We start from the raw sequence: 72,089 nt of genomic DNA, 5'->3' as shown, positions 1-72,089 counted from the left end.
AAGGATCTGATTAGCTGTGAGTTTGAGGAACTTCTTCCAGACAGACTAATGGAGAAGGAGGACTCGAAGAGTTGACCCCATGTAGATGGGACTAGGGCTAGAAGAAGAAGAAGGGGGAGTGGGAGGAGTAAGCCGTAATAGCTATAGGGTTGTGCTAAAGACTTTCTGGATCTTTAGCACCCCCTTCAGATAGATTAAAAAAAGTTCAGATCAGAGATACTCTTTGCTCATTCTATTTTGAATGATCTATCCTAAATTCTGACCATGTGGGTAGCATTGGTGTGTCTGTAGAGAGCTCGGGAGATATGATTTGAATTTGTGCTTGTGTGTCTTCAAGTGATTTACTGTAGACTAATTTCTTAACTTAATCAAAACAATTAACATTGATATTTGTGGAAAGAGTACATAATACATCACTTCTTGTGTCCTTGTTTTTGTCATGCCAATTATATTCTGCATTTTCAACCAAACTGATTTTGTGGAAGACTCATAATGAGATATTGAATGTGACTTGAGACTTTTACTTTATCACTAACAAAAAAAGGAAAACTCAATTCCCTCCTTTTCAGAGAGGTATTTTAATTATATTCTCCTTTTATTATGGAAATCATCCATTACATCATATAGCCACACAAAACGGCTTGCATTTCTTGGTTTAAAATAAAAATTGTAGTGTTCATCAAAGAGAGATAGAGAGAGACTGATAGCACTGAATATAGCAAGACACATCGCAGCAGGTACTGTGAAAGCTTCCCCACACACTCTGCCGATGGATTTGAATCTTGACCTGCAATACCCTGTGTTATTTTATTGTCACTGAATGCCAATTAAGTTCTTTACGAAAACTGCAGCAACCTGTTCACCACAGTTTGATATCTCTGCTGAACAAACAATACCAGACTTGCATGCAAAAACTCACAAATGAATGTACCAATATCCACCTGTTTAAGCACACAATAAAATTTATTTTTAAATCATGTCACTGGGCCTATCAGAAAAGTCCAACTCTCTATGATTGGAAGCCAATAAGCCTATTTAAACTAACTATGATATTGAGAAGATATCACTGAAAATGTTTTTGTGCTGAACTGAAAAATTCTTCAGTGGTGGAGATGGTGCTTTGTGTGTCTTCAGCTGATCCTTGGAGAGAAACGTATCACTGGATGGAGAATACCCAACTTCTTTCCCCTACCCCAGCAAAACAATTTTTTTATTAAATATAATTGAGACCTGATTAAGTTATGTGTAGTACATTTTTTCTTTGCCACTGGCTTACTGTGTGTCCTTGAGTATGACATTTAACCTCTCTCTACATCAGCTAACCTATCTATAAAATGGAGATATTTTCCCTGTCTTTGTAAAATGCTTTGAGATTTTCAGGTGAAATGAGGAATGTAAGTAAAATGCATGTATTTGTATTAAAAATAAAGTTTATTTCGGGCAGTACCTTTTATTTGTCAGTATCGGAGAAGCAAGTTGAAAAAAAGAATAATGTGGTGTCTAAATCTGCAAAATTTTCCTTGAAGAAATATTTTTCAGTGGACATGAAGTACTTCTCCCTTGTAGAATTTGTTTTGTGAACTCATGGGCTAAACAGTTCCAAACTGGAAATGAAGCAACCACAACTACTTTTCAATGAAATGCTTCCAAGAACAGTTAAAAAAACAAAAAAACTCTTCCTGTACAGCAGACCCAAGCTTTCAGTATCAATAGTGGGGAAAAGATCTATCTGAGAACTAAGTTATGGACTAGTAAGTGGATCGTCCTCACTCCAAATATAATTATTCATTATAGTCTTATTTTCACTGGGGAAATCTACAAGCAAATTCCCACTAGTTCTGCTGGTCTAGTGTTAGCTCTGATAGGAGAGCAAGTGTAGATAAGACTCTTCCAGCCAGACCCATTTTTATCACCATCTTGTGTAGGTTAGCTTTCATCAGGCTTGACTAGTGTGATGGTGAACACAGGTCTGAGTACAAGAGACTTGTCTTTACTACGGCTCCCTCTTGTGCTAACACTAAGTTAGCTGAACCAGTGACAGCACCACTGGGAATCTTTTAGTACATTTTCCTATTGCAGAAATGGACTTTGAATCTCTTTTACGTCACCTGCATATAATACAGTACCCAGTTTCTCATTCTTTGGCCAGTATTTGTTGTCAAGTGATGGAACTGCCTGGTGTGGTTTGGGTTCTCTCCAATTTGTGCACAGTGATTGCCAGTGAAGCTGTATTTTTAAATTAGCCTCTCCCTTTCTGTGTCTGAATTTATTGCTTTTGTTAACAAGGCAAATATGGCAAATGCTATTTAGGATGGAAGAATTTAGTCATGAGCCATGTTTGCACATAGCTTTAACTTGATTGTTCATGATTTCATGAGCAAACACAAGAACATCAGATTGCACACAGTGTCTGCAGTCACATCAGCTGTTGCTGCAGATGGAAAACTGCCTGCGTATGCAGGTAGAATTCCCTCCCCAGTAAGTTTGAACAAATATTTGGGTAACACAAAGTCATTAGCAACTGTGCAATGCCTTAGAAGGTTGATGACTAGCCACTCGGTAGTTGAAGCCAGTTCAGTAAACTATTACAGAAAGACAGTGTATTATTTGAAGACTTATTTTGCTTGTGACATATCAGTTTTTGTTTTAAGGTTTTCAAATATTCAAACAGATATTTAGAATTTATACCTGTTTATTGACTAGTGGCAAAGAGGAAGAGAAGGCAGAGGTGAGATAACATGAACACTTTGCACATTTATAAATTCATAGATTCCAAGGCCAGAAGGGACCAGTGTGATCATCTACTCTGACCTCCTGTATGACACAGGCCACAGAACTTTCCCAAAATGGTTCCAAGAGCATCTTTTAGAAAAACATCCGATCTTGATTTTAAAAATGTCAGTGATGGAGAATCCATCACAAATTTTGGTAAATTGTTCCAATGATTAATTGCTCTCACTGTTAAAAATGTACATCTTATTTCCAGTCTAAACTTGTCTAGCTTCAACTTCCAGCCATTGGTTTGTCTTAGACCTTTCTATGCTAGATTGAAGAGCCCATTATTAAATATTTGTTCCCCATGTAGCTACTTATAGATTGTAATCAAGTCACCCCTTAACATTCTTTTTTATAAGTTAAATACACTGAGATCCTTGATGCTATTACTATAAGGCATGTTTTCTAATTATTCTCATGGCTCTTCTCTGAACCGTCTCCAATTTATCAATATGTTTCTTAAATTATGGGTACCAGAACTGGATACAGTATTCCAGCAGTGGTTACACCAGTGCCAAATATAGAGGTAAAATAACGTCTCTATTCCATCTTAATATTCCCCTGTTTATGCATCCCAGGATTGTGTTCGTTCTTTTGGCCACTGCATCACACTAAGAGCTTGTGTTCAGGTGATTATGCACCAGGACTCCCAAATCATTTTTTAGAGTGACTCCTTCCCCAGACAGAGGCCCCCATCTTGTAAGTTTGGCCTACATTCTTTGTTCCTAGATGTATATATTTACATTTAGCCATATTAAAGCACATATTGTTTGCTTGCACCCAGTTTACCAAGTGACCAAGATTGCTCTGAATCAGAGATCTGTCCTTTTCAGTATTTACCACTCTTCCAATTTTTGTGTCATCTGCAAACTTTATCAGTTGAAGATTTTATGTTTTCTTCCAGTTCAGGGATAAAAAAAATTAAATAGCAAAGGACCAAGAACTGATCCCTGCGGGATCCCACTGGCAACACCCACTTAGTGATGATTCTCCATTTACAGTTAGATTCTGAGACCTATCAGTTAAGCAGTTTTTAATCCATTTAATATGTGCCATATTAATGTTATGTCATTCTAGTTTTTAATCAAAATGTTGTGTTGTGCCAAGTCAACAGCCTTACAAAAGTCTATTATATCACCTTCCTTTTATCCCTTATGAGAGTCTCTATATATCACCTTCCCTTTGAGGATCTCCGCATACATTGCAATCATTCATAAATATATCCTTGTGACACCCTTCCGAGATAGGTAAGTAATTATCTGACCATCTTACACCTACAGAACTTTGGTACAGACAACTAAAGTGACCTACCCCAGGGTGAACATTAAACCAGGATTAGAAACCATGTTCCTAACGCCTACTTTGTTCTGTACCTTAATCACAAGTCCACCTTCCCACTCTGTTAAGCCTACAAAGAATAAGACGCACATCTTGGAAGGTGAAGATGACATTGTTGGTGCCATGTCTACCTTTGGCTCATGCTCATTTTCTTCACTATAGATGGCTTACGGATATTCAGTCCCCACTCTGAGGTTCATACTAGAACCTAGATACTAGGCTTCTTGGTATCCTATAAATACCTAAATTAATATGAAGACAAAGGGCCAGATCAGCCTGTGGTGTAAATAAGCCTGATTTTTCTCTTTTGGGGGTGTAGAGATTAGGGTGAGAATTATTCCTCACTCAATACAATTGCTCCTGAAAACCCCATCTCTACCATTTCTCATAGCATGACAAATGTTACACTGAGGGCAAAAGCCTGTTTTCACTGAAGCCAAAGGGAGGTTTGCACTGAGATTCAATGGGAATAGAATCAGGCCCTTACTGTGATTTAACCCCAAAAGAACAGGTTTGGGTTGATTCTTATTAAACATATTTTTGATCGTTCTTTTGACAACTTGTAACTCCCCTACCCTGTCAAGCTGACTGTGAGCTCTACCAGTAATATGGCTCACTCTTAGATTGAGATTTCGGGACACACAAGGCTTTAATCTCATCTTTGACCTTCAGTACCACCTCCATAGCAAGGCATACAGCCTCATCTCAGGAAGGGAAACTCAGTTGTGTTTTACTGACTAAAACTGCCTTTTGTTCATGGCAAAATTAGAAAAAATCCCTCAAGGGAAAAGTGTGTGTTTATTGCCTTACATAAAAACTGGCAAAAATGCACATTTTGCCAGTTTAGGTTTCAGATACAGCCCTCCCTCTCCTCAATATTCTTCTGAACAGAATATCAATGTCACAAAACAGAAGAGTCATCTTTTCTTTCCTTTCTTTCTCTCCTCTGTTCTGCCATTACTTACTCCTCAGCGAGTTTAAATTTCATTTACTTTGGCAGGAGGACTCTCTCTTTGCCTTTAACAGTCGAATCCACCTTTGTAACACAACCTGAAAAGAAGTGAATTTAAACTGCAGTGTGTTCTAGAAGAGAAAACCTACTTTATTTATCTCTCAGTCCTACTTTACCATACGCTGACCTAATTACAGCCCACACCACAAGGGGTATAAGGAACAGCAGAAGGAGTGCTTCTGCCACCTAGTGACTATCATTCCCCAGCAATATCCAGTAGGATTCCTTTGTGAGCTTTACATTTTTAGATGTCTAGCACATAAGTAGGGTGACCAGATGTCCTGATTTTATAGGGACAGTCCCGATATTTGGGGCTTTTTTTTATATGGGCTTCTATTACTCCCCATCCCCATCCCGATTTTTCACACTTGCTGTCTGGTCACCCTACACATGAGTGTAAACTACCTCCCCTAGCATGTCTCCGTGGATACTGGGGACTTATGCAGCTTGCACTTTTCTGTTCATTCACAGACTCAAAATCAATTTCTTTGGTAAAAGCATTACTTTTCATGTGAAAATGAATTCTATTTTCTTAGCCTGTCTTAGGCCTAGTAAACTATATTAATACAGGCATGTGGCATTTAAAAATGTTAGAGTGGTGTAAGATATTGCAGTACAAATATAACACACTAATATTATTAATAAAAGACTAACTGAGTGCAGGGGTTCTTAAAGGAGCCAAAGGGATTTGGATACCTGACTCCTGTAAGATTCTGGATTCCCAGATTTATAATATGAGAACAATTTGTGCTATCAGCACTTCTACCTGATTCCATTTTTAACTGTCCTACAATGGAAATCATTATAATCTAGCTCCTATGAAGTCATGTGTAAACATGTACCTATTAGTTCACTTCTCAGTGAGACCATTTTAAATAAGGGGCTTGAAGATAATTCCCCCCCCCCCCCATGTTCAAAAACATAAATATTATTGACCTGAGCCTACTTTGCCTGCTTGAAAATTAAATTCCCCCCCCCCCCCGGATAAATTTCTATACTCAAATCAAAAACATTTCAGTATTCTTTTCACGATTCCACTGAAGGTCATTTTTCTTAATTGGAAAGATAAAACGTATAAATTACATGTAGATCATTGGCATCACTTGCATCACATAATAGCACAATAGAAAAAAGTATATGCTGTTAAGGGCAAATAAAAAGATTTATTTAATGCACAGTACATGAACATTTCAATTAATCCTAGATTATTTCTTCATCCATATGTTTGTTTAAGCCTCACTGTTTTTATGCTTTCTATAGGTGTTCAGGATAGGGAGACTGCTATAGACTTAAACAAATGTAGATATCTACTTTCATACAAACATATGAAAGTTAAATGCCTGCTCTGATCAGGCCCTGGTGAGGTGCCCCACAGCCCCGGGGCATGCCCTAACCACCAAGATATTGGCTAGTCTCGGGTATTGTGTTCTCTGTGGGTGGTGTGGTTGTTTGTTTGTTTGTTTTGTTTTGTCAAAAACTCTGAAAGGTTTCAGGTTTTTGAAATCTCACAGTATTGTAGCATGTCAAGCATAGCCAAGCCCTGAATGTTGATTCAACTTATTCGTCCAAGACAGGATGGAGCTCCTTTCCTCTCCTCTGACTCCACACCAGCTTGGTTCCCACTATTTTCCCATGATCCCCTGCCCAACCCTGTCCCTCACTCCCATCCACCTTTATATGGCTGTTGATTCACATGTACACTCAGCTTTCCACAGGGGGTTGGAGGGAGCTGGGCTGTGGAAGAGGTGATCAGGGATGGAGGAAAGAGAGGGTTTTTATAGAGGGTCTGGAATAGTGGAGATCCCAGTTCCTTTGATCCAAAGTACTAGAGTTTGAGGACTCTCCTAGGCTGCGGCCAGGTAGCCCTTGGTTTGCTGTGCTTATCTGCAGAGACATTTGGCTTCCTCAGCACTGACGACTTAAGCTTAAGAGAGCCAAAATAGCAGTGATGGAGGAGAAAGGTGTTTCTTCATTGATGCAGAGACCCAGAGCTCACCCCCATGCAGTATCCCAGAACAGCCACAGGTCCCTGATCTTCCACATCTCATACTCAAACCTCTTCATGTATTGGACTACACATCCCTGCTAACTAACCCTGCCTCCTTGAAATTCTGTTCATCCCTCTAATTTCTTCTTGTCCTTCCCTCCTCCACAGCTACAAGACCTTTGTCTGTCCCTCAGAACCTAGCTGCCTACCCTTTGTTACTCAGCCTGGTACCCTATGTATTTTTGTTTGTTTTTAATTAATGGAGCTGGTGTAGCAAGTTGGCAGCATGGAAGATAAAAGAGGGTGACAGAATTTTAAAGTTACTGGTACATCAGCTAGTCATGGTGAAAGTCATCTAGGTTATCCTGAATTGGGGATACTCTTTGTGCATTAAAAATTAAAGTTTCAAATGTGGCCTATGTCTGCAGTCTTATCTGTTTGCATGTGAGAAAGAGAGAAGTCTGTAATGTCTGGGGACAGTGATTGTTTAGGTGAAGGAAGCCAAGGGAACATTTGGAAAAGCAGAGCAATATTTCATGGAGTATTGTCTAATGTTTCCTATTCCAAATATGGCATATAGCTACTTGAAAACTGTAGAGAAAAGTCAGGTGTCCTTTGAAGAGTTATCCTGCCAAAATTGGAAGCTAAATTTAGGGTGGGATTTTCAAAAGCTCACAGCATCGACCCAAGTCTGGTTCCATTGAAGCGAAGGGAAATAGAGGTTAGGCCAGTGCTGAGAGCTTTTGAAAATCCCACCCTCAGCCTTTAAAGAATGAAACCAAGCCATGAATTATGAGGTTATAATCTGACCCAGTGACTTCTCCATTATATTATAAGTGGGGCTGGGAGGATCACCTATTATTCAGGTTGTCCAACAATTCCCATTCTAAGACCCTGGTTTCAGTTGCTTTAAACTTTACCAAACTTTAATCATCCAGGTTGAAATTTTCCACGCCCTGTGTCTGCCTGAATTTTAGAAATAAACTTGGCCAAAAGAGTTCAGCTGTTTCCAAGATTGAAGTTAGCTGGAAATATTTTGTTTTGCACTGGTTAAAAAATATTGGTGACTTTTTCTTTGAAAAGCTCTAGCACCCCAATGCATAGCAGTAGGGAACTGAAATTTGGCAGGAAGATGGCCTTTTTGTCAGGAATGTTCTCTTATATAATCTGTGAAAACATGGCCATATTTGGGCAGGTTATCAGCCTTTGAAAACATTGCAGTTTGAACATGCTCAGTAAAGAGAGGTAAGAATGTCACAGTTTACTTCACCACAGATTCTGTCCACATTGAGTGTGCTACAGCTCGGGGCTAAATAGAACTTTCCCTGCCATTGTAGTTCTGGGATATGCTAGGTCCATGTCCAGGCACCAGAACTGAGAGACAAGAGCTCACGCTATCAATGATCTGTTCCTGGCAGCATGGAATCGAATGCAGAAGGGACAAGAGCTTGACCAGGGAGCGGAAAGGAGCAGGTGACAAAAAAACATGGTAGGTGAGGGGGGGGGAAAGACCTGGAATGAAGGCTGGCAGAGAGGGTAGAGGGAAAATGGGGCAGGAATTTGGAAAGGAAGTCTGAGACTGGCTGGGCAAAGACAGTGGGACTGGGAGCCAGGGAAAGAAACAGAGTGGTAGTGAGGCAATGGGAGCCACTAGGTGAGGGGGGGACCGAGATTGGATGAGGAGTTGTGGGAGGAACAGGGATTGGCTGGGCTAAGAGCCTGGGAATGAGAACCAGTGGTGAGGGGGAAGACAAATTTGATGAGGAGCTGAGGCGTGGAGGTAAAACTAGAGACCCGGGGATCTGATTTTCTGAAGTGTTGAGAAGTTTTAGCTGCAACTGAGGTCAGTGTTTTGATCATATGACGTGGTACATAATGCTACATGTTCTGAAAAATCAGGTGCTAGGAGTCTCAAATTAGGTACCCAAAATTAATGGATACTTTTGATCTTAAACTCTCAGTGCCTCAGTTTCCTATATATAAAAAGGGAAATAATGCCCACTCATCTCACCAGGCTGTTGTAATTAATGTTTGTGAAGAACTCAAATGTTCTAGTGATGAGCACCATAGGAAAGTCCAGACAGAAATTAATAATTCCGTCTTCAGAGCAGGGTGTGAACGGTGTGCAGTAAGTAAGTAATGGGGCCACACATTGAACAAGGAAGAGAAAACAAAATATTGAATAGCTGCTCAGCAGTGGGCCCTGTCCATTCTGTGTCCTGAATGAGGTAGGGATCCTGTGGAACAAAATAGTATGTGACCATATAATTAATGACTGTATCATTCATACACACAAGAGGGATTGAATAAGGTTCCATAAGCTTATGCAACCTTGATTCTGGTGGTCACAAATATGGGCTAGCTGCATTGCTGTCCCTTTCCTGGTTTCTTTGAGGTGTACCCCTGCAGGTGTCAAGCCTCATTCTTTACCTGTCCTGGGATGGAATCATGTGATTCTCCCATAGTAACGTATGTATCAACTCTTGTTATCCAGCAGGTCCAATTGAGTGTGAACACCTGTGATTCTTCCCTTTGGGAATCTATCACCAGGGATCAGCCAGCCTTCTCAAAACACAAGTATTGTTTAGCAGTAGGGGAAACACTAAGGGGAAAAAAAGTTTTTTTGAAGCAACAGTGTTCATGCAGGTCTACCTTACCTAAAGGCTTACCATTTCCTGACTCTAACCTAGCCAGGCCTCACTTCTTCAGGCACCCTTAGTGTGATATCATGTGTCTCAGGCTTCTTCCCCCAAATTGTTACCCCATCTCTTTTTAAAACTGCAAATGGTCTTTTCGTCTTCTGCATTCCCAAGTTTCTAATCAAAATAATCAAAACAATCCAAGGTAGTAGCTGTAGCATTGTTCCTTGAAACATTTGAGGAGTGCTTATTGTGAGACACTTTTTCCTTCCTGCTTGTTTTTCTCTACCACCGCTTATTAAACTAAACTAATATGCATACAGCAAACATCCCAATATCCAGGTCAGCCTACAATGTTCATAAATTATTACAGAGCAGCTCCAAACGCGTCACACTGGCATTTTCTAATTTTTGAGTGTTTGACTTTGTAACCTGAATAATGTTCTTTCAACATAGTGTGGTTGTTTGTGTGTGTGTTTATAATTACATAGATAATATCATTTTATACCATGTTTATTGCCCTAATATCAAAATGCTTTACAGACGTTAAGAAACATGTGGATCTTAGATTTTAAAAGAAACACATTGAATCTTTGTTTTTACCCTCTCCATTAGGATGTAGTCAGTCACCACTTGACCAGCCTTTGGGGCAGGGACCTTGCACCAAGCACATTGTGGGTGTTACTAGAAATAATAAATAGTAGTAGTAACTGATTCCCCAGGTGGAGGAGAGCTTTTGTCTGTTGCTTTGGAGTATGCAGTTATTATAGAAAAGTTCAGGTGAAGAGGTGTGTGTTCCATTTTGTTGCGAAGGAAGGGTGGTAGTAGTCATTCGGAAGAATTCTGGGAATGAGTGCCACAGTCGAGGGCTGCCTCCTAACTCTTTCTTTAGCACCCACCAGTCTAATTCTTGTTAGACTTTAAGGTCAGAAGGGACCAATATAATCGTCTAGTCCGACCTCCTGCACAACGCAGGCCGCAGAATCTCACCCATCCACTCCCGCAACAAACCCCTAACCTACGTCTGAGCCATTGAAGTCCTCAAATCATGGTTTAAAAACTTCAAGGTGCAGAGAATCCTCCAGCAAGTGACCCATGCTCCATGCTGCAGAGGAAGGCGAAAAAACCCCAGGACCTCTGCCAATCTGCCCTGGAGGAAAATTCCTTCCTGACCCCAAATATGGTGATCAGCTAAACCCTGAGCATGTGGGCAAGACTCACCAGCCAGACACCCAGGAAAGAATTCTCTGTAGTAACTCAGATCCCACCCCATCTAACATCCCATCACAGGCCATTGGGCATATTTACCGCTAATAGTCAAAGATCAATTAATTGCCAAAATTAGGCTATCCCATCATACCATCCCCTCCATAAACTTATCAAGCTTAGTCTTGTTGTTGATGATTGTTTTAGTGAAACATGGCTGTCAAGGCTCATCTTGGTCTTAAAGGCAGAGGCACAGTCCTTTAGGCACTGTTTCCATGGAGGGCTTTGCAGAAAAGGAACAAAGCCTTGAAGCTTGACTAGGTATTCAGCAGAAAACTATGTAGGAAGCATAGCATGGGGTGGGGTTCTGCTGATGGTTTGTGTTACGAAGGTGACCTGCTGCATTCTGAACAATTTTGCCCTTTTAATGGTCAGAAATGTTATCCTGTTACATACAATATATTGTATGGCAATAACCACATGTAGAGCTCAAGAATGCATAGATGACTGCAGCCAGGCCCAAGTCTGGCAGCCATTTTTTTTTTTCTTTTGCAGCTGTATCTATTTGTCTATTCATCATCTGACATGCCTCTAGAAGGACCCCAATGCTGTAGACAAATTGATGATCCGAGGACAAACAATCTTGATGGAAGATTGATAGAAGCACTTTCTTTCTTCAATGTGCATTATACATTCCCTCAGTACCTAATCCACACTGGATGTATCTATTATTTCCCCCAGGTGGAGAAGATGGCTCTTTAGCTGAAGCTGTAGATATTCATGATTTTGGCTCTGACAGTTCCCCAGTTGAAATCCTGGCGTTGGCCATCACACTGGGAAGAAAAGTAGTTCTCTCACACTCTTTTCATACAAATAGCAGAGTGTGATCCCTTCACAGAACAAAATACATTTATTCTTTGTATAAAAGGATTACAGAGAAAACAGATAAAAACAATAAATATTCCTATACACGTGCTAAAAGTTTATGAGAGGTCACCCATCAGTCCTAGGTGGTCCTAGTAGGCCAAAGTGTTTCCAACCTTTCCTCAAGGGTTGCCCCCCTTTTTTGGATAGAAGGTCCTGACCATATGCTAGATAAAAAGAAGGCTCAGTGTTAGTTTAAACTCATCCTTTTCATATGGTGTTGTAATTGTAGGGGTCCTGACCCAAAAAGGAGTTGTAGGGGGGTTGCAAAGTTATTGTAGGGTGGGTTGCGGTACTGCTACCCTTACTTCTGCTTCGCCTTCAGAGCTGGGCAGCTGGAGAGCGGCGGCTGCTGGCCGGGAGCCCAGCTCTGAAGGCAGAGCTGCTGCCTGTAGCAGCACAGAAGTAAGGATGGCATGGTATGGTATTGCCACCCTTACTTCTGCACTGGTGCCTGCAGAGCTGGGTCCTCAGTCAGCAGCTGCCACTCTCCAGCCATCCAGCTCTGAAGGCAGCAGCGCAGAAGTAAGAGTGGCATGGTATGGTATTGCCACCCTTAATCTGCGCTGCTGTTGGTGGGGTGCCGCCTTCAGAGCTGGGTGCCCAGCCACCAGCCGCCGCTCTCTGGACACCCAGCTCAGAAGGCAATGCAGAAGTAAGGGTGGCAATACCACGGCCCCCCTAAAATAACCTTGCAACCCTCCTGTAACTCCCTTTTGGGTCAGAACCCCAAATTTAAGAAACACTGGTCTCCCTCATGAAAACTGAATAGCATAGGGTAAAAGCACACAAAAGACTATATTTCACGGTGAGAGACCATATTTCACAGTCCGTGACGTGTTTTTCATGACCGTAAATTTGATAGGGCCCTACTCATGTGTTCAACTCTGGAGATCGCTGTTTCAATCCCTTGCATGTCAGCCAACAGGGTGGCTATCACACCTATTCATTGCAGACTATTGGTTTCAAATGTGTGACTATCACATGCAGTTATTAAATGTATCATGCCACCTTTCTCTTTATTATATCTACTGGGAGACCTCCTAACATACAAGGCAAAGCAAGATGATGAGACATCATCTCTGTTCCAGTCATTGACCAAAGATAGAGCCTGTTGAAATTACAAACAGCTATATAACATTTATGTTGGATAAAAATTGAAACAACGTTTGTGACTCTTTGTTCCTGTTTCCCAACTAGTTCTCAATATTTTCTGAATAAATTGGCTTATATTGTGATTTGAAAGGTCTTACTAGTAAATGTATATAATTATGTGAGCTAAAGACTAAAGAATACATGCTTTAAAAAATACCAAGTTTTGGCACTTTTGTCTAAATAATGCTGAATGTTACATCTATTTTAATGTTTTATCACTTTGGAATGACAGCCATTGATAACGATTTACTTAAAAAAGCTTCTGCAATTAAACTATGTCTATATTGGCAACATACAGCTGGTACTACTAAAACAAAAAAATCTCACTTAGACATTGCCTTGCTGGCATTCAAATCACACTAGCAATTAAACTTTACAAAAAATGTGCAGCTTTTCTCAAATGTCTCTCACTAGCAGATGCGGCTTGCAAAATATAAACTGATCTGCATGGTATTGTACTATGATGCAAAACATCTCATGTGTGGGGGGAAAAAACAAGATACAAAATGAACAGTTTAATCATATAAAAATGTACTAGCTTTAAAGCCAAAGAAACTGGAATAGGGTGATGTTAGAACAGTTGCTTTTCAAGGGTAATCAACCACCTAATTCTCATTGAAAGTCAGTAGGAGTTAAGCTCTTAACTGCCAGGTCTGCTTTTGAAAATCTCCCCTTAATACGCTGATCATTACTCGATTCGACATGGGTGGTTCCCTGCCACAAACTGTCTTTTGTTAATAGTTATTGCAATTTATAGCCCAAATTCTGTCATGGTGCTAAATTGCCACCAAACTGGGTGCATTTTGATGCATAAGCAATATTAAAATGAACCCATATTACAGCTGGTTGTAGATCCCTGTACAGCACCCTAAAAGAGATTATTCCAACTTCTTGCTGTTTCCCAAACTTTTGAAAACTGTCCCCCCATACAGGAAGTGAAATCCCCGTGGTCTGTTGCAACTCTGACATATGTTTTAAAGGCCTATATAAACCATACTTCTGCACCCCGCCAGTTAATCCTTCACACCTCCTTCCCTTTCACGCTTCGGGAAATGCTAGTGTAGGTCTTTATTATCCATACTCTCCATTCTTGCACGTCTTGAGGAGCTTATACGGCTTAAAGTGTTGACATTTAAAGTGTTATTGACGTCTGTTAGCACCCTTTGAAATCAACAGGCACCTCAGGAATAATTTATTCAAGCTCTCTGCAAAGTCGGGCAATGCCAGTTATACACGCTTCTCATTTTGAAACTTTTCTTCACAGCAATATTGGCTTGAGACTAGCTTTATTTTTTATTTAAAGCTGAGACTCCAGGGAACAATTGAGAGGTCTTTGTGTACAGCCTTTCCACCCCACATCTATGGGGAAAACTGACCTAACTCATTTAAAAGCCATGTGGTTAGATTCTAGACTGCCTGAGGCTTCCAGGTGTCCTTGTAAGAATAACCACTGGAGACAGTGGATATTGACCCATGTTATATGACTAGGGTATTGGCCTCAGTAATGTGACCCACACAGTAATGTATGGACTGCACCCTCATCAAGTTTGCAGATGACACTAAACTGGGAGGAATGGTAGATACGCTGGTGGGTAGGGATAGGATACAGAGGGACCTAGACAAATTATAGGATTGGGCCAAAAGAAATCTGATGAGGTTCAACAAGGACAAGTGCAGAGTCCTGCACTTACAACGGAAGAATCCCATGCGCTACTACAGACTAGGGACCGAATGGCTAGGCAGCAGTTCTATAGAAAAGGACCTAGGGGTTACAGTGGACGAGAAGCTGGATATGAGTCAACAGTGTGCCCTTGTTGCCAAGAAGGCTAACGGCATTTTGGGCTGTATAAGTAGGGGCATTGCCAGCAGGTCGAGGGACATGATCATTCCCCTCTATTCGACATTGGTGAGGCCTCACCTGGAGTACTGTGTCCAGTTTTGGGGCCCACACTACAAGAAGGATGAGGAAAAATTGGAAAGAGTCAAGTGGAGGGCAACAAAAATGATTAGGGGGCTGAAGCACATGACTTATGAAGAGAGGCTGAGGGATTATTTAATTATATAATTATATAATTAATGTTTAGTTTGCAGAAGAGAAGAATGAGGGTGGATTTGATAGCTGCTTTCAACTACCTGAAAGGGGTTCCAAAGAGGATGGATCTAAACTGTTCTCAGTGGTACCAGATGACAGAACAAGGAGTAATGGTCTCAAGTTGCAGTGGGGGAGGTTTAGGTTGGATATTAGGAAAAACTTTTTCACTAGAAGGGTGGTGAAGCACTGGAATGGGTTACCTAGGGAGGTGGTGGAATCTTCTTCCTTAGAAGTTTTTAAGGTCAAGCTTGACAAAGCCCTGGCTGGGATGATTTAGTTGGGGATTGGTCCTGCTTTGAGCAGGGGATTGGACAAGATGACCTCCTGAGGTCCCTTCCAACCCTGATATTCTATGATTCTATTATTCTATGACCCAGGCCATGTGATTGTGTGGCCAGGAAATAAATTTCATTTCTCTTTCCAGCAGTCCTATGAGTCAGAATATTATTACATCCCCAAGTAGAGTGCATTGCAATACTGTTGTTATGTATATGACAAAGATTATCCTATTATTCTGTCACAGCCTTTGTAAAGCCTAGATGAGTAGAACTATTCCAAGAGGTGGGAAGCCTGGTGGATAAAGACTATCTCCATTCAGAGACATAATAATTCTCACTGAGAACAGTTTTCCCATGTACTTTGCAGACAAGATTGGAGTAGTCTTGTGACAGTCTCTGAAGAAACACAGGAAGAGGCAAAAGGGCCCCTTTTCTGGTTGAATTTCACTCACTGATGGATTTTCTGAATGTGCATGCTCACCACCTACAAATAAACTCCTACTTACCAAAAGGCAATGGAGAGAGCTGGGGTTTCTTATGGATGACAACGACTAATAACTCCTTTTATGAGATCAAGTTGCCTAACACTCTGAATGAAGACGTAGGTAGGCTCCTGCTTAAAGACCAGCCTTTCTTGCTAACAATCTTATCAGTTTTTGCTGTGTCTCAAACCTTCACTTTTTGGGGATTGAGAAGGGTAGGGGCTAATCAACTGCAGCAACACTTAAATTTTTCTAATTTCTGGGATTCTGATCATTCTGACAGTTACCTGATAAGAGTATCTGTCCTGGGCAAGGCAGGTATTTTAAACAGGCAATGAAGAAGGTGCTCTCTCAGAAGAGAAGGAGTAGGTCCCCCTGCTGCTCTCACGACTGGGAAGGAACATAGAGGTATTGCAAACCCCATAATTGAAAATCATGGATCTCTCTCCCAGAATCATAAGTTTAAAAATAAATATTGGGTTCCTTTCATTTGCCTTATGGTTTTTAAGTTGAGCTGAACACATAATTGTTTGGTTTTTTTGGGGGGGGGGGGAAAAAAAAAAAAAAAAAAAAAACCAGATAAAATAATTCAGTTTTATTTGAACCAAACCTGATTTTGTTGTTGGTTTTTTGTTTGTTTTTCTCACTAAAAATAAAAACCAAAACACTTTCATTCTGGATCAAAAAATACCTAAACCAAAATAAACAAAAACAAATAATCATTAAAATGAACCAAGTTTTTCAGACTTTCATTTCATTTAGTTATTGGGATTTTTTTTATTCTGAAATGATTTTTTTTGTATTTTGTTTCATTTTGGGGCGCTCTTTCACCATTTTAATTTAAATAAAGCTAAATTTCTAATTGAAATATTATTTTTAAAAAAGTCAAAACATTTCATTTTGAAATGGTCAAAATGAATTATTTTGACTTTTTTGGAAAAAAATGCTATTTTTTTCAGCTGGAATTATTCACCCAATATGACCTAAATTGCAAACAGATTCTGTGTCCCTTCCCCTGATCACAAGAGCTGGCAACATTGACCTATCCATGGGTCCACCAGAGCTAGGAGACTCTAAGGATCAAACAATTGTCTGTCTAAGGTTTGCAGACTGCCTGGCCCCATGCTCCCTTTGGCTTGTATGCAAATAAATACAAATCCCAGCCAAATATGCAGTATTTAACTGTTTTAGAAGGCACTCATCCATTACCATTTAATGTAATAGAGATATATTGAGAATGAATTAATAGATTTAATATAAAGAGTTATGAAATTGAAGCAAAATGCTTTCCTGTGATCATACCAACATTTACAGAGAAACAGAAAGTTTCACAAAAATTAGACTTAATTCTGCAGATTTTCTTTTGCTCCTTGGACAAAAAAAAATCATTTCAGTATGTTTTGATGATAAATATAATTATATGTTGAAAATGTATTCAACCAGTTACTATTGAAATAGGAAGCATTTTGAAAAGAAATACACCTCCTACAGGGTTTGAACTTCCTACCTTCAAATCATAAGGTAGGTATTAATGATATTTACTCATTTGGTTCAAATCACTTCTGTAAGCCTCAATATTTTTTTAGGTGTCTATAGTTGCAGAAGAAAGATGGAACATTTTAAAAACAGAATCTGAAATAAGCACTTAAATAATGGAACGTTTTTGGTACAAACTGACAAAAAACAGGAGATAAGTTAAAGCAGGTAGATTTTGCCTCTTCTTGCTGCTGGGATAAAATATTGAGTATTGCTTGGAAGATGTGCTGTGAGGAAGAAAGTGACTGTTCCCCAAAATGGGACTGTCGTCCATGGAATGGGAAAGGTGGTAATTTGACTTTGCAAAAATTCCTTTAATAATAAGCTCTGAAGTTCTCTTGGTCTGGTCTTGTAAGGTGCATACCTACCATATGGTGTCTTGGTTCTTCCTCTGAAACTTCTGGTCATTGCCAGGATACTGGATTACATGGACGATGGGTCTGATCAAATACGGCAATTTCTGTGTTTTAATCCCCAGTAGTCCACTTGATTGATCCAAACTAGAGATACGCTGAATGACGATTAATATTTTATTTTAATATTTTGAGGGTATCAAACAGCAGCAATCGGTATCCAGAAGATACCATATATGAATATTGAAGCTGATTGCCACTAGGTAGGGATGGAGTAGGTACAAAACTCTGGAATTTGAGTTGACAAGCAGAGAGAGTCATGCCATATTTTTGGCACAGTGTCAAAAGGGAGACGCAGAAAAAGAGAATCAGGCCCTACTTACAATGTTATATATATCTATATTGATTTGAAGCATATATGGCATTTCCAAATCATATTTGTAGAAATCCAAGCTTGGAAAAATTGCTTCCAAACTTGGCATGTGTCACATTTCTAACCCTACTAAACTTTTTAAATTTAATTTCTCCTTTTCTGGTTCTGGGCCTGTCAGGCTCCTTTAGTCTAAATAAAGATTTTGTTTCATAATGGACCTCAGCTATTGCTTCCACATTAAGATTGTTTAGCCAATTATACTTCAACCACATTATGCACACCATGCTATTGTACACTGGACAGCATGATTCTTTTGAATGAAATAATGCAGTGCTGTTATATAATACACTATTGTGCATTATAAGTGCATAGGCTGAATCTCTCAACATTGAGAGAGAAACAGCTAAGAGGCATCTCCATCAAGGTACTGCAATGTTTTGATCAGTGGATTTCTTTCAAGTAGTAAACATACTGGTTAATCTGAGCTGCCTTCACTTCATAGCTGATTAGCCCCTCAGCAGCTGATCTGTCCCTTTCATTGTGAGGAAGTTACTGATTACTTTGCAAATAAAATTGAGCAGATCTGATGTCTGCCTCTGTTGGTGCAGAGGGAATTTTGAAGGAATAAAATGCTAAGTACTTTCTGGTTAAATTTAGTTTAAATAAAGTTCACAGAAGTATTTAAAGGTGTTGGGTTCTCATCATCACACATCCTGTTCTCCAATGACATTTCTTCTGGTGCTTGGTTATGGCCACTGGGAAATAACTGGGTCTGTGTGGCGTGGCTGGGCTAAACCCCTTGAATGCCCTGCTAAAATGCTGGCTAAGCCCTGCTTTTTGGTAAGGAGGCCAAGTGCAGGGGCTTGGGCAGCCAACAGAGGGCCCAGCTGCAGGCCCTAATGAGGGCTGACTCACAGCAATGAGTTGAGTTAAATGCCAGCAGCTGGGCTGAGTAAAGGAGGCTATAAAAGCCCTGAGGAAAGCTCAGTTAGGAGGCTAGCCTGGGAGGAGACAGGAGGATTATATCTATGTCTCCCTACCCAAGGAAAGGCACCTCATGGGCTAGCAGACCCTGGGGAGGGTCTAAATGAGGATAACTGTTGGGGGAACAAAGTGGGGTTGCACTGTAAATAAAGACACAAGGGTGAAGCACTGAAGAAGGTGTGAGGACTATTTATTTAACCAGCCAACACAGGGCACAGGCACGAGAGGGTGGACCCTGTGACAGTCCATTTTTCATGGAGATTGTCAATGGCTTCCTTGAGGAAGACTTCTCTGAACAAAGCTGTTATGCAGCCTTTGCTCAGGTAACACACTTGAAGTTGACAATGTCTAATCTTTTGTTTTTGGTTAAGATTACAGAAAAAATCATGACTAGAACTGGGTGAAAAATAATATACATTTTTCATGAAAGTTTGCCCAAAAAAAAGTGTCCTTTTTCATAGCAAAATTTCCAAATTCACTTTTTTCCCCCAACCAGCTCTTGTTATGACAATTCAGAGTACATAGGTTATCTGTGGTCTGCTTTACACTTGTCAGTACGGGCAAAGGCTTAGGACGGTAACAGAGACTACTCTAGCAACATTGATAGATAATCTCCTCCTGGCAATGAATGAAGTTGCTCTATTGGCTGTCTTTGATACTGTTGCTCACAAAGTAATGCTCACAGGCCTGGTTGAAATGTTTTTATAAACTGTTTTGTTTGTTTTTTACAGAAATTTGGGGGTTTGACTAAATGAAAATTTAGTTATAAAACTGTCTGAGAAACAAAATAATTCACCCAAAACCCCAAATCAGTTTCAGGCTAAAGTATTTCATAGAATATCAGGGTTGGAAGGGACCTGAGGAAGTCATCTAGTCCAACCCCCTGCTCAAAGCAGGACCAATTCCCAACTAAATCATCCCAGCCAGGGCTTTGTCAAGCCTGACCTTAAAAACCTCAGACATAAAAAATGGTATTTGAATTTTTGCCAAAAAAAAACCCCCACCAGCTAACATTTTCTGCAGAACCCTTTCCCTCCTTTTTTTTTTTTATTTATTTATTTATTTATTTATTGGACCTAGTGTGTATGGAAGGGGAAGCTCTTGAGTGGCTCTGTTCCTTCCTTGCTAAACACACCAAATGGTGGTGTTTGGCAAATGCTTGACATCTAGAAGTCAGATATCATGTGGACTTCCAGCTGTTCTCCTCTCTTGTTTAAAATGTTAGGAAGGTTAGTGAGGCTGTATGGGCTGCAGTGCTTTCAGTACACTGACGGTATCTGACCAAGCCTAGCCAGGGCTGCTGAATGCCTGGTCCAGTGTTCGGGTAAGACCGAGGCATGGATGAGCACTAGCCGGCTGGAAAACAATCCGGATAAGGCTGCTATGATGTTGATAGTTTTGCACAATTTTCAATCTCTAGGAACTGCTGATCCCCAGCTGCTGTTAAACAATCATATTATAGCAGTATTGAAGAAAGCTTTTTTTCTATCTTCATCTGGCTTGGTGACTGCAAAACCATTTCTTTTGGATGTGGACCTTGCTACTGTGATCTATGCTCTTATGACCTCAAGATTAGACTACTGCAGTGTGGTCCTCATGGTGCTATCCCTTAAATTAACCCACAAAGGGAAGCTGGTACAGAATGTAGCATCCCTTCTTTAGCAGTATGTCTTGATCAGAGCACATGACACCACTGCTCTGGGCTCTTCATTGGCTGCCTGGTGGTTTACAAGTGGAATCTTAGCTCTTGGTCTTGACCTATAAAGCTCTAAATGGATTGTGACATGCCTACTTTAGAGATCTATCTCCCTCTGTTCTACTGACACAGCTGCAATCAGTGGAAGGGCTTGATCTGGAGCCCTTTTCATATAAACCAGAGGAGCTGCAAGCACAGCATTCTCCAAGATAGTCTTCAAGCTTGGAACCTCTTTTCCATTTCTATCCCCTTGGTCTCAGCCTGAATTTGTTGACTCCAGGGCACAATGAACAATATATCTATTTACCTAGGCGTTTGGAGATAGACAGTTGCTGCTTGGCTTGACTTTTTCTGTTTTGGCTATTTTGGGGTGTGGAATGGTAGATGGCTTTACTTTGAATTTGATTGTATTTTGACTTTGACAAAGTTCTCTAGAGTTGAGGATTGGTGCTTTTTAATAGATGTTTTATAAATCTAAAGGAATAAAATGAACTGCCAATTCAAAATTGTGTCCTCTTGTAGAAAAGTCCTTTTATATGCTTAAGGCTTTCAACATAAGATTACAGAAGATAATCTGATTGACTTAAATTCCATGTAGGGAAGAGGTTTAAATCAAGCCCAGTTACCTAATAGCTACTAGTATGTGGGAGTTGTCTACTGTAGCCTAAGCCCCTCAGGACATTCTCCTGGAGACTGTCATCACTCTTAACTCCAAGCTCATTACACTCTGTGGCACCTTAGCTTTGATGTGACAGTGTCACAAATAAGAACACTCATTTAGCATTTGGTTAAGTCAACATTTCCTTTGAAGTCTGTAAATACACCAGCCCAGCATACTTCTCTTGAAATGATGTATATCAGACACAAAAGGTGGGTGAGGTAATATCTTTTATTGGACCAACTTTTGGTTGGTGAGAGAGACAAGCTTTTGAGCTTGCACAGAGCTCTTCTTCAGGTCCGGGAAGTGTATTCAGAATGTCACAGCTAAATACAAGGTGGAACAGACTGTTTAGGCTAAGTAGCTAACACATATTTCAAGGGACCATTCAAGGTGAAGTGGCGTATTTACACCCCTCCAATTATAGGGGGACATGTGGGGGAAGAGGGAAGAAAGGAAGTTAGGGGATTTGTTAGTGGGTTATAGATTGTTGTATTAAGCCATAAATCCAGTGTCTCTATTCAGTCCATGACGTTTAGTGTCTAGTCAAGTTATGAATTTAATTCCCATGCTCGTCTTATGAAACTGTTGTGCAAGTTTCCTTTTAGGATGAAGACTGATTGGTCAGGTATAGAATGATTGCTTTGTGAAAAGTGTTCACCTACAGGTGATGTGGAGTTTTTGTCTTTTATCATTTTTATCACACCTTTGATCATTGCATTGATTGTTTCAGGAAAAAAGTTGACTGTGAAATCTTTAACAAACATCACAACCACCACAATCTCTCCACTGCTGAGAGGACACCAATACAGTCCCTGAAATCCCAACAGATAGTGATCAAACCAGCAGACAAAAGGACTGCCATCATAGTCCTGGACTGTAATGACTAAGTTAATGAGGCCAATGGAAAATTCTCTGACACCACCTACTATAAAGAACTTAAAGATGACCCCATACCACAATTTACCCAGGAATTTAACAGTTTAATCAAATCCCTCCCCAAACAATTCCAAGAGAGACCCTATAAATGCATCTCCAAGGACCCACCCCAGGTACTTTTTACATGCTTCCCAAGATACACAAACAAGGGAACCCAGGCAGACCCATCATATCTGGCTATGGCACTCTTGCTAAAGGAATACTGGAACTCAGAGAAACCATCATCAAACCATTCACCACACAAAGGGCCAGCTACCTCCAGGACACAACTGACTTCCTCCACAAACTCTGCAACATTAACAACCTCCCTCTGAATGCCATCTTTGCCATCAGGGATGTCATTTTCCTATACATCAGACTTTGACGCCCTCAGGGAACTGATGGGAAGGATCCCCTGGGAGAATAACTTAAGGGGGAAAGGAGTCCAGGAGAGCTGGTTGTATTTTAAAGAATCCTTATTGAGGTTGTAGGAACAAAGCATCCCGATGTGTAGAAAGAATAGTAAATATGGCAGGCGACCAGCTTGGCTTAACAGTGAAATCCTTGCTGATCATAAACACAAAAAAGAAGCTTACAAGAAGTGGAAGACTGAACAAATGACCAGGGAGGAGTATAAAAATATTGCTCAGGCATGCAGGAGTGAAATCAGGAAGGCCAAATCACATTTGGAGTTGCAGCTAGCACGGGATGTTAAGAGTAACAAGAAGGGTTTCTTCAGGTATGTTAGCAACAAGAAGGTGGTCAAGGAAAGTGTGGGCCCCATACTGAATGAGGGAGGCAACCTAGTGATAGAGGATGTGGAAAAAGCTAATGTACTCAATGCTTTTTTTGCCTCTGTCTTCACGAACAAGGTCAGCTTCCACTGGGCAGCACAGTATGGGGAAGAGGTGACCAGCCCTCTGTGGAGAAAGAAGTTGGTCAGGACTATTTAGAAAAGCTGGACGAGCACAAGTCCATGGGGCCAGATGCGCTGCATCCGAGGTTGCTAAAGGAGTTGGCGGATGTGAGTGCAGAGCCATTAGCCATTATCTTTGAAAACTCATGGAGATCGGGGGAGGTACCGGATCACTGGAAAAATGCTAATGTAGTGCCCATCTTTAAAAAAGGGAAGAAGGAGGATCTGAGGAACTACACGCCAATCAGCCTCACCTCAGTACCTGGAAAAATCATGGAGCAGGTCCTCAAGGAATCAATTTTGAAGCATTTAGAGGAGAGGAAAGTGATCAGGAACAGTCAGCATGAATACACCAAGGGCAAGTCATGCCTGACTAACCTAATTGCCTTCTATGATGAGATAACTGTCTCTGTGGATGAGGGGAAAGCAGTGGACATGTTATTCCTTGACTTTAGCAAAGCTTTTGATATGTTTCCCAGAGTATTCTTGCCAGCAAGTTAAAGAAGTATGGGCTGGATGAATGGACTATAAGGTGGATAGAAAGCTGGCTAGATCATCGGGCTCAATGGGTAGTGATCAATGGTTACATTCTAGTTGGCAGCCGGTATCAAGCAGAGTGCCCCAAGGGTCGGTCCTGGAGCCAGTTTTGTTTAATATCTTTATTAATGATCTGGAGGATAGTGTGGATTGCACCCTCAGCAAGTTTGCAGATGACACTAACTGGGAGGAGTGGTAGATACGCTGGAGGGTAGGGATAGGATACAGAGGGACCTAGAAAAATTATAGGATTGGGCCAAAAGAAATCTGATGAGGTTCAACAAGGACAAGTGCAGAGTCCTGCACTTACGACAGAAGAATCCCATGCGCTACTACAGACTAGGGACCGAATGGCTAGGCAGCAGTTCTGTAGAAAATGACCTAGGGGTTACAGTGGACGAGAAGCTGGATATGAGTCAACAGTATGCCCTTGTTGCCAAGAAGGCTAATGGCATTTTGGGCTGTATAAGTAGGGGCATTGCCAGCAGATCGAGGGACGTGATCATTCCCCTCTATTCGGCATTGGTGAGGCCTCATCTGGAGTACTGTGTCCAGTTTTGGGCCCCACACTACAAGAAGGATGAGGAAAAATTGGAAAGAGTCCAGCAGAGGGCAACAAAAATGATTAGGGGGCTGGAGCACATGACTTATGAGGAGAAGTTGAGGGAATTGGGATTATTTAGTCTGGAGAAGAGAAGAATGAGGAGGGATTTGATAGCTGCTTTCAGCTACCTGAAACTTTTTCACTAGGGGGTGGTGAAGCACTGGAATGGGATACCTGGGGGGAGTGGAATCTCCTTTCTTAGAGGTTTTTAAGGTCAGGCATGACGAAGCCCTGGCTGGGATGATTTAATTGGGGATTGGTCCTGCTTTGAGCAGGGGGTTGGACTAGATGACCTCCTGAGGTCCCTTCCAACCCTGATATTCTATGATTCTGTGATCCTTCACAATGGCGGCATAGCTGCCTGCCTCAAATATTTACAAGACAATGGACAACCTTCAGATATCCACCCCAAACACACCTCCGAACTCATCCATTTCATCCTCACCCATAATAATTTTACATTCAACGGCAAACACTTTGTCCAAGTCATAGAACAGACATGAATACTAGTATGCCAACTTCTTCATGGGCCACCTGGAAGAATTATTTCTGGACAAATGCACCAGAAAACCAATGATGTACCTGAGATACATTGATAATATTTTCATCCTCACGACTGATAACTTAAACTCCCTCAGATTTCCACCAAACTTCAATAACCATCACCCATTCATTAAACTCTCTCTGGAATACTCCCATACTTGCAGAGATCCAGTCACCACCCCAAACACACCAAATTAATCTGTTATCTAAAGCCAGATACCACACAATATGCTCCAAGGAGAAAGTCTGGGATATATACCTTAATACATTCAAAACCACCTTCACCAAACAAGGACACTCTACCAGAGAAGTAGATCATGTAATGGAATGGGCCATCCAAATACTAAGAGAACCTGCTTCCATGCAGAAAGTTGTCCCCTAGTTATCACTTACCATCCTACACTGGAACTCACACAGGGTATCATCAAACAATTACAACCCATTCTCAATGGGGACCCCATCCTTAGAGAAATCTTTCTTGAACTACCTCTTCTGGCCTTCAAAAAATCACCCAACCTCTCCCAGCTCATCATCAGAATCAAGCTCCCCACAGACCAGGACACACCAAGTCGAAGCAACACCAGACACTGCTAGAACAACAAATGTAAACCCTGCAGACATATCTCCAGTGCTACAATGATCAACACCCCCCACAACACACCTTTCAAGATCCATGGGTCCTATCACAACATGTGGTGTACCTCATCCAGTGCACTAAATGCCCCAATAACAACTATGTGGGTGAAACAAGACAATCACTATGCTTTTGAATGAATTCACACAGGAAAATAATTAAAGACCAAAACACCGTATCACCTGTGGGTGAACACTTTTCACAAAATGATCACTCAGTCCTGTTCCTCAAAGAAAACCAGCACAACACCTTCAAAAGATGAGTGTAGGAGCTTAAATTCATAACTTTGCTAGACACTAAAAATCACGGACTGAACAGAGACACTGACTGGATTTATGGCATTACAACAATCTATAACCCACTAACAACACCCCCTAGTTGCCTTCCCCCCCCCCCGCCACCCTCCTTTCGTTCCTGTGACTGGAGGGGTGTTAACAAGCCACTTCACCTTGATGGTCTCTTGAAATATATGTGAACTACTTAGGCTCCATTTTGTGTTTAGCTGTGACACTCTGAATATGTTTCCCAGACCTGAAGAAACCCTCTGTGGAAGCTTGAAAGCTTGTCTCTCTCACCAACAAAAGTTGGTGCAATAAAAGATATTACCTCACCTACCTTGTCTCTCTAATATCCCGGGATTGACAAGACTACAACAACATTGCAGACAATGATGTACATTGACATTTGATTAGCAATAATTCCTTTCCCAATCTTGTTAGCTGTTGTGTATTTCTCTGGGCCCGTTCCATTGAATTAGCTCATTCTGTCTAATTTAACACTGCTCTTAACACTTTCCTGAAGGAGTGGGTCAATTACTATGCAGATCAGAACTGGTCACAATTTTCTTGGAGCAGAACTCTTTTACATGGTAAGTGATTAGTTCATTCTAGTGATCTCTTTGAGCTCTTGGGCGATACACAGGTTTTGGTTGCAGCTTAATAGAGAAAAAACACCATACAAATCATAGATTCGAATATAGGAAGTACAGCAAAATTAATATTGGACAGGCTGATCATTTGTCACACATGGCTTGCATTGTGAAAGGTCCCTCTCATCATGATCCATCTCTGTTTATTACCTAGGTTGATTGTTTGCCAAAGAAATGCAGCCACTAACACAGAGAATGTCCCTAGACTGTTTTCACACCACACTAATCATAAATCACATAGATAACTTGCAACAGTAAAATAGCCTTCATATCAGTTTTTTTGTATAGCGAAGACTAGAAAGGTACTTCTCCTTCTTTTGACCAAGTTCCCCTTACTGCTTAGCTTTACTAGCAATTCACAGATTGTACAATGTGCTCTAAATACCCTAGCTAGTGATGTCATTTTGTGGCAACATTTTTCTTTCATCTAAAAGATGTACTTGTGACATACTAGGGTACAATCCAGAGTAATAGGCAGCTGTGTCACCTCTACCCTGCAAACTTGGGTGCCTTACAATGACTTTCTGAAGTAACTCCCACCTGGGCTGCTCAGAAGCAGCCTTTCAGCATGCAAGTCACACCCCGAGTGTCTGTGTGTGAATGCAGCCTCGCAGCTACACTTGGGTTACACTCTGGCTTACATCAGACTTCATTATGCTGCAGGGTGACCCCAACACACCCCTAGTCCTAGATTTTCTTGCCAAAAAGGTATGTCCTGTACTGCCCAGCCATCTCCTGGATAATACAAGTTATATTAAGTCTCTTATTTCTTTAAAAGAATTATATGCACACAACTTGTCACCTCAAATTGCGTTTCTCAGACACTTTAATTTAAACATGTTGGATTAGATAAAACAATAAAATAAGTTTATTAACTACAAAGAGATAGTTTTAAGTGAGTACATGTAATGATGCATGAAAGTCAGAAATGGTTACAAGAAATATAAGAATAAGATGTTTACTAATACCTACTTAACAAACCATGTCAGATTCAAGCAAAATTTCTCACCATATGATTTCAGCCGTCTTACTGACCAAACCCTGTAGGTCCGGGCCCCTTCTCCCAGAGTCCAGCAAAGGCTTCCTGTGTTGCTTCAGGTGCAGTGAATGCGATGGGCAGAGAGAGAAAGAGGGGTCCCTTGGGATGTTTGTCCCTCCTTTTTATAGTTTCAGTCCCCCTCTGGAACAAATATTTCCAGCTGAGCACTAGGAGACAGAAGATCTGCTTTTTTCTCACCTGTTTGAGCTTCCTTTGTTTCCATTCCTGCTTGATGACTCTGTTTACTGCTTAAAAGAAAATTAAGCAGAGCACACATTCCTTTGTTTAGGACAAATCTGTTTGCCAGCCTCAATTTGGGCACGTCTGTGGGGTTTGGAACATGTTAATAACATTATACAGGGAAATCTTATAATTTCACATACAATGTTGCCCCACATTTTTTATCAGGATAATACAGACCAGCAACTTATGAGTTTTCAAATGATACCTTACAAGGCGTACTTTGTAAAAAGATTATTACAATAGTGTGCAGGGTATGAATAAAGGGCTATATTCTGTCTCAGTACTATACCCTAATTCCCACCTAGCTGAACTGGCAAGAGTTCACATAGCACATCTGATACTAGTTAACTTATGCAGCAGCCTATGGAATGTCTCTGCAATAAATGAAGCTCCAAGAAAGCTGCAGAATTTTATGTAAGCATATTACCACCATGTGTATTAGTTTCAAATTCAAGGTATTGATCACATGTTTTTCACATTAGGCATTTATCATTAAATCTTTCCCTCGGGCTCTACGTATAGTCTTCCTTCCCTAAATCATGGCCCTGGCAGGTGCACTAATTCCATTCACCTACTACAGTAGGTGGCCAGGTCAGGCTGTATTGTACTCTGCTGCCATAATGGCAGTAGACAGTACCACCTGTGTCTGGCCAAAGGCACAGGCAGTGCCAATGGCTTCAGTGGGGTGAGCACCTGGCGAGAACATAGTAGAACCTTTAATGGAGAAAATGCCATGAAGAAGCAGAGGAGTTAAATCACAATTTAACCAAACAGCAGCCACAAATTGGAGGGAAGATGATTGGAAACCACCTTTATATTCTCTCCACAAGAACTATCATGACAGAACAAAGGCAATGCGATACACATGTGACACTGGACAGTCAGACCGCTTCCCACCCCGCAGGCCAGAAGGCATGACAAAATTATACTGGGGAGGAGGTTCCAGCCATTAAGAGTACCAGTTGTGGTTATGATGTTACTGTACCAAATCCTTTGGGATGTACAGTGCCTGATGTTTGCACCAAGGAAAAATATGACCTGAACCTTCCTAAACAAATAATCAGAGTAGGAACATGAGGAGTATGTATAAAGGAAGCTCACCATTGCAACCAAAGAATTGGAAAGATATACATTAGATACATGTGGAAACTAAGAGCTGTGATGGAATAGTAGGGGTCATTTCATGACATGGATGTGTATGCAATGTAGTATTCAGGATCCAAAAATGTAAGAGAAAATAAGGTTGCATTTATCTTATCCAAGGAGTCATCAAAGTGTGTGCTTGGATATTATCCAATCAGCAACAGAATCATTACAATTCATCTTCAAGTGAAGCCCATTAATATGTCGATCAAACAGACTTATGTCCTTATAACAGCCCGTGATGACTTGATTGATCAGTTCTATGAACAGTTTGAAAAGACAATAATCAAAACACCCAGAAAAGACATCACCTTTGTAATTGGAGACCTGAACATTAAGGTTGGAGCTGTAAACTCTCAAAAAGAAGTCATGGGAAACAATAGTTTGGATTTACAAAAGACAGTGAAAGGTGTTTAGTAGAATTTTGCTGCTATAATCATCTGGTCAGTACAACATCTTCACCCAGGATCCTAGATATTAATATACATGGAGATCACCTGATAGCATGACAAAGAACCACATTGATTATGTAATGATACTGGGACACAGAAGATAGTGTCCATTGGACACTAAGACTTTCCTAAATTCAGATTGTGGGTCAAACCAGGAGCTGTTAGGTTCAAACATAATTAAAACTTTAAAAGAAAAGATGTTCAGCAGGTCCACTGCATCTGGATTTCTCCAAAATCAACAAAAACTACAGAATGGATTTGAGGCATTATCACAGGTGACAGACAACAGGGCTGGCCCTAGGTCATATGGGACTAGAGGCAAGGACTGTCCTTGCCCCCCCCCTCAATTTGTTACACTTTTGAATACCTTCTTTTTATTCCATTTGTAGCCCATTTCTCAGAATATCTGAAACATTTTACTTCAAACATTCTATTTTCCCATGTGTTGCTAACAACAAAAACAGCACCCTGAGCCAGGCGCCCCCCCAAGACCGGCACCCCAGGTAGTCATCTGGGTCACATGCCCCTAAATCTAGCCCTGACCCAAACAAACTTTGAAATAAAACAAAACTATTATGCTCAAAGCCACCAAAGTATACATTCTGAAAAGTCAGTGTTGTACCACACCATGGTTTAAAAGGTGTTTGAGCTAGTAAAAAAACCAATGCAGAGTGAAAGAAAGAGAGTAATATGGAGACTGAAGGACATAGGAGAGAATATAAGGAATTGAGCAGACAGATTCAAAGGCAGACTAGATGAGATAAGAGCAAATACATGGAGGCAAAATGTGAGGAAACTTGAGAATTATAAAGAGAGGAATAGAACAAAAGGCTTATTCACATTGGTGAGACTTATTTCTAAAAAGGTTTTCCCACAACCAAGCATAATTTATTATCGTGATGCCATAGTTCTTACTGAAGGTATAATATCAAATGCAGGTGAAGAGATACCGTGCAAATCTGTATACCTCATCAAAGCCACTTACAATACAGGATGACAGAAAAGAAAGCACAGAGTTAGAGCCATCAATCCTGTGAGAGGCAGTAGTGCATGCTATTATGAAAATGAATCCTGGGAAAGCACCAGGGGAAGATAAAATACCAGCAGAACTGCTAAAAGTGATTGGTGACCATGATATTGATCTCATGTGGAAAATTTGCAATGATGTATGGATGACTAAATATTGTCCTGCTGACTAGATGAAAGGAATCTTTCTGCCCTTACCAAAGAAAGTTACTTTACTCTGTTATATCCCCATCATACCACCTCCTTGATATTTCAGGTGAATAAAGTGCTGTTCTACATAATTCACGATCACATGAAGCAAATGACGGAAGCAGAACTATCATCACAGTAAGCTGGTTTCAGAGAGGGACGAGATACACGTAATCAAATTATGAACATCCGTCATATCATTGAAAAATGCAGGGAATATAATTACCCATTGATTGATTGTGCTTCACTGACTACTCCAAGGCATCCCTTACTGTCTGTCCTGAGTGTCTCTGCAGGATACTGACAGACATGAGGATTCCAAAACATCTCACTGAACTCATCACAAGTCTCCACTGTTGTTAGACTGCGATGCGAACAGATGTGGGCAACAGTGAGTGGTTTTCCACTGGGAAAGACGTGACACAAGGGTGCATTCTGTCCCCAAGTCTTTTCAACATATACACAGAATTCATGGTGAGACAAGCCTGGGAAACTTTTGATAAAGTGGAAGGAACTGGTCTTTCCATAAACATGGATGTGGACACTTCTTAACTTACCTCAGATATGCTGTTGATATGACACTCTTTGCTGCAACCATTTATGCAATGCAATGAAAGATGGAGTCCATAAAAACAGTTAGTGAGGAATATGGACTATCCCTGAATGTGGCAAAAATGAAATGCATATACACTAACACAATCAATAATAAGTGTGTGGAAATGAACATCACAATTAATGGTCAAGCTGTAGATGCAGCAGATGAATTTAATTATCTGGGGTCATACATATCAAACAAAGGAGGCTGCTTCAGACAGATCAGAAGACAACAAGGGATGGCTCACTCTGCCATGGCCTCCCTTACGAAAGTGTGAATAAAACATGGCAGCTCAAAAGGCACAAAGGTTTGACTGGTTAGTTTGAAAAGGTTAGTTTCTTCCATAACAACTTATGGATGTGAATCCTGGTAAACTAGTGCTGCTGACAAGAGGAAAACTGAAGCCTATGATATGGGGTGCTGGTGAATACTCTAAAGTATCTCCTGGACAGAAAAGAAGACAAATATTTATTTTAGAAATATTATTGTTCAATAGGAAATTGATACTGGTATGAAACAAGACTGCATCTTAGCATCCAGTGGCTTTGGCATCTTCTTCTCTGTTCTTCTTAAGTACACCTTTGGAAATGATCAATCTATGTACTAATTGAATCGAGGATGGACGGCAGCTTGTTTAGCATCAGACAATTCCAGAGCAGAAGACATGGACATTCTTTGCTGCTTTGCAGGTTGGGACACATGGAGCGCATGCCTCAAGATTGTCTGCCGAAGGCTGTGCTTTATGGCTAATTTAAGAACTGCTCACCATGCAGAGGAAGGCCAAAGTTCCAATACAGCAACAAGGTCAAGTAAGGCCTCAAGAAATTCAGCATTCCCACTATTAAGACTAGGTGTCTGAAGTAATTTAGACAGACCAGTTGATTTGGAGTTTGACATTTGGACTAATTTTGTTTGTGTTAAGTTTGCTTCTTTTGATTGCAAGTGGCGACCTGGTGTTTTATTTAAATTTTCACTACTCTGTATCCTCATTTTTTTAGGTGTTTTTTTAATTTCAGGGAACTCTCCTCGTCGTTTCTTGCTCATGCTGTCATCTCCACCTTCCAACTGCCAAGTGAGCTTCGATATGGGAACTGCGTCAGTCAAGTCTTGCTCCAGCTTTCTAAGGTTGTGGCAATATTTTGATGGGTCTTTGCTTTTGTGTCGACCCTTAAGGTGAAGGATGGGTAAAACTCTGCCAAATTTACTAACGACCCAATCCTGTGCAAAAAGCTTTCTTTGGCCAATTCAATTTGTAGCGTTCCACCTTTCCACCTTGTTTTATTTAAAATGGACATACATCTTTTAAGATCTGCTTCAGAAATGCCAATGTTGATATAAGCAAAAGTTTTCATAGGGTTCCCGCACATGTCCAACCAGGAAACGTTCCCACTGACAGCTGGGAAAATCGTTCAGTTTGGAGAAGCCGGGTTAAGACTGGTGCAGTCACTATGGAGAGCCAGCAGAAAACCCAGGCTGACGCCTGAAGGTGAGCCAGAAAGCAGAGCTTGAAGTTCCATGTGGCAAGTGCACCTGTAACCACTGTGGGAAGGTTTGCTGCTCACGCATCGGGCTCTTTTCCCATTCCATTGCTAAGTACCACTGATGGACCAACTTTGTCGCATCTCCTTTCATCTGTCAAGATTGATCTAGTATACTCTTAGCCCACCTTTATGCAGCTACCTTTAAGTCTGTACTGTAGCTTCTTGATGCACCCAAAGCCTTATGGGGTGTTTCATGCAGCAGGAGATACCATAAAATCAGGAGCACAAACTAAAATACCCAATGAACAGAAACTGGGTATTCATAGCATGGAAGTATATCTGTGCAGGGGAGGAAAGATTATTAGATCCAGTGGCACTTACTTAAGGGTAAGCAGTCATAGATAGGCAAGATGTTGAGAAAAAGGGAGAAACCCCAAGATGTGGACAGCAGTCCTTGAAAAAATAAGCATGAGGAGTTAGAGCAGGGTGGCTTGGAAATATAATTATGCTTCTATTATTCTAAATGATCAAAAACTTTGAATACAGAAAAAAGATTCAGGTTCACTGTTGACACCTGAAGAGACCATTATAAGCAGTACTGTCTTGCCCATCCTCAGTTATATTCAACGTCAAAAAACTAGGTTAACGCAGAATTAAACTTGGTTGGTGGTATGTCATCCCCTTGCAGAACAATGAGTTGAACAAAACTCAAACTTCTGAAAACTAGGAAATGCACAATTAAGGTTTTATATGCAACCCAGCCCCCACATCACAAACAGGGAATTCATCTTCCTGAAGCCTTTGCTTCCTGGTACAAAACCATTTCTACTGTTGTTACTTCCGCCCTCCTATTACCTGACTCACATGCAGTGCCATTGAGTGAAGGACAACTATGTTACAGTGAATGATATTCACAGTTGTGTTTCAGAGTGGTTGGAGGGTGGAGTTGCAGAGCTGGTGAGAGAAATCACAGAGTTTTTGTTCAAAATACTGACAGTTTATGTTTGAGGAAAGATCCTCTGACCCCCAGTCCAATAGACTTATCCCATCTCTGAAAACTGAGTTGTCAGAGCTTGTAATGTTTCTGTGCCATACAGCACACATTTTCCAGTCAGCCACGAACTCTTCAATTTTATGATTAATAAATGTTGGAAGAACATTGATAGCTTTCATGTTGATGCTTTAGCAACTATCTAGATACTCAGCCAAATCAGAGAAAATTCTCATAGCTCCTGGACACAAATCTCTGATGCTGTTGTTGAGGTACCATTAAAAGCAACTAAATATCAAGGCTATAAAATTGAGACACTCCTCTATCACATTTTGGGATGCAATCCAGACCAGTTGCCACCTGCCCTGGAAACCTGGATGCCTTAAACACTCCACTGCTCTCACTCACAGCCCAGATACCAACAGCCAGCAGACAAGCATGCAGTATCCTGAGTATCTGTGTGCTGTTCAGCTTTGGTTCAGTGCTTCTGACGCCAGCAGCCTGCCTACAACACAATACCCCCACCAGCTTTGGTTACACCTAGCAAGATGACCCCAAGATACTTCCAACCCATATTTCCCCAAAACTCTCTGCCTTGAAGTGTCCAGCCCTCTCCTGGACCACTCAGATAAATAATAAGGTTTGTTTGTTCCTTTAAAGAGACAATACGCCAGTTACGCTTGGTCCAGCATGGCTGACTGTCTCTCAGTCAGGACCTTCCACAGAAGTACAATTTGCAGGTTTCCCTTGTCCTCTTAATGAAATATCTTTGCCTAAGCAGTTTTTTCCACTTATTTCACTTATATTCAGTTCCCAGAAACTTCAGCCCCTTTGATTGTTAGAACCCCTTTCTCAGCTTGCAAGAGCTCTGGCCTCTTGTATTTGTTGAGTGATGGATGCCAAGATGGCTTCTTCTCTCCTTATATTATCTTCCCAAATTCACTCTTTTGTCCCCAGACTCAGGATGACCTCATGCTGTTTATCCCTTCCTGTGGACTTCATATCCCCCTGATGATTTGCATGTAAATAGAGGTTCCACAGTGTTAACTTCCCTCCTGTCTAGGGGAAAACCTATTGCTCCCCTATGTTTGGTCACAAACTTTAAAGCATAATATCGCTTAGTATCTATATTTCCTCATATTGTATTAACACATGAATTTCACAATTACATTAATCACTTGTGTGTCATTAGCTTTCATAAAAGACCTTACTTCACACACTTTTATAAAACAGTAATATTGTATGCAATCAGTTGTTTCAATTACTTAGCATTTGAGGTTCAGATACCCTGCCTTTATAATCCAGAGACTATCTCCTCCACTCGCTAGACTGATGGCTTTGTTTATCTTTTATGTAAATGTGCCTTCATTGTCTCTGCCTGACGACTAGGCTGGTCAGACAAACAAATACACATTCCTCTGTCTAGGGCAGACTGAGTTTATGTACTGCTTACCAAACACATTTCAAGAACATCATTCTAGCACGTATCAATAACTCTTGTACACACTCATACATAAATCACACAAAAATATTAATCAGTGAGTTATTAGTTTAACACGGCAAGGTTTAGAGTGAAAACAAAGGTGAAACAGCTGGTTCTGAGAGATTTCCTGTTTGCGGATGACACAGCCTTGGTTGCCCACAGTGAATCTTCCCTGCAAAATCTTTTGGGTAGATTTTCTGCATCATACAAGAGCTTCAAGTTGACAATTAGTTTCAAGAAGATGGTGATCACATACCAAGAGGTGGACATCATTCTGGAAAGTAGATTCTTTGGCACCATCGACAGCTTTTGCTATTTGGGTTCTATGATTAGCAGGAATCTTGACCTTCAGACTGAACTGAATAACAGAATCGGAAAAGCAGCTAAAAATTTTGGGCTATTACAGAAAAGTGCATGTAATAACAGCAAACTATTGACTAAGGTGAAGATGCAAATCTATGAGACTTGTGTGCTGTCATCCCTGCTTTATGGTTGAGAAATGTGGAATACATATGCTAGGCACATGAGGAGCTCAAATAGCTTCCAGATGAGATGCCTGTGCAAGATCCTGGAAATAAAGTGGGAAGACAAAATACCAAACACAGAGGTGCTGGAGTGTGCAGGACAAACACATTTAGAAACCACCATCAAGAAGAAGAGGTTATGATGACTCAGTCATGTCAGGAGAATTGGGAGAAGACCGTATCCCCAAGAATATTTTGTACAGCGAGATTCGGGATGGCTCTAAAAAGTGCTTTGCCCTTTATGGCAGTACCACAACATGTTCAAAAGTAATATGAAGTAATTTAACATCAGTGTAGAAAGCTGGGCGGAGTGTGCAGAATTCTGTCCAATCTGGAGGGAATATCTGGCACTGGGTGCAGCTCAACATGAAGTGGCTTTGATCCAGAGGACGGAAGCAAAGGACGAAAGCAGCATGCTATAATCTTGGACTCCAACTCAAACAACACATGGATACAAGAAATTTGTAATAAGCTGTGTCGGTCTTGAATTGGGCTTGTCAGCCATAAGCAGATTCATTAGGCACCTGACTAGACCTCTTACGCATACACCATGATCCAGTGGATTGACGGCTGCCTGTACTACGTGCCACCTTTGGGATATATATCATGACAACAGCGTGTTAGATGTAGTGAGTATGTCAGGCCTGACAAGAGTGAGCACAAGTCCAAGATGCCTTATTTTCATTTCTGGGCTTTAAAGGTTGTGACCTAAAGGCTCTAGGTATTTAACAGAGATGGATCGTTGTAGGAAGCAGTGCCTCTGACCTCCAGCTTTGGTGGTGTTAAACATCCAGACAAGAAAGTAGGTTCTTACAATCATATGGAGAGGTATGTTAATATAATCTCCCATGGAGGGGGATTTGATAGAAAAGTTTTAGGCAAGGAAGAATTTGGGGACATGGTGAAAAAGACTTTTAAGAGTAATGTTGTAAAGAAAAAGAAATTTAAAAATACCAGAGAAAAGGAATTGTGTATGGAAGAAGTATATTTAATGCTCTTGTGTCTTCTGGACAAATTAAAAGGGGTTAAAGAATCCTTCAAACAGTTAAGTATGGAATAGAAAGGCTGTGGCCAACAGCCAAGGCAGCCAAAGTATTTCCTCTTGGTAAAAATCAATCACTGAGCTAAAATAGTGAGAAACTAAAAGCATCACAGAATATGCAGTTATGGGAAGACACTGTGCATATGTCTGAAAATATAAAGTGCAATCAAACTATAGAGAATCTAAGGAAATGTAAAGGCACTGCCATATCTTTGGGAAGAGGATAATGTCTAGCCTGTTTTTGTATTCAGCAGCCCTCCTCCTGTAAACCTTTTTGCTAAAATTCAGGCCACTGATACTGGTAATGATTACAGACATTTCAAATTGTTTATTAAAAGGTTTGTGTTAAGTCATGGAATACCTTTGCTGGATGCCAGTCACCACCCAGATCCATAAAAATATGTTTAAGTTTTTTTGCGGTAGAAACAAGGGGAAAAATATCTGCAAATTACAAACGAAGAACTCCAGGATTTCCAAACCCCAATTAAAGAAGAAGGTATGTGTAAAATGAATGGGCTTTATAAAAAATCCACTAAAAATCCATTTGCCTTAACAGTCACAGAGTTAAATTCTTTGGTGGTTTTAAACATGTAGTTGTGACAGTAAAGTAAGTAAGTGAAAAGCTAACAGAGAACAGTAAAAGAAAGCCCTGTGGCAAGTAGACATCATATTGTGGTACATAGAAAAGAAAAAATAGAAAAAAAGGCAAACATACAAATCTTAAAATCTTTAGGTTATATATTAAATATATGTAAAATTTTTAAACCATTTGTTTAATAGTTTTTGTTTTGTTTATCATTCAATAAAAACAATATCCTGAATGAATTTGAGCTAAAGTTATTAACTCAAACAGGGTTTTTTCCCTGTCTTTTAGGAATCAGCCTTTAGTACAGTCAGCCAGTATGTTTTTTCCCCCTCAGCAACTAACCCCACTAACCATTTCTATATTCCTCACTCAGCTTGATATGTTAAATTGTGCATTTTTTGCTTGCGCTTTGGAACACTGTCGTTCCACCTGCCTATCCTTATTCTCCACTTTTATATGTTGTATGTTCTGTGTCACATGACTTTTTTATTTGATTTTTATTTGTTTTAAACTTTTATTTTGGGTTTTATTTTCTTGCAACAGAGGTTAATTTTGCTCATAACTATAATTTGTATTTTTAAAGCTTAAAAATGCCTTTATTACATTTATTTTAGGTTGTAATAAGTTTATAAGGTTATTGTGTCATATTTTGTTTTATATATTGTGTTTACTTTTGTTTATAAGTGTGCAAATTAGTAGTAGTGGGCGGGCCCAAGTCCTCCTTTGCCCCCACTTGCCACCGAGGAAGTGGCTGGACAGTGGACTATGGTTACCCTGGAAGAGGGAAAAACAGAGTGTGACACAGCTGGCGGGCTGTGTCCTGAAGAGGACACTATGTTATTTGGTACAACACGCTTCCTGGAGCAGATGAGATGGCGGTGAGACGTCACCAGATGAGGGTGCACTGGTGAACTAAGCTAATTCCCAGGACAGCCAGCAGGAGGCGCCACAGCGGTGAGTTGAACCATCTCACAGTCCTGTAGATCATAAAAGCTTAAGTTACTGGTTAGATGCTGCAGAGTAGGCAAAACATAATACCAACGCAGGCCACTTCTCTCCACCCATATCAGCCTGCTTTCAGCAATCTCCATGTCATGGTGTACTCCATGGTGTCCAGCTATCTTCTGCAACCTCATAATCCAGAAATCACCCACAATCCACATGTTGGCAATCCTGTCAGCGCACATATTTTGTTTCCCTCAATGGTCAAGGTACCTGCACTGTCAGTTCAAAACTTCCACACTGTGCAAACACCACCTTAATCTTTCCCAAGATTAGGAATTAGTTGCTCTCTGCACCCGGGGCTAATAAAAGACAGTTTTCCTTAAACTTCCATTTCAAGGCTTCCCTACCATCCATCCCCATTTCCTGCCTCCTCCACAGCCACAACCTTTCTCGCTGTTCCTCCTCCCCCAGTCTTCTGGCTCCTCCCCACTCAATCTAACAAAAATTTTGGTTTGACCAATTGCTGGCTATTTTGCTGTGTTCACACTAACCCTCCCCGTAAAATAAAGACATTAAATGTAACAGACAACTTGTACAAAGCAACATCAGTTATTAAATCTTTATTGCACATATGTACAAAGGTTCAGACTAGAAGTGTCAATGCTGGGGTGTTCACCAGGGTCTATGGCATCGACAATTCCCTCACACTACTTAGGCAAGTCCAAAGTGGCCACAGAGAAAACATGTCACAGTTATTTCTTTATTGGTGCATGCATACTGTCATCCTTCCAGCCTGCACATCTATGCAAGTGAAGAAGTGAACATTTTTCTTAAATACCCATCACAATTTGGGTCCCCCAAAGACTTAGTGGGTGCCAAGCAGTACCTTGGATAAAAATTGACTGAGAGAATTTTGACCTGCATCACAGCAGGGCTTATTTCTCTGGAAACCCGGGCTCAAATGATTGAAAATGTGGGTCACTAATCCTACCCTGCCCCCTCTTGATGCACACCAAATTTCAAAGGAATCTGAATAAGCATATAATTTTTAGAGGACTTGGAAAGTCAGCCTTTAAACCGCAGTTGTGATGCAGCCTTAACTAACAATGGCTCTTTCTCCAATATGAGGGTCTCATATTACAATATTATGGAATTATGGATTCCAATATTATGGAATCAAGACACCAGTTTCAAATACAATAATCTTCTTTGTGCTAGCTTCCTTCAATAGTTCTGTGGCTCTGTTTTGTACTTGGCATTCTAGTACATTGATTAACAGTCTGCTTCTCTATCTCTCTTGGGTGTGATAGTTGTGACTCCATGACTGAAGCGAGGAGGAGCATAGGCAGTCTTGTTAAGACGAAGTGACTGGCCTTAGTGGTATGATGTCATTACAATCAGAACATCATCACAGATGGCACTCTTGTTGGCAGGCTGAGCAGAAAGGCCAAATACTGAATGGGCAGGGAAGCTGCACTATCATCTAACCTCCTAGAGATGGTCGTTTCAGGTGAGAGTTGAGGCATACTGTTCTGAATGTGCAAAAATAATTCTCTATGAATGGATCTTCCCCCTTTAGTGCAGAATGGGGGGAGGGAAGGAGATGACTCAGCAGCTGCCTCTGTAACACTCCCCGCCCCCACAACTGAACATGGTGATGGAGAAGTTTTGAGGAGAAAAGTTTTTAGTAACTGTCGGTAGCCAAAAGCAACTGCTGAAGCAATGTCACCACCAAGGATCTTATACTAGGTAAAATATGGAGCACTGCAGTACCTACACTTCAGACAGTATCTGTAAGGAGACATGGTACATGGAAATGTGCAACAAAGTATTCTTGACGTCTGAGACGAAGATCTCCTCCATCTCCTGTTTGCAGAGGGTCTGTATGTGCCTAAATCTTTTGAAATATTTAGATTTTGCCACTTGGAGTTGTGGATTACTGTTGGTAATAAGTAACTACTGTTCAAAGCTGTATTAACTGACTCCCAGTTTTTGGTAGTAAGTGATGTTTTTTGCAGGGTTTACCATGACTTTGACTTTACCATGACTCCTCCCATGTTTGTCATTTGGGGGATTTGCAAATCTTTTGCTTTGTTGTGGGATCTTTTTTATGGGAGCAGCAGGTGAAGCAGAAGGCTTTGGTCTGTGTATAAAAAATTGATGCAAGCTTTGTAATAAGCTGTTGCAGTTTCTCTTGCTCAAACCACACGGCTTATATTACTATTTGGTAGGTAGGTTGTACATCATCCTCTGGAAGCTGTGGAGAGAAAAGACAGCAGTTATTGATGCTGTACAATTGAATTGGGTCACTGTTATTCGGCAGTTCCTATTTCTCCTTCGGCCATTCAGAGCCCTTCTATAGAGTCCCCTTCAGTGCTTATCTATCTTTGTGTGCCAGTGTGAGATCTCCCAGACAGGTGTCAATGCCATGATCTGGATTTGATCAGCCAGCAGTCCTTAGAGCTGGATAGTACATACCTGATATAGAGAGGCTCATCAACTCAAAGAATGAGAGTTCCCAGGCTACTTTTCAACCTAATCTTCCACATTTCATGTTATGTTAATAATTTGATGGCATCTTGAATCTAATTTCTACCATTTTAGTTAAAACAATGTTTTAAATAAATCCATAAGATTTACCTAAAACCTTTGTGATGCAGCATGGAAGACCAGTAATATAATTTTTTTTCTAGAGCATGTTTCATTTCTCTGCTCCACGACTTGAGAAGGGTAACTTTCTATTCCTGCCAGTGGTTACATGTGTATGTAAATGAATAACTGAGCATTTGTCACCTATGACTAAACTCTATTCCTCATTTTCCCCTTTATTCAAACACGCACATTCAAGCCACTTTAGGAATAAAACTTTTTCATTATTATTCTTGGTTATTAGCATCCAAACAATATGCATGCTGATTTAACAGAGTAGAATTACCCATCACCTCATGAAATATTTTTGAGCAACATGATGAGGCAGATTGAGGGAAGTCAGGTAGATAACAGCAATTTTTAGAAAAAAAAAAAACCCGGACATTTTGTTTCAACTGTTTCAAAGCATTCACAAGGCTCTGCAAGTTGCCTGGAGCCCCAGCACCCTAGTGGGAGAGGAGCTAAGCAGCTCAGGGACCTTGGGAGTTAGGTCTTCTAGAGCTTCGGGCTGCCATGCTATGAGAGGTCAGGCTGCGGGGCAGTCTAGTCTGCCTGGCAAGCTGCTGAGGAGCCCAGCACTGTGGGGTAGGGGGCGGCCAAAGGGAGGGAGATCTGTGGAGCTTGGAATGAGTTGCTTTGGGGAGGCGGGGTAGAATTTCCAGCAAAACTGAAACCTTTCTGTGGAAAACAACAGCAAAATAGAGACAATGGATAACAGCAAAATAGAGACAATGGATTTCAGGAAGGCGGATTTTGGTAAGCTCAGAGAGCTGATAGGTAAGGTCCCATGGGAATCAAGACTGAGGGGAAAAACAACTGAGGAGAGTTGGCAGTTTTTCAAAGGGACACTATTAAGGGCCCAAAAGCAAGCTATTCCGCTGGTTAGGAAAGATAGAAAATGTGGCAAAAGACCACCTTGGCTTAACCACGAGATCTTGCATGATCTAAAAAATAAAAAGGAGTCATATAAAAAATGGAAACTAGGACAGATTACAAAGGATGAATATAGGCAAACAACACAGGAATGCAGGGGCAAGATTAGAAAGGCAAAGGCACAAAATGAGCTCAAACTAGCTAAGGCAATAAAGGGGAACAAGAAAACTTTTTATCAATACATTAGAAGCAAGAGGAAGACCAAAGACAGGATAGGTCCACTGCTTAGTGAAGAGGGAGAAACAATAACAGGAAACTTGGAAATGGCAGAGATGCTTAATGACTTCTTTGTTTCGGTCTTCACCAAGAAGTCTGAAGGAATGCCTAACCTAGTGAATGCTAATGGGAAGGGGGTAGGTTTAGCAGATAAAATAAAAAAAGAACAAGTTAAAAATCACTTAGAAAAGTTAGATGCCTGCAAGTCACCAGGGCCTGATGAAATGCATCCTAGAATACTCAAGGAGCTAATAGAGGAGGTATCTGAGCCTCTAGCTATTATCTTTGGAAAATCATGGGAGACGGGAGAGATTCCAGAAGACTGGAAAAGGGCAAATATAGTGCCCATCTATAAAAAGGGAAATAAAAACAACCCAGGAAACTACAGACCAGTTAGTTTAACTTCTGTGCCAGGGAAGATAATGGAGCAAGTAATTAAGGAAATCATCTGAAAACACTTGGAAGGTGGTAAGGTGATAGGGAACAGCCAGCATGGATTTGTAAAGAACAAATCATGTCAAACCAATCTGATAGCTTTCTTCGATAGGATAACGAGTCTTGTGGATAAGGGAGAAGCTGTGGATGTGGTATACCTAGACTTTAGTAAGGCATTTGATACGGTCTCGCATGATATTCTTATCGACAAACTAGGCAAATACAATTTAGATGGGGCTACTATAAGGTGGGTGCATAACTGGCTGGATAACCGTACTCAGAGAGTTGTTATTAATGGTTCCCAATCCTGCTGGAAAGGCATAACGAGTGGGGTTCCGCAGGGGTCTGTTTTGGGACTGGCTCTGTTCAATATCTTCATTAACGACTTAGATATTGGTATAGAAAGTACGATTATTAAGTTTGCGGATGATACCAAACTGGGAGGGATTGCAACTGCTTTGGAGGACAGGGTCATAATTCAAAATGATCTGGACAAATTGGAGAAATGGTCTGAGTTAAACAGGATGAAGTTTAACAAAGACAAATGCAAAGTGCTCCACTTAGGAAGAAAAAATCAGTTTCACACATACAGAATGGGAAGAGACTGTCTAGCAAGGAGTACGGCAGAAAGGGATCTAGGGGTTATAGTGGACCACAAGCTAAATATGAGTCAACAGTGTGATGCTGTTGCAAAAAAAGCAAACGTGATTCTGGGATGTATTAACAGGTGTGTTGTGAGCAAGACACGAGAAGTCATTCTTCCGCTCTACTCTGCTCTGGTTAGGCCTCAGCTGGAGTATTGTGTCCAGTTCTGGGCACCACATTTCAAGAAAGATGTGGAGAAATTGGAAAGGGTCCAGAGAAGAGCAACAAGAATGATTAAAGGTCTTGAGAACATGACCTATGAAGGAAGGCTGAAAGAATTGGGTTTGTTTAGTTTGGAAAAGAGAAGACTGAGAGGGGACATGATAGCAGTTTTCAGGTATCTAAAAGGGTGTCCTAAGGAGGAGGGAGAAAACTTGTTCACCTTAGCCTCTGAGGATAGAACAAGAAGCAATGGGCTTAAACTGCAGCAAGGGAGGTCTAGGTTGGACATTAGGAAAAAGTTCCTAACTGTCAGGGTGGTTAAACACTGGAATAAATTGCCTAGGGAGGTTGTGGAATCTCCATCTCTGGAGATATTTAAGAGTAGGTTAGATAAATGTCTATCAGGGATGGTCTAGACGGTGTTTGGTCCTGCCGTGCGGGCAGGGGACTGGACTCGATGGCCTCTCGAGGTCCCTTCCAGTCCTAGAATCTATGAATCTATAAAAATTTCAATTTTGGGGAAAGGGATTTACTCTTGGAAAATAATTGCAGCGGAAAATTCCCAACCAACTCTAGGGCCCTGTTAAGCAAAGACTTTCAACTAATTTTGTCTTTGACATATGCTCATTGCATCAACTGATATCAGGCAGAAACAGGTGGTGGTCAAGGGGGGATTTTAAAGGCATCCCGGCCCTCTTGTAATAAAACAAGGCCTGTAGTGGGTGAAGAATGAGGCAATGAAGTCCAAAGATTAGTCCTCAACTTGAGTGTAGGAAGGAAGACTGTGACATCTCCCCATCAGGAGTTCAACTCTGAGGGATAGGTCCTCACCAGCAGACTGATGACTAGAGGGATGGAGGGTAGAAAATTCTCACACTTATGTTTATAAATAATGTTCTGCATTTATTTCTCCTTCCTCTTCAAAACGGGCAGTCGCTTACATTTTTGGACTACTTTATATTTAACAATAGCTGGAAGCAGAATAATTTTCTACTGTTGCTACTCTCAATTAATAGATAGAAAAAATAAACAGGGGAGGGGAAAACAATTAGATTCAGTTAGTATTGTGAGTTTGGGTTTTTTCAGTTTAGGGTATCTTACTTTTAAAGCATCTCCATTTCAGCTCCCAGGATTGCCTGGAATGGGGAGTTTCACTAATTTACTCTTAGGGACATAACAAAACTATAGCTGTGAACAAGTTTCATGGCTGTAGGCTGAGCTAACTGAGCCTTTGGCAATAGAAGATATAAGCAGAAACAGTCACTAAAAGGCACAGTAACTGACACCTGCCATAATAGTACATAGAAATGACTGAATAGATCTGATTGCTAGCTGCAAAGACATCAGTATAGTTGTCAGAATCCTGTTATACTGCTAGTAAGAGCCCACAAACATTCAGAGAAATATCACATATCCTTACTGGTTCATATAAACGAAGTACTGTGGGAGTGGAGCTGTACAACACTACCAGTTTTCAGTGTGCACACTTTTTGGAGATGAGATGTATTCATTACATTATTCAAACACTTTACAGTGCACACGTTGCCATTATGTCCATTACATCTGTCTTCATTTCACAAGTAACTTTTTGTGCTAGCGTAAGTGGAAATGGGGCATTTGCTAATAGGGAACAACAGTTTCCAATTGCAAGACACTGCCCTTATACAGATCAAAAAATGGTTACATTTTCTCAATGTCTTTCTCTTTTTTCCCAATCTGACATAAAACTTGTCAGTTGTTAGAATATTTTTTTCTTTGGCCCAATCATGTGTGTTTATAAACAGTCTTGCCAACCTCAAGAGATCAAAAATCATGAGTCAGAGCCCCTCCAAAATGATAAGATTTAAAAAACCCATCAAATTATGTTTTTTTTGTCTTTCTTTTGACTTTTTTTTTTAACTCCCCTCTACTCTTGTGCCAGTGTGTGTGTGAGAATTTCAGGTTGAAAAGTCAACCTTTAATGCACACAAAAATGCACAACTCTCTCTGCCTGCTTATATGGACACTCCACTTACCCTCTCCTCACCCTTAAGACAGGGGAACAGCCATCCATTTCCTTTATTGTCTTGACTCTCTTCCCTCCTAGTTATTTCCTTTGATAAAAGAAAGGCTGGATGGTAAATAGTTTGAGAATCATTGACCTAATTAATGCATATGATTCACACTCACATATAGAATGTATATTACTTTTTAGTCTTGATGAGTTGCAGATATACATATTAAAAAACTTAACTTATATCAATCATTCATATAAGTGATAACATCATAGTAAAAACAATATGGGTTTGGTTTAGCCTTTTGCAAGGAGCGACACTGCTCTGACTGCCCTCTCTGCACTTCTCTGTGCAAGACTGGGCAACACTCCCTTCCCCATCTTTGCCTTCCCCTGCTCCAGACCCCCCTCCCTGCCTCACTCTTTTCTGCCCCCCATATCTCCCCATGCCACATGTTCCTGCAACCCCTCATTCCACCCCCTGTTCTCCCACTGCACTGCTCTGCCTTACTCTTCCCATTCACCTTTCACAGTGTCTCTGCTGGTCCTCACAGTCCCTATGTCCTGTCCAGTTCCCTGAACCACAGAGTGGCAGCCATTTTGCCTGTGCACATGGCTTCAATCTTATTGAAAACAGTGGTAGATGTCAGTCCTACTTGCACATGCAGCTAGACTGTAGGGAAAAGATGGTCATCTTGTTGGCTTCAGCTCCTTTGACAATAATAGGAGATGGTGGCCATTTTGAATGAGAGAAAATTTGTGAGTTGACAGCCTTTCATCTTGCTTTCATGAGACAGATAAAAAAAGTCCCCAAAATTGCTAGTTGTAATAAAAAAATTCTGAGTTGACAGAACTGTATAAGAGAAATTCACTAATTTCAGAACCATTTTGAGAAACTGACAAGATGTGGTATAATGATGAATCCATCTCACCATTAGGAAACTTCCCACAAACAGGATGTACTCATGGCATCAGCACACAATGTAACTTCTGCTAGATCTATAGGAGTTAAATTATTTCCTCTCGCTACCATGACTTGTGAATGAGAACTGATACATGGGACAGTTTAAAAATCTTGGGCCCAATTAATTCCCGGCATAAGGCCATTGACTTCAGCAGAAATAGATCAGGAATGATTTTTGGCCTCTTATGCTTTAAACTAATAATCTGGATGTTGTGTTAGACCATGAAGTACGTAATCTTTGTTTTTAAGCCCCCCAATAGAGAAAGCCAAAGGGCAGAGTAAGTAAATTTTAAGATTAAGGGCCATATTCTCTGTTGGTGTAAATGGGTCAGCTCCATTAACTTTAATGGAGCCGTGCCAGCTTACATCAAAAGAGAATTTGTCTCTAAGAATCATTCTGATTAAAGGAACCATGAAATTGCAAATACTGACAAGTTACAAAGGCTTGTCATAAAGCTACAATAGCCTTGCTTCACTGTGAAATACCAACCACCATTGTGAAATTCCATCCCACTAAACTAAATGGAAGCTTTGCCATTCACTTCACAAAAGAGCTCTAGAGAACCTCCTTATTCTAAACTGGAGCCTGAGCAATACTCCCATGGGATGTAGTATTATTGTTAAAAACAAAAACATGTATATTTTTAGTGATTTTTTAAAAGCTAATTTAAATAATACCCTTAGAAAAATGTGTGCTTTCTTCTCTCCCTCTGGCTCTCTCTCCTTTGTCTCTCCCCCTTCTTCTTCTTTGTTAGGAAGATAGTGTTCATTATTTGTCCAGTAAATGAATAATCTGCTAATTAACTGCACTTGTTATGTGATGAATATTCAAATTATCATCGTGGAAAGAGTGAGAGATGATGTATCATACCTAAGCAAATTAATTCTTTGTTGTACCATGAATTTGCATCCACCTGGCAGCAATCTCTCACTCACTCAAAAAGCTCTCCAATTTTGTCAGAGTCAAGAATTTAAGAAGTGCTTAACCCGTTTGCTTCTGTATAAAAATGTACATTTGCTCTAATATCTGTGTGTGTGATGCATTACTGTAAACATGTCATCTTTTTTCTTCTACGGTATCACAACATTTTTTTCCCTGTTACTTTGAAAAACGCTAGCTCCTTGTGTCAAGTCAACAATGAAGTGAGTTCATGCCCCCTGGAAAAAAGTGTAGATCATTCTTCATAAAGAACTTTCTTGCCTTCTCTAAGCAACTCATCTTGCCTACATGCCATTTTGCTTTCTTTCTCCAAATCTGAACAGTGATCTGCTTTCTCTTCCCACATTACTACATTTTAGAAGGACAAATTGAGAAGAAGCAAGCCAGCCACTGTTCTTGATTCAAGACAGCAGAAAGAATGACACCGGCCGGTCCCACCAACTCTTCTCCCTGAAGCAGTATCTTGGGAGAAGTAGGGTGAGCCCTACAGGACCAAGTTTCTGCCTTCTGGGTAGAGCTATTCAGGAATGTTTTCGTTCCCATGAAAAATGTCAGTGAAAATGAAAAAAGTTTTAGTTTCCACCAAAATTCTCCTTCCAAATTTTTGGTTTTCCTTGAAAACCCAACTCCCAAAATGTTGGTCTAAACCACACAATTTCTCAGGTTTTGGCTAAAATCTTTTGCTTTTCATTTGCCAAACACCAAAAAAAGTGGTCAAAAATTGACATTTCCCATTGAAGTTTACAAATTCTCAAACAAAACAAAACAAATCCCGCCAAAAAACAACCACCTTGAATGAAAAATTTGAATCAGCTCTTCTTCTGGGGCTCCTAAGTCACACAGGGGCAGAAGCTCTATTCAAACTGGTCTTTAGAGATCTGCATGGAACCTGCCTAACCCTGCTGACAGAAAGGTAGGTGGGTGCTCCTATACAAGTGAATCCCTCTGCTCAAGGTCCAAGAGCCACTAAACCCTTTTCACTAAAGATTTTGGGAAGAATCATACAAATGTAGAGCTAAAAGGGACCTCAAGAGGTCATCTAGTCCAGCCCCCTGCCCTGAGGCAGGACCAAGTACACCTAGACCATGCCTGACAAGTGTTTGTCCAACCTGTTCTTAAAAGCCTCCAATGCTGGGGATTCCAAAACCTCTCTCAGAAATGTATTCTGGTTCTTGACTATCTTTATGGGTTAATACATTTTTCTTAATATCTAACTTAAATCTTCCTTGCTGTAGATTAAGCTAATTACTTCTTGTCCTACCTTCATGTCAGTGGTCATGAAGAACAATTGATCACAGTCCTCTTTATAATAGCCCTGATCATATTTGAAGGCTGTTATCATGTACCCCCTCAGTCTTCTTTTCTTAAAACTAAACATGCCCGTTTTTTTAAATCTTTCCTCGTTGGTCAGGTTTTCTAAACCTTTTTTTTAATTTTTGTTGTGCTGCTCTGGACTCTCTCCAGTTTGTCCACATCTTTCCTAAAGTGTGTCACCCAGAACTGGTCACAGAATTCCAGCTGAGACCTCACCTTTGCCAAGCAGAGCGGGATAATTACCTCTTGTATCTAATGTACTACACTCCTGTTAATACACCCTAGAATGATATTACCCTCTCTCATAACTGCATCACATTGTTGATTCATTCTCTTTATGATCCACTATAAGCCCCAGATCTTTTTCACCACTACTACTGCCTAACCAGTTATTCCCCATTTTGTAGTTGTGCATCTGATTTTTTAATTCCTGTGTGTAGTATTTTGCACTTGTCTTTATAGAATTTCATCTTGTTGCTTTCCAGACAAATTGTAGAATTGTTTGGAAATCAAGGTTGTTTTGAATTCTAATGCCTTTCTCCAAAGTGTTAATAACCCCTCCTGACTTGGTGTCATTGACATATTTTATAAGCATACTCTCCACTCCATTATCCTAATCATTAATGAAAATATTGAATAATAGCGGACCTAGGACCGACCCCTGCGGGACCCCACTCAACACAGCCTCCCATTTTGACAATAAAACATTGATAACAACTCTTTGAGCACAATCTTTTAAGCAGTTTTGCACCCACCTTATAGTAATTTCATCTAGTCCACATTTCCCTAGTTTGAGTATGAAAATGTCATGTGGTACTATGGCAAAAAGCCTTACTAAAATCAGGATATATCACATGTACTGCTTTCTTTTCATCCGCTAGGCAAGTAACTCTGTCAAAACAGAAATTAGGTTGGTTTGGGATGATTTGTTCTTGACAAATCCATGCTGGCTATTACTTATAACCCTATTATAATTTAGCTGCTTACAAACTGATTGCTTAATAATTTGTTCCAGTATCTTTCCAAGTATTGAAGTGAGGCTGACTGATTGGTGTCAGTGATATTTGTCAAAATGTTAAAAGGAACCCCATGGTATTTGAACTCAATCCTTGTTACTGCTGTGAGAGAAGCATTATAGAAGTATTGGTGAGTGGTGTGGAAGCTTTAAAAGGAGAAGCAGACTTTGTAGGGATCATTATAGGTGGCTACATGTAATCTAGAGCTGATTGAAAGCCAGGAAATGTAGTTTGCAAAATATTTTAAGTTACTTCCATTTCCTAGTGTCTGCAATTATTTTATTTATATATTTCTCATTTTTAACTAATTCTGAAACCTAACACTGTGTCATTACTGAAAACTGGGTATTCAGTAAACAAATACAAAATAATTCAATAATGATTTCTAAAGTCATGTAGATTAAAATGTCAATAACATATTGTTAAAGTTCGTGGAAATTTTTGATAACGTTGACAATTTTGGCAGATGTTTTTATTTTTTTTTTAAAAAAGGCTATATATATATATATATATATATATACACATAAAACAAGAGAGCTTTTCATGCAAAAAAAGATCAGCAGGTCTAATGTTAGTTAATATGTTCCTTTCTCTGTCATTGACCGAGGAAGGTAAAATCCCAAAGATGCTCCTGAATCTTTTTTCATAGAGAAGTACAGTTCTTTGTATCAAAGCTCATGCATCAATGGGCTGTTAATGTGTGTTGCCCGTCTTTATTGTCCACGTGTAGCTGTTTGAGTGCTGGCTACATGTGTTGGGATGTGGGTGATAAAGCAGTTGTAGACTGTAACACACGGTGGGTTTCTTTACTGCACAATTACAGTTTATGTTACCATAAAAGATGAAAGGATGAAAAGTTGGAGAGAATTAAATAAAATGCTATAAAACAAGTCAAAGTGGATTACATAAACAGTTATTTTACTCTGGAAAATAGCAGCTTAATAGACTGAAATCAGACATCTGCAGGATGTACGTATTATGGATATTATCAAAGGATCTCAGCTACCTCATTTGTTTTAATAAAAGTGGCTCAATTTGTTGTAAGACTACAAAGCACCCAGCTACCTTGTTTTGTAATCCTCATTATTAAGGGAAAGGGCTTTCTATACTCATTAGACAGTCAACCAGCCTCACAAGAGTTAGGGAACATTCTCCAGTTTATAGAAAACTAGAAGAAAAGTGATCTCCTCAGATCTCACAAGCTAAGAATTGTTGAGCCTGGCCAGCCTTAGGCAATTGATTAAATGCATGAACAGGTTTGGAAAAAGCACAATCTACCTTCATAGACTTCACCCTTCTTTTGAGCAATCTTTTGGGGTTTTTAAAAAAGGGTGTGTCTGCCCCTTCATCTAGGGTGCCTATCTGGCCCTCATGAAGAAAGTACCTCACACACTTCTTTAAAATAAACATCTCTGGGAAGCAGGGAAATACTATTATTCCCATTTAACAGATAGGGAACTGAGGCATAGAGATTTGGCCAAGGTCACACAAGAAGTTTATAGCAGAGCAAGAAATTGAACTCAGGTCTTCTAAGAGCCAGACTAGCACCTTGACCATCACCCCATCTGGCTCTCATGACCTGTGAAATTTGAGTTATCCACCATTATAATTGTCAACATGTGATAGCACTTGCTAGGGAAAATAAGGTGGGTATTTGGGGGCCATCTGGCCACAACTGATAGAAAGCTGTGTGCATGTTTTGGTGAGTTTTAGGTTATTTTCTTCTTAGAAGGGCAAGAATGAAAAGACAGAGAAAAAGGCGCTAAAATTTACCAGAAGGCAAGCGTTCAGTGGTCCCCAAGCCTCTGGAGTATTTGAAAAGTTATCTTTTTCTCCTCAGACCCTACTCATTCTGCACTTCCTTTCCTCCCTCCAAGTGACCTTTTCACTTGGTTGGCTCATTAGTGAGTTTTGGTGAGGCCAGGCCCGGCTCCAGGCACCAGCCCACCAAGCATGTGCTTGGGGCGGCGCCTGGAGGGGGGCGGCGTGGCGGGGCGCTCCGGCCCGAAAGCGGGGCCGCGACTGGGCTCGCCGCCCTCCCTTCGGAGCTCCGGCTGGTCGGGGAGAGCGGAGAGCCCCGGCCGGGCTCGCCGCCCTCCCCCCGGCGCTCTGGCTGCCGGGGAGAGCGGAGAGCCCCAGCCGGGCTCTCCGCCCTGCTCCCGGCGCTCTGGCCGCCGGGGAGAGCGGAGAGCCCCGGCCGGGCTTTCCGCCCTGCTCCCGGCGCTCTGGCCGCCGGGGAGAGCGGAGCCGCGGCGGGCTCGCTGCCCTCCCCCCGGCGGTCCGGCCGGTCGGGGATTGCGGGCCCGCGGCCGGGCTCGGCGCCCTCACCTGCCGCAATGGAGGGGCGTGGGGGGGGGGGCGGCCAGTGGCTTTTTTGCCTAGGGCGGCAAAAAAGCCAGAGCCGGCCGTGGGTGAGGCTGAAAGGCAGATAGCCTGCAAGTCACACATGAGGAGATAAGCTATGTGGAGAACTGTGGTAGAGCGTTATCTAAATTCAAACTCTGAGCCTTTTTGTCCATATTTTAAATACATCATTTAACAAATCTCTTACATACTGTACAGATATAAAAGAAGAAAAGAGACAAGCTTGACAATGTGAGCACTCTAATAAACAGTGGCTGTCCTTGCCAATCCCATGTGTAGAGACTTCTGGGTTTTATACCTTGCTGCAGAGTCGCCGATATACAAGATAGGCAAACAAGCTATTCTCCTATTTTTTACATCTTATTTTTATTCCTAATGCTATTTTCCCAGACTAATTTCTTAAGGAAGTTATTCAAGCTCATTCAAACTGCCCCTTAAGACTAAAAATCCCCATCCTGCCCTCCAGCATAACAAAAAAAAGAACCCCTCACCCAACCCCCCACCCCAATAAATATGTTTGCCTTTTAGTCTTGTATATCTATGGAAAGGTCTACACCACAAATGAAGGTGTAATTGTAGCACAGGTAGGCATAATCTAGCTAGTGTGTGGATAACAATAGTAGTGAAGATGTAGCAGTGCAGAATTCAGCACAGACTAGCTGTTCCAGTACAAGCCTGTGAGCGACCCTGAGTACATAGCAGGGCAGTGAACCCATGCTAAAGTCCATGCTCCATGCCTTCAATACTGTTGTTATTCAGGCTACCTTGATTAAAGCTAGCGTGGGTATGCCTAACCAAGCTATAATCATATCTTCATTTACAGGGTGGATGTACCCTTAGTCATCCGGTTCACAGAAGTGGGGTACTTTTGGCAAGCCTCAGGTTAGGATTCCTGCAGTATGTACCCTGTTCCACAGACCTCCTTCAAAAATGTGCCTGCTAAATTCAAGGACCAGCACTTAAGGCTCAAAAAGCATCTTTTGACTCCACCTTTCTAACACTTTCCTTTCATACATTAAAATATTTGGCCATATAACTATTTTTGTCAGGGTGAAGTAGTCATCATCATCCATTAGCTCTCAGTCGGTGAGTGGCTCAGCTAGCTCTCATGCCTACACTGAGCCATAATGGAGTCTAAAAATGCCATGAGGAAAATGGAGGCTCTATGAGCAGGAAATTTGATCTTTTCAATCCAAATAACAGTTAGGATAAGAACATTTAGTAGTGTCCATGGTAATTAGCTAATGAGCCACCTGAAAACTGGTTAAAATAACATAGAAAATGTTGATATACCAAAGTTATCCATTGATAATGTTTCTTTTCTGTTCTACTAAGATGTGACTGTTTATAGGCATCATATTAACAAGTTTAAATTACTTTACCACCTCTTATAATCATCATTAGTTATATGCTATGCATATACCTGACAGTCCAGATTGAGCTCCCCCACTCCTATTCAGCTGTGGACACAAGCTCTAGGGTATGTCTACACTACGGGATTAATCCGAATTTAGATAATTCGAATTTGGGAAACAGGTTGTATAAATTCGATTGTGCGCGGCCACACTAAGCACATTAATTCGGTTTTTAACCACATTAATTCGGTGGTGTGCGGTCACACTACCCCATTAATTTAACCACATTAATTCGGTGATGTGCGGCCACACTAACCCTAATTCGAATTAACAAAATCGATTTTGGCTCTACTCTGCTCGTCGAGGTGGAGTACAGAAATCGATTTTAAGTGCCCTTTAATTCGAATTAACTGGCTCTGTAGTGTGGACGGGTGAAGGGTTAATTCGGATTAACGCAGCTAAATCCGAATTAAAGTCGTAGTGTAGACCAGGCCCTAGATTCATGAGCTTCGAAGCTTCCCTGTGTCTGTGCTCCTGCCACAGTCTCTGGCCTCCTGAGCACAATTCCCAGAGACTAGTACCAGTTCTAGGGGATGGGACCCTGTGATCCAGTTGTCCTGTGATCCCAGGACCAGGGCTGACAACCAAGAGTTCAAGCACCTCAGCCCCAGAGTAGCATCTTCATAGGTATTCTGGTTGACAACTCAACCCTTTAGAGACGCATTTCAGTTGAAGAAAGAAACATACACAGACTTCATAGAGGAGTTTCTAAATCAGTCACTCTTTACTCAGACAAAACACAGGAGATATGCAGATCTAGGCAAAATAATAGAACACTAGTATGCAAACCTGCTGCTCCAAACCCCCCTTCTCCTAACCTGGGTAGAACCAGTTTTTCCTAGGCTGCAGTCATCCCATTGGTCTAAGATGCTCCCATATGCATGGAAGTCTATTCAGGTTAAGGACTCAGTAGTCCCTGGTCTGGGAGTTATCTGACACCAGCCCTGGCAGCACATGGCTGATTCTATATATACTTGAGACATTCAATGATGTTTCATAAAACCAGCCAGAATTCATAAGTTTTACATAGGTATGTTTCCCAAGCTGTTAATAATGATGCCTTATATCCATGGATCTCTAAACTCTTGGCAAACATTAATTAATTAAGCCTTGCAGCATCCATGCCAGGTAATATGTATTATCCCTGTTCTGAAAATGAGAAACCTGAGGCTTGGAGAGGATATGCGTTTGATCCTGGAAGGTGCTGAGTGCTTCCAAGAGATACTGAGTAGAGCTGTGTAAATAACTGATTTTTTTGACTTGCTAGTAATCCGCCCCAACCCCCCAAAATGTTTTGGGTTGACCCCAAAACAATTTTTTTTCTACATTTTCAGAAAGTTGAAAAGTTCAAACAATTCATTTGGGGTTGAACATCATTTTTTTTTGACCAAAAATTAATCTTTTGTTTAGACTTCAAGCAGTTTAATGTTTTTAATTTTAAAAAATGAAGGAAATCTCTAAATAAAAAGTCATTTTGAATAAAAAAAGAATCATTTTTAAAATATTGAAACAAAAATTTGACTTTTCAAAAAAGAATTCTACATTAACAATTTGGTGGAACTGACATTAGTTTGTGAAATAGTTTGGTGTCATCAAATCAGCATTTTTTGCTGACAAAAAGTTTTGGATGAAAAATGTCATCTAGTTGTAGTGCTGAGTGCCATCAACCCCTTTAACTATTAAAGTCTCTCAGCGAGAGAGAGACACAACCTGTGTTTGCTGTTGTTTCAAAAAATCAGTCTTGCTCTGTCCACTGTGTGCAGGGTGAAATTCTTGTAATTGGAATTAAAAGAGACAGCAAACCTCTCCTAATGGATATCATACCCAAGTGGGGTTGTGGGTGTTCTCTGAGAAGCAAATGGTCCAGAATCATGAGTCTACCCTGGAATTATTTCACAAATAATTTGGAATAATAAATAAGTTGTAAAAGATTGTAAGTGGTGTTTATGTACTTTATGGAGGAAAATAAAGAGATAAAATTAATCCAACCTCCCTCTTAATGTCCTATTGGTTTCAAATTATTCACTGAGCTCTACCACTTGATATAGGGAGAAGTGCAAACTCCCCCATGCTAATAGGATGTGAATAATTTTAGTCGAGTGGAGTCCCTGTTTAGTGCCAACTTTTCTTGATGGAAAAGTACTAGAAATACTCCCAGCCCTATCACAAAGTACACTTTATGTGGATATCCAAAACAGCATAACTTTTGTGTCACAAAATATGACACACATGGCTAACCTGATCTGACTGAAGAAGTTTACACGTTTCAGCTTTAAGCTGTAAGGAGCTGAGAGGAAAACTGAAGACTTCAGTACACCGATCAATGGCCATGACATATTCTAATTGACAATACTGATGACAGTAAGGCATTGAAAAGTCAAAGTGATGACCTAGAAAACCAGCTCCTATTAATAGATGCCAGGTTATTAGAGGCTCTTCAGAGACCATAAGAGGAAGAAATTTGAGAGTTTATTTTACTTTTTTTGCAGTAAGTTGAGAAGGCGCTGGCTGGGGATAGGTAACTTTGGACAAGGCCTGCTTAAGGAGTCCTCTTTGCAATAAGATGGCCAGATCCTTCCCCTCCTGTGATTGGACTCTTTCTCCCAATTCACCACACCACACGTGCACACGTTTCCAGTCCATCTCACCTCAGATTAATAACCTGAAATCTGATTTAGGGCAAAGGAGAGTAGAGATGGGGAGTTCTCTATGTGTCTCCCCACACCGCCCCATAACTCCACCACATCCTGTTCTAAAAAGATGCTGAGATGAAGGAACTAGAAGAATGGATGGTAAAGGAAATACTCCCCACAGCTTCTATGTATTTTTCACGTTATGGCAGCAGGTATATATATTGACATGACATGCCACTAACAATTGTTAGGGACGGGGTCTTGGAGTCAAACAAATGCAGGTAAGATGAACAATCATTAGGATGCTTATGGTCTACCACTTGTCTGTTGAAGAGCTCAGTTTTAAACAGGGTGACCAATGTCCTGATTTTATAGGGACAGTCCTGATATTTGGGGCTTTGTCTTATATAGGTGCCAATTACCCCCCACCCCCATCCCGATTTTTCACCCTTGCTATCTGGTCACCTTAGTTTTAAAGATGTGGGGACTCGGGATCTGCGTTTTCCACTCTTGCACAGACTTGCAGCATCTGGGCTGTGATTGCCACCATTCAGTAAGTCAAAGGATGTCCAAACACCAGGAAAAGTACATAAAGGAAAGGAAATGAGTAGAAATCAGCGCAAGGGTATTCTTCTACTCCCACATGCCTGAGTTTTGAAGTTAACAGCAGCCAGTCAGACTGGTTAGTCAGTCAAAGCACCAAGTGTAGGGACTTGTGTTCCTAAGTCACTTTGATGCTTTTAAAAATGTCACCCGCAAGCCCCAGAAGGCTTTATATTTGTGTCAGCTACTCTTGTAGACCTCACATGCAGGACTGCTTCCTCTCTATCAATATCTCCTAGGCCCTTGTGTGTGTGCGTGTATATATATGTATCAATCAGAATTTTCAGAGTCTTAAAGGGCCACACCATATGACGGGGTGGGCTGACACCTAGGTACCACTACCCTTAACGGGACACCCCATCAAATTCCCCATATATTTTTCTCCCACTTAGTGCCACAGTTCCAGTGGTTCTGAGCTAAGTCACTGTCAGTAGCTGACATGACTCCTGTGTCAGAAAGTCATAGACTGGTTTCTTGGCTAGGACAAGTTAACCCTCTCTAGGGACAATTCTACATTACTTGCCATGTTAAATGCTACATAAGAAATAAAAGTACCTGTGCTACTAGTATGTAGGTAAACACCTGCTTTCCCCCCTTATTACCTCCCCACTCCTTGTTAGTAAGATGCTGCAAATGAACTTTTCTGAACTGGGTCAATGAAACTGTTAAAGGAGACATAAATGTAATAAATGGAGGCCAGACTCCAGATGAGATTTCTGCAGATTACTCAGTAAGAAAATATTTCATTTTGTTTTGACAAGGAGACTGAGAGCAGGGATATACGGAGATTGAAAACCCTACTTATCTGAACTGCTTTCAGGAATTTAACAGTTATTGGCTTCCCATGAGGAAGTTGACTGATAATTGCTCACACACAATATATATATTTTTATTCATCAGAGTTAATTTACGGCCCAACAAAGGCTACTTGTAACAGTGCATGTCAAGAAGAAAACAGGGTAAATAATTGGAGAAGGAGAAATGAAACATCATGAAATGGATTTATAACAGAATGCAGAACACAACATGCTTCAAAAAAAGAGACCAAAGCTTTAAAAGAAGAATTTTTTTTACCTAGTCAAGTAAGTGCCTGTAAAATAAAATAGTGTTGGGATCCCCTTAATTATATTTAAGTAAATGAAGTGGGATTCTGGTGTATTATCAAGTCTACACAATACTGTATTGCTGTTAATATGAACTAGTTCACTCCTTGATGGGTACTGCATTGCCCTTGAACAATATGAGTTGGGCAAAAGGGAAAGATTTTACTTATCTCTCATTTTAAACTGGTTAAATTAAATTAAAGGAGATATCCTATCTCCTAGAATTGGAAGGGACCTTGAAAGGTCATTGAGTCCAGCCCCCTGCCTTCACTAGCAGGACCAAGTACTGATTTTGCCCCAGATCCCTAAGTGGCCCCCCAAGGATTGAATTTACAACGCTGGGTTTAGCAGGCCAATGCTCAAACCACTGAGCTATCCCTCCCCCCCAAGGCAACAGGTTTGCCTATTCCTATTATTGACCAAACATTGTTACCATCTGACAGTTGTTTTGTGGCCACTGTGAAATGTGCAAGTAGTCTCAATACAGTCCCCAGTGGACTCATGTCTACACCATACAAGCTACTCACCAGGATGATTGGCAACGATTGCCTTTCAAGTTGGCAGCTGGATCAAAGGGAGTAAGGAATGAATGGACATGAAGCAGAAAACACGAGGAAACTCCCTTTGTCATTGATTTATATGCTGGGACTGTGTATAACTTGAAGACTTTAGTTTCCAGTGCCAACAAAAAAATTGTTACCACTTGATTGTTGCCTGAGTAGAACGAGTAAATAGTCTTGGTTTGTTTGTACAACAAGTAGAACAATGGGGCTCTGATCTTGGTCAAGCCCGTGGGAGCTACTGTCTCAGAAAAATTAAACAATCATTAAAATGATTACCTGTTACATTTCATGAGCACTAAAAAATCATTTCAGAACAGAACAAAACTGCCAGAATACAGTGAGCCTGAAGGTTGCTTGGAATTGAAATGAACTTCAGTCTATTAAGCATGCAACATGATGGAGATGCCACAGGATTGTACACCATCCCAGCACTTTATTCCTGCATTAGTGTTACCTGTCACTTCTTCCAAGACATCATCAGAAGCATGTGAGGGATTTTGCGAGGTATTTTGTAACCTGATACAGTACTTTTAGGCTACCAGATTCCTCACTTAATTGTTCACCCATTTTGTTCACCCTAGAAACCATTTTTTGTGACACTGTCTGGAGAGCATTTTAGTTGAGATCTGGGGAAGAGGCAGTCAAAGAAAACTTAAGTGAGAAAAGACTAATATCAGCTGCTATTGTCCTGCTGGGCTTTTCACTATTTTTAAGTGAATTAATTCTGTGCTTATGAAACGTGTTGAGCTGACAGCTCTTGACAGGAAGAAGTGTATCTGATTATACACAAAAAAGGGGGTAACATGGGCAACAGCATTGCCCTCAAAAACCCCTTGGTGTGCTTCAACTCTGCATAGGCAGGACCGCCTCTTGCATTGGAATGTTGTTCATTCAGTCCTTGGCTTCTTTGCTCATAATAAGGGTACCAATTAGTACTAATTTTATTGGGAGCTTTTCCAATATGAATAACTGTGCACTAGGAACTGGACTGAAGCCACACTTCACATAAACCACCCAATAGCCATCAGCTCATTGTGATGCTTAATGACCAGGGCTGAATTTGACCATTGACCTAGAGCTGAAAGACTGCATATCCCACTCCCTACCAATTTAGCATTCCAGTTCCTCCCCACTCTACCCATCCATGCTCTATTTTGTGAGTTACATTGCAATTTTTCTTTCCAAGCAGTTTTAAGGATTTTCATTATTTTGACATACAGGGTTCCTTTCAAGTTTAAAGACTCTCTAAAGTAATATAATATCCTATCAGTTATGTTACAGGTAGCATTGCCAGGCTCTTTAAACAAAAATGATTAGAACTAACAAATAGGTCACAATCTTGGCAACCATCCTATGTGAGACAGTGTAATCTGCTAACATATTCGTTGTCATGGAAACTGACAATAGAGAAACTTTGTCGACGCAACCTGTATTTTATGCTTAAATACTTAACACATTAAAACTAAGCCATCAGCACTTCAAAGCAATGCTACCATTTTTTTTCTATGTCCTTGCAACCCAAATCTATTCTGTCCCCCTCTAATGGTGGCTGGGACCAGAGGTGCCCCCAATCTTTTTTTGACATAGTATACACTGTCAATCCCTGTGGAGCCATCTCCACTGCAGATTCTAGCTCCAGTGCCCCACCTGCCAACTCCATGCCACACTCAGCCGCCACCTTCCATCCTGGCTCATCCAGGTGCAGGTCAGTCCCCATCCCTGAGAGGAGATGTGGCCTGCTGGAAGCAAGGTGAGGTTGGGCAGCACTGGCCACCTTCATAGTTGAGCAAGTGGCATTGCAACCTGGTGCACGGGGGTTGCAGTGCCACTCAAGTTTGGCCCGATGGCCCCTCTCTAAGCAGTGGTGTGACCACTGTGCACCAGGTCGCAATGCCATTCATTCAATTTTGGCTCCATGACCCTTCTGTCATGATAGAGGACTAGCGGGGCCAAACCTGAGTGGGCAGTGGAGCAAGCAGTGCTGCTTCTCCTCACTGCTGCCAATAGTAGGTTGATAAGCCTGCTACAGGCTTAGTTAACAGCAGAGGGTCTTTTAGCTCAAGCAGTAGTCTCATGTTCTCATGTCCAGAAGTCCAAGGTTCAGTCCCCATGGCTGATAACTCACTCTACAGCATTGTATTACAATACTGTACATTTTTGTCCTAAATCTGTACCACTGATTGTCTCTTTCCTCTGTTGCACCTACTCAGAACACAAAGAGTGTCAAGAAAAACAGGCAGTTACCCCACAAAAGAACTCTGTCACACCAGTTGGCATCTGTCTCTTATCTTCAGGAAAAGAACATGCTGCCCCATCTGCGGTGGGTTGAGGCATAAAGAGGAGTTAAAAAATTGAGAAAACGCAGCTGGAAAATGCATTGAACATCATCTTTAGCCCTTTGGAAATGGATAGGGTCCTGACCCATTTGTTTCAATCTCCTCCATACATTTAGCATGTACTTGTGAAATCATTTTGGCTTGATGTGAAAACTAGTCCTTCCCCTTTTCATGGGATTCATATTTAATCTGCCAGACAAAATGTATAGGACTTTTTTTCCAAATGAAACATTACTTCCTTTTTCCTTCTATAGCCACTCTAATATCTGATAGAACCTTCAGCTCAAACATGCAGTGGATTCACAAACAATATAGGCTACACCTTCCATGGAGATTGTTTAAGTAAATCCTGTGGAAAGAAGATGTGATGGAAGTTAAGGCTTACTATACATAAGAAGCTGCAGGACTAGAACAGGGGCCCCTGGGGACACTAGGTCACAGACACTTCAGCATCAGCACTGGAAGCTTAAGCTAGCTTTCCACTAGAAGACCCTGTGAAGCTAGACTTGGCAGGACGTATCACCCAGCAGGGCCTAAGTGGTAGCCTCCCACAGCCTAGTGATTGGCTGAGGCTTGTATTTAAACCAGGAAGCCAGCCTAGGGAGATGTCTTAGCAACACTGTAGATGGTTTGTGCACTTCCACTCAAGAGCCTGCTTGGTGTAGACCTGAGATGCTGGCTTCTGGCACTGGTTTGTCCTTGACTTTGCTATCTGATTGCTGTCTATAACCTGGTGCCTGACTCTTCATTCTGACCTGTCTTAACACTGACCCCCACTTAGTGTGAAAGGGAGAAGAAAGTTGAATGGTTTACTGAATAGTCAATAAATGTGATGTGTGTCTCAGGAAGGAACCTAGCTATTTTTATATGTGGGTCTTTGTACATAATCAGATACAGTGCAATTTCTTGTGCAAAAGAGGCAGGGAAAGTTTTTAAATGGCCTAAATCACTGTATTTCCTGCTATGACTCTCTCAACATTATTTGCATCCTTTTTTTGCAAGATTTGGTGCACAAGTCATGTTTTTGTTTATAAAGGTTAAGTTTATGTTAGTTACCCATAGTTTGCATATATACATGACTTTCATGGACTTTGAATCTGGCATATGTATTTTGACCTGAGCAGTTAGTCCAAATTTGAGATCTTGCAGGTTGTTTCTATTAGGGGATAAAATCGATGATGGAGTCAGGTATTTATTTGATACTATGTTGTTTATTTACAGAGAATGTACAAAGTCCTGAGCACAGTGGGACTAAAACAGCAGAAGAAAGGGTTTTTTTTTATCAAAATTGCAAGCCACTTTCAGCCGGCACTTAGCCCAAAGCTCATTCCCTTAGCTTTTTCTCGAGGTTATGCTACTAGTGCTTCTGTAGTTGTCTGGTATGTCCTTCTTTCTCCTTCTGCGGAGTTTCTGGCTGCATTTCATACATCCACACAACTCCAGCAAACAATACTTGGGGAAACTCCTCCCCCATACAACTTAGTTTCTGACCGGTTCTACACAAGCCTGTGTTTTGGGTGATGGCTCTTATTGGTCTAGCCATCACTAGTATAAGGGGCCTACCATCAATCAAAACCTGACCCATCAGGCCCCACCCACCTGTCACCCTAATACCCACCCCCCGGGGGTATTACTTCTGGGGTCAAGACAGACACATGACTGGAAGCAAAGGGTGTCATGTGATGCCTCTAAGAACTCCTCCCAAGAATTCCTCCCACCTGCCTCTATCAATCAGGATGGGTTTCACCCCTTGTAGAACCACCCTGAGAGGAGATTTGACCAATCAGAAGGTGTTCCAGGGCAGGGTGATCCATCTGGAAGTGGATTGTGTGACCCCTCTAAGAACTCCTCCTACTGCCCTCTACCAAAAAAGATGGGTTTTGCCCCCATATAGACCACCCCGAGAGGAGATTTGACCAATCAGGGGGCGTTTTGGGGCAGAGTGATTCATCCGGAAGTGGGTCAACATGACTCCTCTAAGAATTCCTCCCACCACCCTTACAAAAGACTATTTGTAAGAAATCTAAAAGAAGAAATGACGGTCGAGGATGGGGTGTAATGGGGTTTGGAACCGACCCGGGGTTGTGTAAATCTAAAAGCAGGCAGTGTGGGGGCTTACACTGTTTCTTTTCTGAAAATCTCTCAACAGCTCAATGATGCATTTCTAGAGGCCTTTGAGAACTTACATAACAGTAGCCCTGTGGGAATTTTCTATCATGCATCATCTGCTTTTGCTCATGTCTGAGACACAGATCTCAAGAAGAAAATCTAGAAAAGGACAAAATGGAAGAATTAACCAGCTAATGGTAGGGGTCATGGTGTCCATTTTCACAGATGGCTGTAAAAAGGCATGTTAAACCAGGCGCTTAATAAAACTTGTTTAAATTTGTCAATATGAATGTGTCCCCTCCATACTCGTGTTAGTAAAAGATGGTACAAGTAACAGTCATGTCTACGCAGAAGGCTCTGTTAAAGAAAATATATTACACCCCCGGGGAAGTTGGGAGCTTTGGTGGGGTGAACCCTCTTTTTCAAGAGGCCAAAAAGCATAGTAAAACTTTGAATAGAAGACAGGTAACCGCTTAGCTTTCAGACCAGGATACTTACACTTTACACAAACCGGCTCAAATATGTTTTAAAAGAAACAAGACACATTGTTTCAGATGTGGATGCGCAATGGCAGGCAGATTTGGTGGATATGCCCCGGTTCTCCAAACACAACAGCGGTTTAAGTACATCTTAACAGTGATAGACATTCTATCCAAATATGACTGGGCTTTAGGCCTAAAAGACAAGATGGGTGGTGAGGTATTCAAGGCCTTTAAAGGTATTTTCAGCAAAGGTCACGTGCCTCAAAAATTACAAACCGATCAGGGGGTGGCCTGATAAGTTTAACAGCTGGGTGGAAGCTTCTCAATTCTGTGACATTTAGACGTGAACGAAAATGATTCCTCCTGCAAAGAGAGAGAGAGAAAAGAGCGATGGCGGGTTTTACATCACTGCCCAGCAATGCCAGCTCTGGGGGTTTTCCCCAAAAAACCTTTTGCTAAAAAAGAAAGTGCTATGGTGACCGTAAAAAATTACAATAACCCCACCATCTACACCAACCGTTACAAAGCCCAGACTGGATGCGCCCTTCCTGGGTAGTCTTTTCAGATAGTCGGTCTTGAGCTGCGTCTTGTAATAAAGAAACCCAAAAGTTGTCCCTGTCATAGGGTTCTGTGCTTTTTCACAACAACAGGTGACACAGCCGTGGGAAAAACACCCATGAAACTCAAAGGCTGCATGTACTCCGTCAACGACGGTGTAACCGTCTAGAAAGTAGGGGCCTACCTGTAATTCCCCACCCCATAAAGCATGTCGTATCTGTATATATTTTTTGTGAGTGGTATACAACAACCACTGAATAGAGGGGGTCGAATATCTCTTTTTCTGTCTGTGATAGTTGTCTGGAGGGAGAAGACCTACTGGGTTAGGCTGCAAAAACATAAACCTGTACATAGCCATGCAGACAGATGCCAGCATTATGTACCAGAAAGGATCTATACACAATTTTACCTCTGTGAATTTACCAGGGCATCTCTTTACAATATCTCCCATCTCTGTCATTCTCATGATCTCTTCTCTGTACAGGATACAGACAAGTCTCAAAATTTTGACATCCTGCTGACAATAATATGCAAGCTCTTTCTGCAAGTCAAACGTCTCATATCTGTTGTCCCGATACCAGTCAAGAAATTCTGCTTTCTCCCTGGGCATCATGCTGTCTACACCATAGTGCTCCACGCTGGGCGCAGGCCCCACATAATTTTGGTTTTCTAAAGTGTTAAAAAAATGTGGGAAATACCCTTTGCAACCTTCAAACCCCATCGCCTGTGGTACCTTCATGGGCAAGAAGTTTAAAGAGTCTATAAAACGAATGCCCAGGGCCTTAACTTCCACACACATTAGTTTACTACCCTGAGTTATCAGTTCTATGCACATATTTTTCTTCGGTAACTGTCTAATGATGAAGTATGCATCGTAACCTTTGGAACTGTGTTCTAGGAACATGTAGTTCTGGAACTTTTTGCAATAAAGGTCTTAACAAAGGTAGAAAGACACTCACTGCCCTTAAATTTCCAGGATTTTTCTGGCTTTAGGGACATAGCAAAAATGTAATTGGGCACATGCAACCCTGTCTCCTGTGTGCATTCAAAATCGTAAAAAATATACTTTTCTGATGATTCAGGCTTTCTAATGCTATCTATAAAACACAGGTGGCTGTCTACATCATCGGTGATCGAACTCCACTGCTTACAACGCCTGCCTTTACCCTGTGCCACTTGTCCATTTAAGACTGACACTTATCACATAAAGTTTTAGATAGGTACCATTATTTAGTAAGGACAGCATGGACAAAGATTGACATTATATAATATATGTTTTCAGAGTTAAAAACAAGCAGCATACCTAGTCTTGCAGTCCAGCAGCTATTCTGTTCAAGATAGTTTCTGATGAAAGAGGACAGTCTCCAAAAAACTGAGGTTTTTATACCATCCTAACTCTTTGTTTCAGAGTTTGTAGTTAGCAGGTTGATTCAATCACTTACAACTCTGAATTAATAGATACTTAAGGAAATTAGGCACCCCTCCCCAAAGTTCCCTTTTGTGATCGGAGGGGTGGGGGAATTACGGTAAGTTGTCTGCACAACTGGGTTGCTTTTTTTTTTTAGTTAAAATACATTTTTCAGTTTCATTGAAAAAACAGAGCACTGTAGGGCCTTCTTACAGTATTAAACCATAAATCACCATACACAACAATCCTTAATGTTACTGATAGTGAATGTCTTGGTTTTGTTTTTGTTTTTAAACATGTTTATTTCATGCTTAAAGTTCTGGGTTGTTTTGAAATAAAATGGATGTATCACAACCACAGTAAACACTCTACAAATACCCACAGCTTTTAAATGTTTTTACAGTAAATGCTTGTTCTATAAAAGAACGGTGGAGGTTTGTGAACCCTTGAAGCATTTCAGTTTTGGGCTAGACCCTTTTTTAGTTTTGTAAATATATTATTTTATTGACTTTGAGTTGCTAGAAAGGTGACCCATAGTGTTCAATCAACTCCTGAGGTTTTATTTGAACTGTCCAATAGCATTCTACAAACTCCTGGGGTTATATTTAAACTGTCCAACAGCATCTACAAACTCCTGAGGTTTTATTTAATTTAATATTAATCAGAGCTCACCATCCCGACCCACCTTCCTCCCTTACTGTGGGTGTTCCCCCATCAAACTTAATTACTGTCACTAATACGTTTAACCCTGATGGGGACAAGGGTGGGTAATCACATCTAGACCTACAGACTGAATAGAGTCACCTTTGCTATTCAGTGGGGGTGTGGGTAAACCATCAGCTCAACAGGGTGAGTCAGCTCTATTGTACTCACATCACACATCTCAAACATCCCTGTATATATAGAAGTCTTTTTGGCTATAGTTTTAAACACATTTTTTGGGGGGAGGGTTTCCCCCACAAGATTCTACTACACCCATTTCAGCTTTTTGGGTAAATGGGTCTCTTTTACACAAAGACACAAGAGCTAATTTCTCATAAACTATTTTTTTTTATTAAAAAGACATACAGCCCCTTGAAAACAAACCAAGGTGCTCCATCAAAACTTTTATCTTACTTATGGGCCACACAGACCTTCTAACAGAAACACGGATAGTCACAAAGCCCCTTTCAATAGATATTTTTTATTTACAGCTACCAAGGATTATATTGCATGTTTGTCCCCTCACCATTCTCTAACTTAATCCCTTTAGATTTCTTACCAATAGGCTTTTTCTTAAGCAGGGTTCTGTAACTTTTTGTGCAGACCAGACAATCAATATAATGCTGTAAGCAGGAATCTTCTGGTTTGGTCATTTTCTTTAAATCACTGTCAGGGTCTCCACCGAATTGCACAGCATTTACCAAGGTCACCCCTTGTGCTAAATTTTCTTGGGTTAGGCACAGACATTGCAAAGCAAAAACTCTGCAGCTTAAACCCATCCTGATTGGTAGAGGGTGGGGGGAGGAGCTCTTAGAGGGGGTCACATGACCCACTTCTGGAGAGATCACCCTGTCCCGGGACACCCCCTGCTTGGTCAAATCTCCTCTTGGGGTGGTCCTATATGAGGGCAAAACCCATCGAGATTGGTAGAGGGAAGCGGGAGGAGTTCTTAGAGGGGTCACATGACCCACTTCTGGATGGCTCACCCCACCCCAGAACACCCCGATTCATCAAATCTCCTCTCGGGGCAGTCCTACGGGGGGGGGTGAAACCCATCCTGATTGGTAGAGGGCAGTGGGTGGAATTCTTAGAGGGGTCACATGACACCCTTTGCTTCTGGTCATGTGTCCACCTTGACCCCGGAATTAATATCCCTGGGGGCAGGTCCTCGGGTGACAGGTGGGCGGGGCCTGAGGGGATCAGGGGGGGCCTACCTTTGATTGAAGGTAGGCCCCGTATACTACTGCCATCTATTCCAAAAAAATGTTTCTTGATTTTTTTTTTCTGAATGAAGGGTGTTGGTTTCATCCACCAGGTTTAACCCTACTCCCAGTATAACAATATGTTAGTAATCAGTAGTAAAAGATATACATGTATATCCAAGATTATGGGGGGAAATTGTATGGTGGTATTTGAGAAACAATATCAGATCACATAATTTGTACATAGGCACAAAGCAGCAGAGTTAAGTCAAGCTTAGCTTTAATTTTCCTGATTTTTGCTTGTTTAACTGTGCAATTTACATGTTTTGTCAATGTGAGAGTTCTGTTGTTGTTTTAAAATGTAATATGTGATAAGTATGTATGAGACTATTGGTGTTTCTCTGTCCTTGCCCCTTCCCATCTCCTCACCAGATTCTAAAATTGTTCAATGTGGCTGACATGGTTGTACCACAGGAATTTTTGAGTGTGTGAAATTGTGAGTGTAAGAAATTTCAAGCTGTGAGTGGGTTCCACAAATTGTCCTGCAAACGTTTATGGGCTCTTAAAACACAAAAAATAAAACTTCAAGAACTCAAAAAAATCTTGCGAAAGGTACAAGCAAAGAATTTAAACGCAAGCCTCACTAACTTCATCGAGCTGTAGAGAATATTAGCTATGAGCTTTTGTCCATCCCAAACTACCAAGGAAGGAGGATGTGTTCAGTTTCTTTAAATGTGTAATAGGAAGCCAAGCAGGAGAGGAGCTGGTGACTATTTGACATTGTCATATGACAGAAGTATTTGCCCCACTTTTCAAACTTGGGTACCTGAATCCATATTTATACCCTATCCAAGTCATTAGGAGCTGTGGGTCTCCAAGCTAACTGGATATAGGTGCCTAACTTTAGCCACCCAAGTTTGACAAGTTTGGCCATTGCTATTATGTAGGGTTTTGGTAAATTACTTATTTTGAGGTTTCTCCTGCTTGGGTAAGACATACACACACATTCACATATGAAAGATTGCAGCAGTGGTAGTCTAAAGACAAATGCCCAATCACAAGTCCAGCGAAACCATTCATTGGGGCATGACCAGAGGGTGAGTTTTAAAAGGGACTTTTTGTTGCCAGAATTTGCGTCCCAGATCAAGAGTTCACTGGAGAATTAAACTTTACCACCAAAATATTTCCTTCATATTCTGTACCCTGCTATGCTATTGCATGTCTTTTCCACCAGATGGTGGGCAATAGAAGCATGAAACACAAGCTCATCAGCACTGTATACTTAAGAAAAATCAAACTAAATTAAATAAACTGCCACTGTGAAACATTTCTCCATATGCAGGCCTCCTGCTCTTGATTTTAAGTAAAAAATAATATTTGAACAGATCTAATGTGTGTACACATTATTTGATTAATAGCATTGATGGGGGACATATGGACACACTACATATGTTATTACATATTGAAAAGATGTTACTGTGTCTCTTATGTTGTTTTGTAGCCACAAATAATTATTACCAGGATATGCATTTTCTGTCAATTCCTTTAAAGAAAACCATTTATATTCTGCTGTAACCAGATAAATGAAATTCTCTTTCCAATGTGTAGATTTCTTCTCCTGCCTAGTTAGTGTTGTCTTGTACATGAAGTACTCATTTAGTTGCAAAAACCAATTATCATCCCTGTCTGGATACATTAAGAATTTTCCTACAAGTCTTTTCCTCTCTATCACATTTTAAACAACACTGTACATGAATTATTCATATCACCCATCTTGCAGGCATGGTTTTTTTTATTAAATTTGATCATAATAATAGTTATTACCACAGCCATGGCAGTTTTATGAGTATTCTTCAATGCCATTACCTGGAAAGATTTCAATCAAGAAATATAAAAGATGCAAATCAATTTCCATAATAAAATTAAACTGTACCATCTACTCTTTCATCCTTGCAATAGAATTGATTGACAGTTTCTCCCTGGTAGCTACAGCAGATAACTTGCAGGTATAGTAATAGAGAATGGCAGGTTCTCTTGCTCGTGTATCCTAAGAAATTCACTGTTTTCTTGCATTGCCAGTAGATAATGCTCACTAATCTCACTAAAGCATGCCATGTAAAATGCAAATATTCAGTTTACAAATTTCCTTCCTACCAAGACAATTATTTTTCTTTGGCAACATCTGATTTGTCTTTTCATAACTGAAGTGGTGCAGAATGAATGTGGTAATGAAATTTCTGAATTATGTTCTAAGTGGTACTGCAGGGGTGGGAACTATGGCGTCTTTCCCAAATGGATGACCGCATGACTCCATCCCATAAGTAGGGTTGCCAACCCTCCAGGATTGTCCCAGAGTCTCCAGGCATTAAAGATTAATCTTTAATTAAAGATTATGTCATGTGATGAAATCTCCAGGAATTTGTCCAACCAAAGTTGGCAATCCTACTCATAATATCAGCCTTTCCAAGAGAAATCTCTAATATAACTTTTCTTTTCTTCCCCTCTCCCTTGGATATCTCTCCCTTGGGTTTAAATTCCATCTATTACCTTTTTTCAATGCTACCTGTTCTAAGCACCATTTGATAGCTCTTCTCCTCTTCCTTCCTTTGCAAGCCCAATAGTTTCTTTTTACTAGGAACTGCCAATTGCCAACTTGTTTGTTGTTCTATTGTTGTGTCCCTCATTTGCCCTTACCCAGCACTTTAGATCAAAGATGCTATATACATAAAATGTGAAAGGCAGTGCCCATTGACACTAGCAGTTACCCTCAATATAATTTTTGCTTTTACTGTGTGTGGGGGTGAAAGGTCAACTTCAAAGGAAATATAAAATCACTGGGCCTGGTTTTGATTTCATTTACACTAACTTAAAGGCAAAGTAACTCCATCCATTTTAGTGGAGTTACTCTGGAATTATACCAATCTAATAGAGATTGGAATCTAATCTGCTGAATTTGTAAGAGTGATAAATGGGCCCTCTCTCCAAGTGAACATTCAGCAGGACAGGCAGTGCAAGCCATCAATCAGGCTACAATACATCAGTTTTAATGTCTGAGAAAATAAGCTGATCATAATTTAGGGTCAACAAGAAGTTTCTTTTTGTGGTATAGTAGTAAACAATTAGGTGCATTATGTGGCTGTTAATGCTTTCCCCTGAAGTTCCCAACATTGGCTTTTGTTAGAGCTAGAATTCTGGACTAGATAGGCCAATTCCTATAATTTTATGAACTTCCTCTTTTATGTTCAAAAACACTTAAAGAGACAGATTACATTACACTTCAGAAAACTGAACCATGCAAGACTGAACTGATGACTGTTATATAATTAAATGTATTGGAGCAATGCTTTTGAATTAATGAATGTATTATAATTTTCTTTCCATAAGCATTTTGTTTAGTCCTGCTAAGGTCATGTAAGGATTGTTATATTTAAAATAAGATGCATGATGAGAAATGGAATAAGCCATGCATTTTTCTATGTATACTTTCTATTTTCAAACTTATTTAGCAGTAGTCCAGATTTAAGTTTAAATTATTCACCATTCTTTAATGCCACCTGCATACTGTAACATGTATAAAAATTACTCTCTGCTCCGAATTAATTGCTTTCCTTATCCGGTAGCGAGGCCTGAAAAGTTTGTTATATGTTAGATCAGTGTTTTTAAGGCAGTTTATAACTTACTGTGTGCCATCTGTTACTGAGTTTTACTTTCTATACTCAAAACCTTTCTTTCCTGAGATCTTTTTATTTGCTAGTTTATCACCTCATAATGTTTAAAAATTATTTTAAAATTGAATGTAGCACCTGGGAAGGGTATCATCACAACATCCTACACCTGAAGCATACAGTCTGTACTTACTTCAAGATTTGGTTAATGTCATTACTTTGGGAAAAATCACACCTTTATGGCACAGCTCACAGGACTTGCAGGAGGCATTGGATGGGATTTTCAAAAATGCCTAAATGAATGGGGAACACACATCTCATTGATTTTCAATGACATTTGTGCCCCTAACCCTCTTAGGCACTTTGGAAAATCCTGTCCACTGTGCCTTGGGAGGAGCACTTCCAGATGAAGGATCCATACTGTGGTATAAGGCTGTATAGGTTATAATAGTGCAGGTGTCTTTGAAGCAGGAGCTGAAGGATTAACTGAGCAGCTTGGCAGGCAAAGCACTCTGAGGGGCATTTTCCAAAGTGCCCTTAACAAATGAGTGCACAGAGAGCTAAGGAGAAGTACAGTTCCCCACCTACAATTTTGACTTTCACCTACCATTGCTAACCCTCTCCCTGTGCCGCAATGCACATGGATTTATGGCCAAGTAAGGCCTTCTCAAATCCTGTCTTTTCCTGTCCCTGTCCTGGAGCAGAACTGAACCAATTCTGTGGAACATGAGACCCTTGTCCCTTTTGAGAGGGGCACATGATTTGCCACGGAAAGAAACAGAGAAATCGCTTTCATCTTTTTGGTTCTAGTTTGTGTCTCACCAATGGCTTCATCCCTCACACCTCATGCTCAGACATGACTTATGTCCCTTGTTTTCATCAGTTTCTTGTGTATTTTTAGCCCTTTCTCTTCCTTTCCCAATCATGTCTCATGCATCTCTGGGTGTATCTTCTGAATGGAGTATTTATGCACGTGTTAGTACTCCATTGACTTTTAAGTGTGAAAGGTTCACAGACTTTTGCCTAAAGCAGCCTCTCCTATGTCTCTTACATAAATGTATTTCTCTCTTTAATTCCATTTTTCCATCCAACTTTTGTTATTTCTATTTCTCTGAGAGATATTGAAGCAAATGATGGGAAAGAACTTATTCCTGGCATAGGTGAGACACAACTTCCAAAAAATCCCATCTCCATAGGTTTCTGTGAGCTATGGGCCTGATTCTGTTGATGTAATTCCATTGAGTTTCAATGGAGTTACTCCTGATTTATAGGGGTGTGTTGTAACTCAGCGGAATCTGTCCCTATGTGTCTCTTTTATGTGTTTCAGTGAATTTATACTATGTTGGATGTCTGGATACTTGTCACCTCCAGG

The sequence above is a fragment of the Terrapene carolina genome, unplaced genomic scaffold (assembly GCF_002925995.2).
Source record: "Terrapene carolina triunguis isolate 2854851 unplaced genomic scaffold, T_m_triunguis-2.0 Scaffold85, whole genome shotgun sequence".
NCBI lineage: Eukaryota > Metazoa > Chordata > Testudines > Emydidae > Terrapene > Terrapene triunguis.
Note: the sequence above shows the minus strand (reverse complement) of the source record.